General features: G+C 40.4%; 1 long non-coding RNA gene across 2 annotated transcripts; it reads right to left on the minus strand.

Annotated features, from left to right (window-relative positions):
• Nucleotides 1-30,899: 30,899 nt before the first annotated feature.
• Nucleotides 30,900-36,081, minus strand: LOC146759611 (uncharacterized). Of its 2 annotated transcripts, XR_014932496.1 has the most exons (4): nucleotides 35,327-36,081; nucleotides 33,627-34,045; nucleotides 32,478-32,587; nucleotides 30,900-32,171 (listed from the first exon to the last, which is right to left on the minus strand). It is a non-coding gene; the product is annotated as an uncharacterized LOC146759611 (long non-coding RNA). The 2 variants fall into 2 exon arrangements; XR_014932495.1 differs by lacking the exon at nucleotides 35,327-36,081 and having other exon boundaries at nucleotides 33,627-34,711.
• Between the last annotated feature and the right edge of the window lie 33,864 nt (nucleotides 36,082-69,945).

Raw genomic sequence — 69,945 nt, forward strand, 5'->3', positions numbered from 1 at the left:
GCAAGACTAAAAGGGAAAAGCACGAGTGAAAGGGAAAATTAAGACTAAAAGGGAAAATAGCAGAGAAAGGGATAAGTAGGACTAAAAGGGAAAAGCAACAGTGAAAGGGAAAAGCAGCAGTGAATGGGAAAAGCAGCAGAGAAAGGAAAAAGCAGCAGAGAAAGGGAAGTGCAGCAGTGAAAGGGAAGAGCAGCAGTGAAAGAGAAAAGCAGCAGTGAAAAAGAAAAGCAAGACTGAAAGGGAAAAGCAAGACTAAAAGGGAAAAGCAAGACTGAAAAAGAAAAGCAAGACTAAAAGGGAAAATCAGCAGTGAAAGGGAAAAGCAGCAGTGAAAGGGAAGAGCAGCAGTGAAAGGGAAGAGCAGCAGGGGAAGAGAAAAGCAGCAGTGAAAGGGAAAAGCAGCAGTGAAAGGAAAAAGCAACACTAAAAGGGAAAAGCAGCAGTGAAAGGGAAAAGCAAGAATAAAAAGGAAAAGCAGCAGTGAAAGGGAAAAGCAGCAGTGAAAGGGAAAAGCAGCATGAAAGGGAAAAGCAGCAGTGAAAGGGAAAATCAGCAGTGAAGGGGAAAATCAGCAGTGAAAGGGAAAAGCAACAGTGAAAGGGAAAAGCAGAGTGAACGGGAACAGCAAGACTAAAAGGGAAAAACAGCAGTGAAAGGGAAAAGCAGCAGTGAATGTGAAAATCAGCAGTGAAAGGGAAGAGCAGCAGTGAAAAGGGAAACGCAGCAGTGAAAGGGAAAAGCAGCAGTGAAAGGGAAGAGCAGAAGTGAAAGGGAAGAGCAGCAGAGAAAGGGAAAAGCAGCAATGAAAGGGAAAAGCAGCAGTGAAAGGGAAAAGCAGCAGTGAATGGGAAAAGTAGCAGCGAAAGGGAAAAGCAGCAGTGAAAGGGAAAATCAGCAGTAAAAGGGAAAAGCAAGACTAAAAAGGAAAAGCAGCAGTGAAAGGGAAAAGCAAGACTAAAAGGGAAAAGAAAGACTAAAAGGGAAAAGCAGCAGTGAAAGGGAAAAACAGCAGTGAAAGGGAAAAGCAGCACTAAAAGGAAAAAGCGTCACTGAAAGGGAAATGCAGCATTTAAAGGTAAGAGCAGCAGTGAAAGGGAAGAGCAGCAGTGAAAGGGAAGAGCAGCAGTGAAAGGGAAGAGCAGGAATAAAAAGGAAAAGCATGAGTGAAAGGGAAAATCAAGACTAAAATGGAAAAGCAGGACTAAAAGGAAAAAGCGTCACTGAAAGGGAAATGCAGCATTTAAAGGTAAGAGCAGCAGTGAAAGGGAAGAGCAGCAGTGAAAGGGAAGAGCAGCAGTGAAAGGGAAGAGCAGGAATAAAAAGGAAAAGCATGAGTGAAAGGGAAAATCAAGACTAAAATGGAAAAGCAGGACTAAAAGGGAAAAGCAGCAGTGAATGGGAAAAGCCGCAGTGAATGGGAAAAGCAGCAGTGAATGGGAAAAGCAGCAGAGAAAGGGAAAAGCAGCAGAGAAAGGGAAGTGCAGCAGTGAAAGGGAAGAGCAGCAGTGAAAGGGAAGTGCAGCAGTGAAAGGGAAGAGCAGCAGTGAAAGGGAAGAGCAGCAGTGAACGGGAACAGCAAGACTAAAAGGGAAAAGCAGCAGTGAAAGGGAAAAGCAGCAGTGAAAGGGAAAAGCAAGAATAAGAAGGAAAAGCAGAAGTAAAAGGTAAAAGCAGGAGTGAAAGGGAAAAGCAGCAGTGAAATGGAAAAGCAGCAGTAAAGGGAAAAGCAAGACTAAAAGGCCAAAGCAGCAGCGAAAGGGAAAAGCAGCAGTGAAAGGGAAAATCAGCAGTGAAGGGGAAAATCAGCAGTGAAAGGGAAAAGCAACACTGAAAGGGAAAAGCAGAGTGAACGGGAAAAGCAAGACCAAAAGGGAAAAACAGCAGTGAAAGGGAAAAGCAGCAGTGAATGTGAAAATCAGCAGTGAAAGGGAAGAGCAGCAGTGAAAGGCAAGAGCTGCAGTGAAATGGAAGAGCAGCAGTGAAAGGGAAAATCAGCAGTAAAAGGGAAAAGCAAGACTAAAAAGGAAAAGCAGCAGTGAAAGGAAAAAGCAAGACTAAAAGGGAAAAGAAAGACTAAAAGGGAAAAGCAGCAGTGAAAGGGAAAAGCAAGAATAAGAAGGAAAAGCAGAAGTAAAAGGTAAAAGCAGGAGTGAAAGGGAAAAGCAGCAGTGAAATGGAAAAGCAGCAGTAAAGGGAAAAGCAAGACTAAAAGGCAAAAGCAGCAGCGAAAGGGAAAAGCAGCAGTGAAAGGGAAAATCAGCAGTGAAGGGGAAAATCAGCAGTGAAAGGGAAAAGCAACACTGAAAGGGAAAAGCAGAGTGAACGGGAAAAGCAAGACCAAAAGGGAAAAACAGCAGTGAAAGGGAAAAGCAGCAGTGAATGTGAAAATCAGCAGTGAAAGGGAAGAGCAGCAGTGAAAGGCAAGAGCTGCAGTGAAATGGAAGAGCAGCAGTGAATGGGAAAAGCAGCAGTAAAAGGGAAAAGCAGGACTAAAAGGGAAAAGCACGATTGAAAGGGAAAAGCAAGAATAAAAGGGAAAAGGAGCAGAGAAAGGGAAAAGTAGGAATAAAAGGGAAAAGCAGCAGTGAATGGGAAAAGCAGCAGTGAATGGGAAAAGCAGAAGTGAATGGGAAAAGCAGCAGTGAAAGGGAAAAGCAGGACTAAAAGGGAAAAGCACGATTGAAAGGGAAAAGCAAGAATAAAAGGGAAAAGGAGCAGAGAAAGGGAAAAGTAGGACTAAAAGGGAAGAGCAGCAGTGAATGGGAAAGTCAGCAGTGAAAGGGAAAAGCAGGACTAAAAAGGAAAAGCACGAGTGAAAGGGAAAAGCAAGACTAAAAGGGAAAAGCACGAGTGAAAGGGAAAATTAATACTAAAAGGGAAAATAGCAGAGAAAGGGATAAGTAGGACTAAAAGGGAAAAGCAACAGTGAAAGGGAAAAGCAGCAGTGAATGGGAAAAGCAGCAGAGAAAGGAAAAAGCAGCAGAGAAAGGGAAGTGCAGCAGTGAAAGGGAAGAGCAGCAGTGAAAGAGAAAAGCAGCAGTGAAAAAGAAAAGCAAGACTGAAAGGGAAAAGCAAGACTAAAAGGGAAAAGCAAGACTGAAAAAGAAAAGCAAGACTAAAAGGGAAAATCAGCAGTGAAAGGGAAAAGCAGAAGTGAAAGGGAAGAGCAGCAGTGAAAGGGAAGAGCAGCAGGGGAAGAGAAAAGCAGCAGTGAAAGGGAAAAGCAGCAGTGAAAGGAAAAAGCAAGACTAAAAGGGAAAAGCAGCAGTGAAAGGGAAAAGCAAGAATAAAAAGGAAAAGCAGCAGTGAAAGGGAAAAGCAGCAGTGAAAGGGAAAAGCAGCATGAAAGGGAAAAGCAGCAGTGAAAGGGAAAATCAGCAGTGAAGGGGAAAATCAGCAGTGAAAGGGAAAAGCAACAGTGAAAGGGAAAAGCAGAGTGAACGGGAACAGCAAGACTAAAAGGGAAAAACAGCAGTGAAAGGGAAAAGCAGCAGTGAATGTGAAAATCAGCAGTGAAAGGGAAGAGCAGCAGTGAAAAGGGAAACGCAGCAGTGAAAGGGAAAAGCAGCAGTGAAAGGGAAGAGCAGAAGTGAAAGGGAAGAGCAGCAGAGAAAGGGAAAAGCAGCAATGAAAGGGAAAAGCAGCAGTGAAAGGGAAAAGCAGCAGTGAATGGGAAAAGTAGCAGCGAAAGGGAAAAGCAGCAGTGAAAGGGAAAATCAGCAGTAAAAGGGAAAAGCAAGACTAAAAAGGAAAAGCAGCAGTGAAAGGGAAAAGCAAGACTAAAAGGGAAAAGAAAGACTAAAAGGGAAAAGCAGCAGTGAAAGGGAAAAACAGCAGTGAAAGGGAAAAGCAGCACTAAAAGGAAAAAGCGTCACTGAAAGGGAAATGCAGCATTTAAAGGTAAGAGCAGCAGTGAAAGGGAAGAGCAGCAGTGAAAGGGAAGAGCAGCAGTGAAAGGGAAGAGCAGGAATAAAAAGGAAAAGCATGAGTGAAAGGGAAAATCAAGACTAAAATGGAAAAGCAGGACTAAAAGGAAAAAGCGTCACTGAAAGGGAAATGCAGCATTTAAAGGTAAGAGCAGCAGTGAAAGGGAAGAGCAGCAGTGAAAAGGAAGAGCAGCAGTGAAAGGGAAGAGCAGGAATAAAAAGGAAAAGCATGAGTGAAAGGGAAAATCAAGACTAAAATGGAAAAGCAGGACTAAAAGGGAAAAGCAGCAGTGAATGGGAAAAGCCGCAGTGAATGGGAAAAGCAGCAGTGAATGGGAAAAGCAGCAGAGAAAGGGAAAAGCAGCAGAGAAAGGGAAGTGCAGCAGTGAAAGGGAAGAGCAGCAGTGAAAGGGAAGAGCAGCAGTGAAAGGGAAGAGCAGCAGTGAAAAAGAAGAGCAGTAGTGAAAGGGAAAAGCAGGACTAGAAAGGAAAAGCACGAGTGAAAGGGAAAAGCAAGACTAAAAGGGAAAAGCACGAGTGAAAGGGAAAATCAAGACTAAAAGAGAAAGTAGCAGAGAAAGGGAAAAGCAGGACTAAAAGGGAAAAGCAACAGTGAAAGGGAAAAGCAGCAGGGGAAGGGAAAAGCAGCAGTGAAAGGGAAAAGCAGCAGTGAAAGGGAAAAGCAAGAATAAAAAGGAAAAGCAGAAGTAAAAGGTAAAAGCAGGAGTGAAAGGGAAAAGCAGCAGTGAAATGGAAAAGCAGCAGTAAAGGGAAAAGCAAGACTAAAAGGCAAAAGCAGCAGTGAAAGGGAAAAACAGCAGTGAAAGGGAAAATCAGCAGAGAAGGGGAAAATCAGCAGTGAAAGGGAAAAGCAGCAGTGAATGTGAAAATCAGCAGTGAAATGGAAGAGCAGCAGTGAAAGGCAAGAGCTGCAGTGAAATGGAAGAGCAGCAGTGAATGGGAAAAGTAGCAGTGAAAGGGAAAAGCAGGACTAAAAGGGAAAAGCACGATAGAAAGGGAAAAGCAAGAATAAAAGGGAAAAGGAGCAGAGAAAGGGAAAAGTAGGACTAAAAGGGAAAAGCAGCAGTGAATGGGAAAAGCAGCAGTGAATGGGAAAAGCAGCAGAGAAAGGGAAAAGCAGGACTAAAAGGGAAAAGCAGCAGTGAAAGGGAAAAGCAGCAGTGAAAGGGAAAAGCAAGAATAAAAAGGAAAAGCAGCAGTGAAAGGGAAAAGCAGCAGTGAAGGGGAAAATCAGCAGTGAAAGGGAAAATCAGCAGTTAAAGGGAAAAGCAGCAGTGAGAGGTAAAAGAAGCAGTGAAAGGGAAAAGCAAGACTGAAAGGGAAAAGCAAGACTTAAAGGGAAAAGCAGCAGTGAAAAGTTAAAGAAGCTGTGAAAGGAAAAAGCAGCAGTGAAAGGGAAATGCAGCACTAAAAGGAAAAAGCAGCAGTGGAAGGGAAATGCAGCAATGAAAGGGAAGAGCAGCAGTGAAAGGGAAAAGCAACAGTGAAAGGGAAGAGCAGCAGTGAAAGGGAAGAGCAGCAGTGAAAGGGAAAAGCAACAGTGAAAGGGAAGAGCAGCAGTGAAAGGGAAAAGCAACAGTGAAAGGGAAGAGCAGCAGTGAAAGGGAAGAGCAGCAGTGAAAGGGAAGAGCAGCAGTGAAAGGGAAAAGCAGCAGTGCAAGGGAAGAGCAGCAGTGAAAGGGAAGACGAGCAATGAAAGGGAAGAGCAGCAGTGAAAGGGAAGAGCAGCAGTGAATGGGAAAATCAGCAGTGAAAGGGAAAAGCAGGACTAAAAGGGAAAAGCACGATAGAAAGGGAAAAGCAAGAATAAAAGGGAAAAGGAGCAGAGAAAGGGAAAAGTAGGACTAAAAGGGAAAAGCAGCAGTGAATGGGAAAAGCAGCAGAGAAAGGGAAAAGCAGGACTAAAAGGGAAAAGCAGCAGTGAAAGGGAAAAGCAGCAGTGAAAGGGAAAAGCAAGAATAAAAAGGAAAAGCAGCAGTGAAAGGGAAAAGCAGCAGTGAAGGGGAAAATCAGCAGTGAAAGGGAAAATCAGCAGTTAAAGGGAAAAGCAGCAGTGAGAGGTAAAAGAAGCAGTGAAAGGGAAAAGCAAGACTGAAAGGGAAAAGCAAGACTTAAAGGGAAAAGCAGCAGTGAAAAGTTAAAGAAGCTGTGAAAGGAAAAAGCAGCAGTGAAAGGGAAATGCAGCAATAAAAGGAAAAAGCAGCAGTGAAAGGGAAATGCAGCAATGAAAGGGAAGAGCAGCAGTGAAAGGGAAAAGCAACAGTGAAAGGGAAGAGCAGCAGTGAAAGGGAAGAGCAGCAGTGAAAGGGAAAAGCAACAGTGAAAGGGAAGAGCAGCAGTGAAAGGGAAAAGCAACAGTGAAAGGGAAGAGCAGCAGTGAAAGGGAAGAGCAGCAGTGAAAGGGAAGAGCAGCAGTGAAAGGGAAAAGCAGCAGTGCAAGGGAAGAGCAGCAGTGAAAGGGAAGACGAGCAATGAAAGGGAAGAGCAGCAGTGAAAGGGAAGAGCAGCAGTGAATGGGAAAATCAGCAGTGAAAGGGAAAAGCAGGACTAAAAGGGAAAAGCACGAGTGAAAGGGAAAATCAAGACTAAAAGGGAAAATAGCAGAGAAAGGGAAAAGCAGGACTAAAAGGGAAAAGCAACAGTGAAAGGGAAAAGCAGCAGTGAATGGGAAAAGCAGCAGAGAAAGGAAAAAGCAGCAGAGAAAGGGAAGTGCAGCAGTGAAAGGGAAGAGCAGCAGTGAAAGAGAAAAGCAGCAGTGAAAAAGAAAAGCAAGACTGAAAGGGAAAAGCAAGACTAAAAGGAAAAAGCAAGACTGAAAAAGAAAAGCAAGACTAAAAGGGAAAATCAGCAGTGAAAGGGAAAAGCAGCAGTGAAAGGGAAGAGCAGCAGTGAAAAGGAAGAGCAGTAGGGGAAGAGAAAAGCAGCAGTGAAAGGGAAAAGAAGCAGTGAAAGGAAAAAGCAAGACTAAAAGGGAAAAGCAGCAGTGAAAGGGAAAAGAAGAATAAAAAGGAAAAGCAGCAGTGAAAGGGAAAAGCAGCAGTGAAAGGGAAAAGCAGCATGAAAGGGAAAAGCAGCAGTGAAAGGGAAAAGCAAGACTAAAAGGGAAAAGCAGCAGTGAAAGGGAAAATTAGCAGTGAAAGGGAAAATCAGCAGTGAAAGGGAAAATCAGCAGTGAAAGGGAAAAGCAGAAGTGAATGGGAAAAGCAACAGTGAAAGGGAAGAGCAGCAGTGAAAGGGAAGAGCAGCAGTGAAAGGGAAGAGCAGCAGTGCAAGGGAAGAGCAGCAGTGAAAGGGTAGACGAGCAGTGAAAGGGAAGAGCAGCAGTGAAAAGGAAGAGCAGCCGTGAATGGGAAAATCAGCAGTGAAAGGGAAAAGCAGGACTAGAAAGGAAAAGCACGAGTGAAAGGGAAAAGCAAGACTAAAAGGGAAAGTAGCAGAGAAAGGGAAAAGCAGGACTAAAAGGGAAAAGCAACAGTGAAAGGGAAAAGCAGCAGTGAATGGGAAAAGCAGCAGAGAAACGTAAAAAGCAGCAGAGAAAGGGAAGTGCAGCAGTGAAAGGGAAGAGCAGCAGTGAAAGAGAAAAGCAGCAGTGAAAGGGAAGAGCAGCAGGGGAAGGGAAAAGCAGCAGTGAAAGGGAAAAGCAGCAGTGAAAGGGAAAAGCAAGAATAAAAAGGAAAAGCAGAAGTGAAAGGTAAAAGCAGCAGTGAAAGGGAAAAGCAGCAGTGAAATGGAAAAGCAGCAGTAAAGGGAAAAGAAAGACTAAAAGGCAAAAGCAGCAGTGAAAGGGAAAAGCAGCAGTGAAAGGGAAAATCAGCAGAGAAAGGGAAGTGCAGCAGTTAAACGGAAGAGCAGCAGTGAAAGAGAAAAGCAGCAGTGAAAAAGAAAAGCAAGACTGAAAGGGAAAAGCAAGACTAAAAGGAAAAAGCAAGACTGAAAAAGAAAAGCAAGACTAAAAGGGAAAATCAGCAGTGAAAGGGAAAAGCAGCAGTGAAAGGGAAGAGCAGCAGTGAAAGGGAAGAGCAGCAGGGGAAGAGAAAAGCAGCAGTGAAAGGGAAAAGCAGCAGTGAAAGGAAAAAGCAAGACTAAAAGGGAAAAGCAGCAGTGAAAGGGAAAAGCAAGAATAAAAAGGAAAAGACACAGTGAAAGGGAAAAGCAGCAGTGAAAGGGAAAAGCAGCATGAAAGGGAAAAGCAGCAGTGAAAGGGAAAAGCAAGACTAAAAGGGAAAAGCAGCAGTGAAAGGGAAAATCAGCAGTGAAAGGGAAAATCAGCAGTGAAAGGGAAAAGCAACAGTGAAAGGGAAGAGCAGCAGTGAAAGGGAAGAGCAGCAGTGAAAGGGAAGAGCAGCAGTGAAAGGGAAGAGCAGCAGTGCAAGGGAAGAGCAGCAGTGAAAGGGAAAAGCAACAGTGAAAGGGAAGAGCAGCAGTGAAAGGGAAGAGCAGCAGTGAAAGGGAAGAGCAGCAGTGAAAGGGAAAAGCAGCAGTGCAAGGGAAGAGCAGCAGTGAAAGGGAAGACGAGCAATGAAAGGGAAGAGCAGCAGTGAAAGGGAAGAGCAGCAGTGAATGGGAAAATCAGCAGTGAAAGGGAAAAGCAGGACTAAAAGGGAAAAGCACGAGTTAAAGGGAAAATCAAGACTAAAAGGGAAAATAGCAGAGAAAGGGAAAAGCAGGACTAAAAGGGAAAAGCAACTATGAAAGGGAAAAGCAGCAGTGAATGGGAAAAGCAGCAGAGAAAGGAAAAAGCAGCAGAGAAAGGGAAGTGCAGCAGTGAAAGGGAAGAGCAGCAGTGAAAGAGAAAAGCAGCAGTGAAAAAGAAAAGCAAGACTGAAAGGGAAAAGCAAGACTAAAAGGAAAAAGCAAGACAGAAAAAGAAAAGCAAGACTAAAAGGGAAAATCAGCAGTGAAAGGGAAAAGCAGCAGTGAAAGGGAAGAGCAGCAGTGAAAAGGAAGAGCAGTAGGGGAAGAGAAAAGCAGCAGTGAAAGGGAAAAGAAGCAGTGAAAGGAAAAAGCAAGACTAAAAGGGAAAAGCAGCAGTGAAAGGGAAAAGCAAGAATAAAAAGGAAAAGCAGCAGTGAAAGGGAAAAGCAGCAGTGAAAGGGAAAAGCAGCAGTGAAAGGGAAAAGCAGCATGAAAGGGAAAAGCAGCAGTGAAAGGGAAAAGCAGAAGTGAATGGGAAAAGCAACAGTGAAAGGGAAGAGCAGCAGTGAAAGGGAAGAGCAGCAGTGAAAGGGAAGAGCAGCAGTGCAAGGGAAGAGCAGCAGTGAAAGGGTAGACGAGCAGTGAAAGGGAAGAGCAGCAGTGAAAGGGAAGAGCAGCCGTGAATGGGAAAATCAGCAGTGAAAGGGAAAAGCAGGACTAGAAAGGAAAAGCAAAAGTGAAAGGGAAAAGCAAGACTAAAAGGGAAAAGCAGCAGTGAAAGGGAAAATTAGCAGTGAAAGGGAAAATCAGCAGTGAAAGGGAAAATCAGCAGTGAAAGGGAAAAGCAGAAGTGAATGGGAAAAGCAACAGTGAAAGGGAAGAGCAGCAGTGAAAGGGAAGAGCAGCAGTGAAAGGGAAGAGCAGCAGTGCAAGGGAAGAGCAGCAGTGAAAGGGTAGACGAGCAGTGAAAGGGAAGAGCAGCAGTGAAAGGGAAGAGCAGCCGTGAATGGGAAAATCAGCAGTGAAAGGGAAAAGCAGGACTAGAAAGGAAAAGCACGAGTGAAAGGGAAAAGCAAGACTAAAAGGGAAAGTAGCAGAGAAAGGGAAAAGCAGGACTAAAAGGGAAAAGCAACAGTGAAAGGGAAAAGCAGCAGTGAATGGGAAAAGCAGCAGAGAAACGTAAAAAGCAGCAGAGAAAAGGAAGTGCAGCAGTGAAAGGGAAGAGCAGCAGTGAAAGAGAAAAGCAGCAGTGAAAAAGAAAAGCTAGACTGAAAGGGAAAAGCAAGACTAAAATGGAAAATCAGCAGTGAAAGGGAAAAGCAACAGTGAAAGGGAAAAGCAGCAGTGAAAGGGAAGAGCAGAAGTGAAAGGGAAGAGCAGCAGAGAAAGGGAAAAGCAGCAATGAAAGGGAAAAGCAGCAGTGAAAGGGAAAAGCAGCAGTGAATGGGAAAAGTAGCAGCGAAAGGGAAAAGCAGCAGTGAAAGGGAAAATCAGCAGTAAAAGGGAAAAGCAAGACTAAAAAGGAAAAGCAGCAGTGAAAGGGAAAAGCAAGACTAAAAGGGAAAAGAAAGACTAAAAGGGAAAAGCAGCAGTGAAAGGGAAAAACAGCAGTGAAAGGGAAAAGCAGCACTAAAAGGAAAAAGCGTCACTGAAAGGGAAATGCAGCATTTAAAGGTAAGAGCATCAGTGAAAGGGAAGAGCAGCAGTGAAAGGGAAGAGCAGCAGTGAAAGGGAAGAGCAGCAGTGAAAGGGAAGAGCAGGAATAAAAAGGAAAAGCACGAGTGAAAGGGAAAATCAAGACTAAAATGGAAAAGCAGGACTAAAAGGGAAAAGCAGCAGTGAATGGGAAAAGCCGCAGTGAATGGGAAAAGCAGCAGTGAATGGGAAAAGCAGCAGAGAAAGGGAAAAGCAGCAGAGAAAGGGAAGTGCAGCAGTGAAAGGGAAGAGCAGCAGTGAAAGGGAAGAGCAGCAGTGAAAGGGAAGAGCAGCAGTGAAAAAGAAGAGCAGTAGTGAAAGGGAAAAGCAGGACTAGAAAGGAAAAGCACGAGTGAAAGGGAAAAGCAAGACTAAAAGGGAAAAGCACGAGTGAAAGGGAAAATCAAGACTAAAAGGGAAAGTAGCAGAGAAAGGGAAAAGCAGGACTAAAAGGGAAAAGCAACAGTGAAAGGGAAAAGCAGCAGGGGAAGGGAAAAGCAGCAGTGAAAGGGAAAAGCAGCAGTGAAAGGGAAAAGCAAGAATAAAAAGGAAAAGCAGAAGTAAAAGGTAAAAGCAGGAGTGAAAGGGAAAAGCAGCAGTGAAATGGAAAAGCAGCAGTAAAGGGAAAAGCAAGACTAAAAGGCAAAAGCAGCAGTGAAATGGAAAAGCAGCAGTGAAAGGGAAAATCAGCAGAGAAGGGGAAAATCAGCAGTGAAAGGGAAAAGCAACAGTGAAAGGGAAAAGCAGAGTGAACGGGAAAAGCAAGACTAAAAGGGAAAAACAGCAGTGAAAGGGAAAAGCAGCAGTGAATGTGAAAATCAGCAGTGAAATGGAAGAGCAGCAGTGAAAGGCAAGAGCTGCACTGAAATGGAAGAGCAGCAGTGAATGGGAAAAGTAGCAGTGAAAGGGAAAAGCAGGACTAAAAGGGAAAAGCACGATAGAAAGGGAAAAGCAAGAATAAAAGGGAAAAGGAGCAGAGAAAGGGAAAAGTAGGACTAAAAGGGAAAAGCAGCAGTGAATGGGAAAAGCAGCAGTGAATGGGAAAAGCAGCAGAGAAAGGGAAAAGCAGGACTAAAAGGGAAAAGCAGCAGTGAAAGGGAAAAGCAGCAGTGAAAGGGAAAAGCAAGAATAAAAAGGAAAAGCAGCAGTGAAAGGGAAAAGCAGCAGTGAAGGGGAAAATCAGCAGTGAAAGGGAAAATCAGCAGTTAAAGGGAAAAGCAGCAGTGAGAGGTAAAAGAAGCAGTGAAAGGGAAAAGCAAGACTGAAAGGGAAAAGCAAGACTTAAAGGGAAAAGCAGCAGTGAAAAGTTAAAGAAGCTGTGAAAGGAAAAAGCAGCAGTGAAAGGGAAATGCAGCACTAAAAGGAAAAAGCAGCAGTGAAAGGGAAAAGCAACAGTGAAAGGGAAGAGCAGCAGTGAAAGGGAAGAGCAGCAGTGAAAGGGAAAAGCAACAGTGAAAGGGAAGAGCAGCAGTGAAAGGGAAAAGCAACAGTGAAAGGGAAGAGCAGCAGTGAAAGGGAAGAGCAGCAGTGAAAGGGAAGATCAGCAGTGAAAAGGGAAACGCAGCAGTGAAAGGGAAAAGCAGCAGTGAAAGGGAAGAGGAGAAGTGAAAGGGAAAAGCAGCAGAGAAAGGAAAAAGCAGCAGAGAAAGGGAAGTGCAGCAGTGAAAGGGAAGAGCAGCAGTGAAAGAGAAAAGCAGCAGTGAAAAAGAAAATCAAGACTGAAAGGGAAAAGCAGGACTAAAAGTGAAAAGCAAGACTGAAAAAGAAAAGCAAGACTTAAAGGGAAAAGCAGCAGTGAAAGGGAAAAGCAAGACTGAAAGGGAAAAGCAAGAATTAAAGGGAAAAGCAGCAGTGAAAAGTTAAAGCAGCAGTGAAAGGGAAAAGCAGCAGTGAAATGGAAAAGCAAGAATAAAAAGGAAAAGCAGAAGTGAAAGGTAAAAGCAGCAGTGAAAGGGAAAAGCAGCAGTAAAGGGAAAAGCAAGACTAAAAGGCAAAAGCAGCAGTGAAAGGGAAAAGCAGCAGTGAAAGGGAAAATCAGCAGTGAAGGGGAAAATCAGCAGTGAAAGGGAAAAGCAACAGTGAAAGGGAAAAGCAGAGTGAACGGGAACAGCAAGACTAAAAGGGAAAAACAGCAGTGAAAGGGAAAAGCAGCAGTGAATGTGAAAATCAGCAGTGAAAGGGAAGAGCAGCAGTGAAAAGGGAAACGCAGCAGTGAAAGGGAAAAGCAGCAGTGAAAGGGAAGAGCAGAAGTGAAAGGGAAGAGCAGCAGAGAAAGGGAAAAGCAGCAATGAAAGGGAAAAGCAGCAGTGAAAGGGAAAAGCAGCAGTGAATGGGAAAAGTAGCAGCGAAAGGGAAAAGCAGCAGTGAAAGGGAAAATCAGCAGTAAAAGGGAAAAGCAAGACTAAAAAGGAAAAGCAGCAGTGAAAGGGAAAAGCAAGACTAAAAGGGAAAAGAAAGACTAAAAGGGAAAAGCAGCAGTGAAAGGGAAAAACAGCAGTGGAAGGGAAAAGCAGCACTAAAAGGAAAAAGCGTCACTGAAAGGGAAATGCAGCATTTAAAGGTAAGAGCAGCAGTGAAAGGGAAGAGCAGCAGTGAAAGGGAAGAGCAGCAGTGAAAGGGAAGAGCAGCAGTGAAAGGGAAGAGCAGGAATAAAAAGGAAAAGCACGAGTGAAAGGGAAAATCAAGACTAAAATGGAAAAGCAGGACTAAAAGGGAAAAGCAGCAGTCAATGGGAAAAGCCGCAGTGAATGGGAAAAGCAGCAGTGAATGGGAAAAGCAGCAGAGAAAGGGAAAAGCAGCAGAGAAAGGGAAGTGCAGCAGTGAAAGGGAAGAGCAGCAGTGAAAGGGAAGAGCAGCAGTGAAAGGGAAGAGCAGCAGTGAAAAAGAAGAGCAGTAGTGAAAGGGAAATGCAGGACTAGAAAGGAAAAGCACGAGTGAAAGGGAAAAGCAAGACTAAAAGGGAAAAGCACGAGTGAAAGGGAAAATCAAGACTAAAAGGGAAAGTAGCAGAGAAAGGGAAAAGCAGGACTAAAAGGGAAAAGCAACAGTGAAAGGGAAAAGCAGCAGGGGAAGGGAAAAGCAGCAGTGAAAAGTTAAAGCAGCAGTGAAAGGGAAAAGCAGCAGTGAAAGGGAAAATCAAGACTGAAAGGGAAGAGCAGCAGTGAAAGGGAAAAGCAGCAGGGGAAGGGAAAAGCAGCAGTAAAGGGAAAAGCAAGACTAAAAGGCAAAAGCAGCAGTGAAAGGGAAAAGCAGCAGTGAATGGGAAAAGTAGCAGCGAAAGGGAAAAGCAGCAGTGAAAGGGAAAATCAGAAGTAAAAGGGAAAAGCAAGACTAAAAAGGAAAAGCAGCAGTGATAGGAAAAAGCAAGACTAAAAGGGAAAAGAAAGACTAAAAGGGAAAAGCAGCAGTGAAAGGGAAAAACAGCAGTGAAAGGGAAAAGCAGCACTAAAAGGAAAAAGCGTCACTGAAAGGGAAATGCAGCATTTAAAGGTAAGAGCAGCAGTGAAAGGGAAGAGCAGCAGTGAAAGGGAAAAGCAGCAGTGAAAGGGAAGAGCAGGAATAAAAAGGAAAAACACGAGTGAAAGGGAAAATCAAGACTAAAATGGAAAAGCAGGACTAAAAGGGAAAAGCAGCAGTGAATGGGAAAAGCAGCAGAGAAAGGGAAAAGCAGCAGAGAAAGGGAAGTGCAGCAGTGAAAGGGAAGAGCAGCAGTGAAAGGGAAGAGCAGCAGTGAAAGGGAAGAGCAGCAGTGAAACGGAAGAGCAGCAGTGAAAAAGAAGAGCAGTAGTGAAAGGGAAAAGCAGGACTAGAAAGGAAAAGCACGAGTGAAAGGGAAAAGCAAGACTAAAAGGGAAAAGCACGAGTGAAAGGGAAAATCAAGACTGAAAGGGAAAGTAGCAGAGAAAGGGAAAAGCAGGACTAAAAGGGAAAAGCAACAGTGAAAGGGAAAAGCAGCAGGGGAAGGGAAAAGCAGCAGTGAAAGGGAAAAGCAGCAGTGAAAGGGAAAAGCAAGAATAAAAAGGAAAAGCAGAAGTAAAAGGTAAAAGCAGGAGTGAAAGGGAAAAGCAGCAGTGAAATGGAAAAGCAGCAGTAAAGGGAAAAGCAAGACTAAAAGGCAAAAGCAGCAGTGAAAGGGAAAAGCAGCAGTGAAAGGGAAAATCAGCAGTGAAGGGGAAAATCAGCAGTGAAAGGGAAAAGCAGCAGTGAAAGGGAAAAGCAGAGTGAACGGGAAAAGCAAGACTAAAAGGGAAAAACAGCAGTGAAAGGGAAAAGCAGCAGTGAATGTGAAAATCAGCAGTGAAATGGAAGAGCAGCAGTGAAAGGCAAGAGCTGCAGTGAAATGGAAGAGCAGCAGTGAATGGGAAAAGTAGCAGTGAAAGGGAAAAGCAGGACTAAAAGGGAAAAGCACGATAGAAAGGGAAAAGCAAGAATAAAAGGGAAAAGGAGCAGAGAAAGGGAAAAGTAGGACTAAAAGGGAAAAGCAGCAGTGAATGGGAAAAGCAGCAGTGAATGGGAAAAGCAGCAGAGAAAGGGAAAAGCAGGACTAAAAGGGAAAAGCAGCAGTGAAAGGGAAAAGCAGCAGTGAAAGGGAAAAGCAAGAATAAAAAGGAAAAGCAGCAGTGAAAGGGAAAAGCAGCAGTGAAGGGGAAAATCAGCAGTGAAAGGGAAAATCAGCAGTTAAAGGGAAAAGCAGCAGTGAGAGGAAAAAGAAGCAGTGAAAGGGAAAAGCAAGACTGAAAGGGAAAAGCAAGACTTAAAGGGAAAAGCAGCAGTGAAAAGTTAAAGAAGCTGTGAAAGGAAAAAGCAGCAGTGAAAGGGAAATGCAGCACTAAAAGGAAAAAGCAGCAGTGAAAGGGAAAAGCAACAGTGAAAGGGAAGAGCAGCAGTGAAAGGGAAGAGCAGCAGTGAAAGGGAAAAGCAACAGTGAAAGGGAAGAGCAGCAGTGAAAGGGAAAAGCAACAGTGAAAGGGAAGAGCAGCAGTGAAAGGGAAGAGCAGCAGTGAAAGGGAAGATCAGCAGTGAAAAGGGAAACGCAGCAGTGAAAGGGAAAAGCAGCAGTGAAAGGGAAGAGGAGAAGTGAAAGGGAAAAGCAGCAGAGAAAGGAAAAAGCAGCAGAGAAAGGGAAGTGCAGCAGTGAAAGGGAAGAGCAGCAGTGAAAGAGAAAAGCAGCAGTGAAAAAGAAAATCAAGACTGAAAGGGAAAAGCAGGACTAAAAGTGAAAAGCAAGACTGAAAAAGAAAAGCAAGACTTAAAGGGAAAAGCAGCAGTGAAAGGGAAAAGCAAGACTGAAAGGGAAAAGCAAGAATTAAAGGGAAAAGCAGCAGTGAAAAGTTAAAGCAGCAGTGAAAGGGAAAAGCAGCAGTGAAATGGAAAAGCAAGAATAAAAAGGAAAAGCAGAAGTGAAAGGTAAAAGCAGCAGTGAAAGGGAAAAGCAGCAGTAAAGGGAAAAGCAAGACTAAAAGGCAAAAGCAGCAGTGAAAGGGAAAAGCAGCAGTGAAAGGGAAAATCAGCAGTGAAGGGGAAAATCAGCAGTGAAAGGGAAAAGCAACAGTGAAAGGGAAAAGCAGAGTGAACGGGAACAGCAAGACTAAAAGGGAAAAACAGCAGTGAAAGGGAAAAGCAGCAGTGAATGTGAAAATCAGCAGTGAAAGGGAAGAGCAGCAGTGAAAAGGGAAACGCAGCAGTGAAAGGGAAAAGCAGCAGTGAAAGGGAAGAGCAGAAGTGAAAGGGAAGAGCAGCAGAGAAAGGGAAAAGCAGCAATGAAAGGGAAAAGCAGCAGTGAAAGGGAAAAGCAGCAGTGAATGGGAAAAGTAGCAGCGAAAGGGAAAAGCAGCAGTGAAAGGGAAAATCAGCAGTAAAAGGGAAAAGCAAGACTAAAAAGGAAAAGCAGCAGTGAAAGGGAAAAGCAAGACTAAAAGGGAAAAGAAAGACTAAAAGGGAAAAGCAGCAGTGAAAGGGAAAAACAGCAGTGGAAGGGAAAAGCAGCACTAAAAGGAAAAAGCGTCACTGAAAGGGAAATGCAGCATTTAAAGGTAAGAGCAGCAGTGAAAGGGAAGAGCAGCAGTGAAAGGGAAGAGCAGCAGTGAAAGGGAAGAGCAGCAGTGAAAGGGAAGAGCAGGAATAAAAAGGAAAAGCACGAGTGAAAGGGAAAATCAAGACTAAAATGGAAAAGCAGGACTAAAAGGGAAAAGCAGCAGTCAATGGGAAAAGCCGCAGTGAATGGGAAAAGCAGCAGTGAATGGGAAAAGCAGCAGAGAAAGGGAAAAGCAGCAGAGAAAGGGAAGTGCAGCAGTGAAAGGGAAGAGCAGCAGTGAAAGGGAAGAGCAGCAGTGAAAGGGAAGAGCAGCAGTGAAAAAGAAGAGCAGTAGTGAAAGGGAAATGCAGGACTAGAAAGGAAAAGCACGAGTGAAAGGGAAAAGCAAGACTAAAAGGGAAAAGCACGAGTGAAAGGGAAAATCAAGACTAAAAGGGAAAGTAGCAGAGAAAGGGAAAAGCAGGACTAAAAGGGAAAAGCAACAGTGAAAGGGAAAAGCAGCAGGGGAAGGGAAAAGCAGCAGTGAAAGGGAAAAGCAGCAGTGAAAGGGAAAAGCAAGAATAAAAAAGAAAAGCAGAAGTAATAGGTAAAAGCAGGAGTGAAAGGGAAAAGCAGCAGTGAAATGGAAAAGCAGCAGTAAAGGGAAAAGCAAGACTAAAAGGCAAAAGCAGCAGTGAAAGGGAAAAGCAGCAGTGAAAGGGAAAATCAGCAGTGAAGGGGAAAATCAGCAGTGAAAGGGAAAAGCAACAGTGAAAGGGAAAAGCAGAGTGAACGGGAAAAGCAAGACTAAAAGGGAAAAACAGCAGTGAAAGGGAAAAGCAGCAGTGAATGTGAAAATCAGCAGTGAAATGGAAGAGCAGCAGTGAAAGGCAAGAGCTGCAGTGAAATGGAAGAGCAGCAGTGAATGGGAAAAGTAGCAGTGAAAGGGAAAAGCAGGACTAAAAGGGAAAAGCACGATAGAAAGGGAAAAGCAAGAATAAAAGGGAAAAGGAGCAGAGAAAGGGAAAAGTAGGACTAAAAGGGAAAAGCAGCAGTGAATGGGAAAAGCAGCAGTGAATGGGAAAAGCAGCAGAGAAAGGGAAAAGCAGGACTAAAAGGGAAAAGCAGCAGTGAAAGGGAAAAGCAGCAGTGAAAGGGAAAAGCAAGAATAAAAAGGAAAAGCAGCAGTGAAAGGGAAAAGCAGCAGTGAAGGGGAAAATCAGCAGTGAAAGGGAAAATCAGCAGTTAAAGGGAAAAGCAGCAGTGAGAGGAAAAAGAAGCAGTGAAAGGGAAAAGCAAGACTGAAAGGGAAAAGCAAGACTTAAAGGGAAAAGCAGCAGTGAAAAGTTAAAGAAGCTGTGAAAGGAAAAAGCAGCAGTGAAAGGGAAATGCAGCACTAAAAGGAAAAAGCAGCAGTGAAAAGGAAATGCAGCAATGAAAGGGAAGAGCAGCAGTGAAAGGGAAAAGCAACAGTGAAAGGGAAGAGCAGCAGTGAAAGGGAAGAGCAGCAGTGAAAGGGAAAAGCAACAGTGAAAGGGAAGAGCAGCAGTGAAAGGGAAAAGCAACAGTGAAAGGGAAGAGCAGCAGTGAAAGGGAAGAGCAGCAGTGAAAGGGAAGAGCAGCAGTGAAAGGGAAAAGCAGCAGTGCAAGGGAAGAGCAGCAGTGAAAGGGAAGACGAGCAATGAAAGGGAAGAGCAGCAGTGAAAGGGAAGAGCAGCAGTGAATGGGAAAATCAGCAGTGAAAGGGAAAAGCAGGACTAAAAGGGAAAAGCACGAGTGAAAGGGAAAATCAAGTCTAAAAGGGAAAATAGCAGAGAAAGGGAAAAGCAGGACTAAAAGGGAAAAGCAACAGTGAAAGGGAAAAGCAGCAGTGAATGGGAAAAGCAGCAGAGAAAGGAAAAAGCAGCAGAGAAAGGGAAGTGCAGCAGTGAAAGGGAAGAGCAGCAGTGAAAGAGAAAAGCAGCAGTGAAAAAGAAAAGCAAGACTGAAAGGGAAAAGCAAGACTAAAAGGAAAAAGCAAGACTGAAAAAGAAAAGCAAGACTAAAAGGGAAAATCAGCAGTGAAAGGGAAAAGCAGCAGTGAAAGGGAAGAGCAGCAGTGAAAAGGAAGAGCAGTAGGGGAAGAGAAAAGCAGCAGTGAAAGGGAAAAGAAGCAGTGAAAGGAAAAAGCAAGACTAAAAGGGAAAAGCAGCAGTGAAAGGGAAAAGCAAGAATAAAAAGGAAAAGCAGCAGTGAAAGGGAAAAGCAGCAGTGAAAGGGAAAAGCAGCAGTGAAAGGGAAAAGCAGCATGAAAGGGAAAAGCAGCAGTGAAAGGGAAAAGCAAGACTAAAAGGGAAAAGCAGCAGAGAAAGGGAAAATTAGCAGTGAAAGGGAAAATCAGCAGTGAAAGGGAAAATCAGCAGTGAAAGGGAAAAGCAGAAGTGAATGGGAAAAGCAACAGTGAAAGGGAAGAGCAGCAGTGAAAGGGAAGAGCAGCAGTGAAAGGGAAGAGCAGCAGTGCAAGGGAAGAGCAGCAGTGAAAGGGTAGACGAGCAGTGAAAGGGAAGAGCAGCAGTGAAAGGGAAGAGCAGCCGTGAATGGGAAAATCAGCAGTGAAAGGGAAAAGCAGGACTAGAAAGGAAAAGCACGAGTGAAAGGGAAAAGCAAGACTAAAAGGGAAAGTAGCAGAGAAAGGGAAAAGCAGGACTAAAAGGGAAAAGCAACAGTGAAAGGGAAAAGCAGCAGTGAATGGGAAAAGCAGCAGAGAAACGTAAAAAGCAGCAGAGAAAGGGAAGTGCAGCAGTGAAAGGGAAGAGCAGCAGTGAAAGAGAAAAGCAGCAGTGAAAAAGAAAAGCAAGACTGAAAGGGAAAAGCAAGACTAAAAGGGAAAATCAGCAGTGAAAGGGAAAAGCAGCAGTGAAAGGGAAGAGCAGCAGTGAAAGGGAAGAGCAGCAGGGGAAGGGAAAAGCAGCAGTGAAAGGGAAAAGCAGCAGTGAAAGGGAAAAGCAAGAATAAAAAGGAAAAGCAGAAGTGAAAGGTAAAAGCAGCAGTGAAAGGGAAAAGCAGCAGTGAAATGGAAAAGCAGCAGTAAAGGGAAAAGAAAGACTAAAAGGCAAAAGCAGCAGTGAAAGGGAAAAGCAGCAGTGAAAGGGAAAATCAGCAGAGAAAGGGAAGTGCAGCAGTTAAACGGAAGAGCAGCAGTGAAAGAGAAAAGCAGCAGTGAAAAAGAAAAGCAAGACTGAAAGGGAAAAGCAAGACTAAAAGGAAAAAGCAAGACTGAAAAAGAAAAGCAAGACTAAAAGGGAAAATCAGCAGTGAAAGGGAAAAGCAGCAGTGAAAGGGAAGAGCAGCAGTGAAAGGGAAGAGCAGCAGGGGAAGAGAAAAGCAGCAGTGAAAGGGAAAAGCAGCAGTGAAAGGAAAAAGCAAGACTAAAAGGGAAAAGCAGCAGTGAAAGGGAAAAGCAAGAATAAAAAGGAAAAGCAGCAGTGAAAGGGAAAAGCAGCAGTGAAAGGGAAAAGCAGCATGAAAGGGAAAAGCAGCAGTGAAAGGGAAAAGCAAGACTAAAAGGGAAAAGCAGCAGTGAAAGGGAAAATCAGCAGTGAAAGGGAAAATCAGCAGTGAAAGGGAAAAGCAACAGTGAAAGGGAAGAGCAGCAGTGAAAGGGAAGAGCAGCAGTGAAAGGGAAGAGCAGCAGTGCAAGGGAAGAGCAGCAGTGAAAGGGAAAAGCAACAGTGAAAGGGAAGAGCAGCAGTGAAAGGGAAGAGCAGCAGTGAAAGGGAAGAGCAGCAGTGAAAGGGAAAAGCAGCAGTGCAAGGGAAGAGCAGCAGTGAAAGGGAAGACGAGCAATGAAAGGGAAGAGCAGCAGTGAAAGGGAAGAGCAGCAGTGAATGGGAAAATCAGCAGTGAAAGGGAAAAGCAGGACTAAAAGGGAAAAGCACGAGTTAAAGGGAAAATCAAGACTAAAAGGGAAAATAGCAGAGAAAGGGAAAAGCAGGACTAAAAGGGAAAAGCAACAGCGAAAGGGAAAAGCAGCAGTGAATGGGAAAAGCAGCAGAGAAAGGAAAAAGCAGCAGAGAAAGGGAAGTGCAGCAGTGAAAGGGAAGAGCAGCAGTGAAAGAGAAAAGCAGCAGTGAAAAAGAAAAGCAAGACTGAAAGGGAAAAGCAAGACTAAAAGGAAAAAGCAAGACTGAAAAAGAAAAGCAAGACTAAAAGGGAAAATCAGCAGTGAAAGGGAAAAGCAGCAGTGAAAGGGAAGAGCAGCAGTGAAAAGGAAGAGCAGTAGGGGAAGAGAAAAGCAGCAGTGAAAGGGAAAAGAAGCAGTGAAAGGAAAAAGCAAGACTAAAAGGGAAAAGCAGCAGTGAAAGGGAAAAGCAAGAATAAAAAGGAAAAGCAGCAGTGAAAGGGAAAAGCAGCAGTGAAAGGGAAAAGCAGCAGTGAAAGGGAAAAGCAGCATGAAAGGGAAAAGCAGCAGTGAAAGGGAAAAGCAAGACTAAAAGGGAAAAGCAGCAGTGAAAGGGAAAATTAGCAGTGAAAGGGAAAATCAGCAGTGAAAGGGAAAATCAGCAGTGAAAGGGAAAAGCAGAAGTGAATGGGAAAAGCAACAGTGAAAGGGAAGAGCAGCAGTGAAAGGGAAGAGCAGCAGTGAAAGGGAAGAGCAGCAGTGAAAGGGAAGAGCAGCAGTGAAAGGGTAGACGAGCAGTGAAAGGGAAGAGCAGCAGTGAAAGGGAAGAGCAGCCGTGAATGGGAAAATCAGCAGTGAAAGGGAAAAGCAGGACTAGAAAGGAAAAGCACGAGTGAAAGGGAAAAGCAAGACTAAAAGGGAAAGTAGCAGAGAAAGGGAAAAGCAGGACTAAAAGGGAAAAGCAACAGTGAAAGGGAAAAGCAGCAGTGAATGGGAAAAGCAGCAGAGAAACGTAAAAAGCAGCAGAGAAAGGGAAGTGCAGCAGTGAAAGGGAAGAGCAGCAGTGAAAGAGAAAAGCAGCAGTGAACAAGAAAAGCAAGACTGAAAGGGAAAAGCAAGACTAAAAGGGAAAATCAGCAGTGAAAGGGAAAAGCAGCAGTGAAAGGGAAGAGCAGCAGTGAAAGGGAAGAGCAGCAGGGGAAGGGAAAAGCAGCAGTGAAAGGGAAAAGCAGCAGTGAAAGGGAAAAGCAAGAATAAAAAGGAAAAGCAGAAGTGAAAGGTAAAAGCAGCAGTGAAAGGGAAAAGCAGCAGTGAAATGGAAAAGCAGCAGTAAAGGGAAAAGAAAGACTAAAAGGCAAAAGCAGCAGTGAAAGGGAAAAGCAGCAGTGAAAGGGAAAATCAGCAGAGAAAGGGAAGTGCAGCAGTTAAACGGAAGAGCAGCAGTGAAAGAGAAAAGCAGCAGTGAAAAAGAAAAGCAAGACTGAAAGGGAAAAGCAAGACTAAAAGGAAAAAGCAAGACTGAAAAAGAAAAGCAAGACTAAAAGGGAAAATCAGCAGTGAAAGGGAAAAGCAGCAGTGAAAGGGAAGAGCAGCAGTGAAAGGGAAGAGCAGCAGAGGAAGAGAAAAGCAGCAGTGAAAGGGAAAAGCAGCAGTGAAAGGAAAAAGCAAGACTAAAAGGGAAAAGCAGCAGTGAAAGGGAAAAGCAGGAGTGAAAGGGAAGAGCAGCAGTGAAAGGGAAGAGCAGCAGGGGAAGAGAAAAGCAGCAGTGAAAGGGAAAAGCAGCAGTGAAAGGAAAAAGCAAGACTAAAAGGGAAAAGCAGCAGTGAAAGGGAAAAGCAAGAATAAAAAGGAAAAGCAGCAGTGAAAGGGAAAAGCAGCAGTGAAAGGGAAATGCAGCACTAAAAGGAAAAAGCAGCAGTGAAAAGGAAATGCAGCAATGAAAGGGAAGAGCAGCAGTGAAAGGGAAAAGCAACAGTGAAAGGGAAGAGCAGCAGTGAAAGGGAAGAGCAGCAGTGAAAGGGAAAAGCAACAGTGAAAGGGAAGAGCAGCAGTGAAAGGGAAAAGCAACAGTGAAAGGGAAGAGCAGCAGTGAAAGGGAAGAGCAGCAGTGAAAGGGAAGAGCAGCAGTGAAAGGGAAAAGCAGCAGTGCAAGGGAAGAGCAGCAGTGAAAGGGAAGACGAGCAATGAAAGGGAAGAGCAGCAGTGAAAGGGAAGAGCAGCAGTGAATGGGAAAATCAGCAGTGAAAGGGAAAAGCAGGACTAAAAGGGAAAAGCACGAGTGAAAGGGAAAATCAAGACTAAAAGGGAAAATAGCAGAGAAAGGGAAAAGCAGGACTAAAAGGGAAAAGCAACAGTGAAAGGGAAAAGCAGCAGTGAATGGGAAAAGCAGCAGAGAAAGGAAAAAGCAGCAGAGAAAGGGAAGTGCAGCAGTGAAAGGGAAGAGCAGCAGTGAAAGAGAAAAGCAGCAGTGAAAAAGAAAAGCAAGACTGAAAGGGAAAAGCAAGACTAAAAGGAAAAAGCAAGACTGAAAAAGAAAAGCAAGACTAAAAGGGAAAATCAGCAGTGAAAGGGAAAAGCAGCAGTGAAAGGGAAGAGCAGCAGTGAAAAGGAAGAGCAGTAGGGGAAGAGAAAAGCAGCAGTGAAAGGGAAAAGAAGCAGTGAAAGGAAAAAGCAAGACTAAAAGGGAAAAGCAGCAGTGAAAGGGAAAAGCAAGAATAAAAAGGAAAAGCAGCAGTGAAAGGGAAAAGCAGCAGTGAAAGGGAAAAGCAGCAGTGAAAGGGAAAAGCAGCATGAAAGGGAAAAGCAGCAGTGAAAGGGAAAAGCAAGACTAAAAGGGAAAAGCAGCAGAGAAAGGGAAAATTAGCAGTGAAAGGGAAAATCAGCAGTGAAAGGGAAAATCAGCAGTGAAAGGGAAAAGCAGAAGTGAATGGGAAAAGCAACAGTGAAAGGGAAGAGCAGCAGTGAAAGGGAAGAGCAGCAGTGAAAGGGAAGAGCAGCAGTGCAAGGGAAGAGCAGCAGTGAAAGGGTAGACGAGCAGTGAAAGGGAAGAGCAGCAGTGAAAGGGAAGAGCAGCCGTGAATGGGAAAATCAGCAGTGAAAGGGAAAAGCAGGACTAGAAAGGAAAAGCACGAGTGAAAGGGAAAAGCAAGACTAAAAGGGAAAGTAGCAGAGAAAGGGAAAAGCAGGACTAAAAGGGAAAAGCAACAGTGAAAGGGAAAAGCAGCAGTGAATGGGAAAAGCAGCAGAGAAACGTAAAAAGCAGCAGAGAAAGGGAAGTGCAGCAGTGAAAGGGAAGAGCAGCAGTGAAAGAGAAAAGCAGCAGTGAAAAAGAAAAGCAAGACTGAAAGGGAAAAGCAAGACTAAAAGGGAAAATCAGCAGTGAAAGGGAAAAGCAGCAGTGAAAGGGAAGAGCAGCAGTGAAAGGGAAGAGCAGCAGGGGAAGGGAAAAGCAGCAGTGAAAGGGAAAAGCAGCAGTGAAAGGGAAAAGCAAGAATAAAAAGGAAAAGCAGAAGTGAAAGGTAAAAGCAGCAGTGAAAGGGAAAAGCAGCAGTGAAATGGAAAAGCAGCAGTAAAGGGAAAAGAAAGACTAAAAGGCAAAAGCAGCAGTGAAAGGGAAAAGCAGCAGTGAAAGGGAAAATCAGCAGAGAAAGGGAAGTGCAGCAGTTAAACGGAAGAGCAGCAGTGAAAGAGAAAAGCAGCAGTGAAAAAGAAAAGCAAGACTGAAAGGGAAAAGCAAGACTAAAAGGAAAAAGCAAGACTGAAAAAGAAAAGCAAGACTAAAAGGGAAAATCAGCAGTGAAAGGGAAAAGCAGCAGTGAAAGGGAAGAGCAGCAGTGAAAGGGAAGAGCAGCAGAGGAAGAGAAAAGCAGCAGTGAAAGGGAAAAGCAGCAGTGAAAGGAAAAAGCAAGACTAAAAGTGAAAAGCAGCAGTGAAAGGGAAAAGCAGCAGTGAAAGGGAAGAGCAGCAGTGAAAGGGAAGAGCAGCAGGGGAAGAGAAAAGCAGCAGTGAAAGGGAAAAGCAGCAGTGAAAGGAAAAAGCAAGACTAAAAGGGAAAAGCAGCAGTGAAAGGGAAAAGCAAGAATAAAAAGGAAAAGCAGCAGTGAAAGGGAAAAGCAGCAGTGAAAGGGAAAAGCAGCATGAAAGGGAAAAGCAGCAGTGAAAGGGAAAAGCAAGACTAAAAGGGAAAAGCAGCAGTGAAAGGGAAAATCAGCAGTGAAAGGGAAAATCAGCAGTGAAAGGGAAAAGCAGAAGTGAATGGGAAAAGCAAGACTAAAAGGGAAAAACAGCAGTGAAAGGGAAGAGCAGCAGTGAAAGGGAAGAGCAGCAGTGAAAGGGAAGAGCAGCAGTGAAAGGGAAGAGCAGCAGTGCAAGGGAAGAGCAGCAGTGAAAGGGTAGACGAGCAGTGAAAGGGAAGAGCAGCAGTGAAAGGGAAGAGCAGCCGTGAATGGGAAAATCAGCAGTGAAAGGGAAAAGCAGGACTAGAAAGGAAAAGCACGAGTGAAAGGGAAAAGCAAGACTAAAAGGGAAAGTAGCAGAGAAAGGGAAAAGCAGGACTAAAAGGGAAAAGCAACAGTGAAAGGGAAAAGCAGCAGTGAATGGGAAAAGCAGCAGAGAAACGTAAAAAGCAGCAGAGAAAGGGAAGTGCAGCAGTGAAAGGGAAGAGCAGCAGTGAAAGAGAAAAGCAGCAGTGAAAAAGAAAAGCAAGACTGAAAGGGAAAAGCAAGACTAAAAGGGAAAATCAGCAGTGAAAGGGAAAAGCAGCAGTGAAAGGGAAGAGCAGCAGTGAAAGGGAAGAGCAGCAGGGGAAGGGAAAAGCAGCAGTGAAAGGGAAAAGCAGCAGTGAAAGGGAAAAGCAAGAATAAAAAGGAAAAGCAGAAGTGAAAGGTAAAAGCAGCAGTGAAAGGGAAAAGCAGCAGTGAAATGGAAAAGCAGCAGTAAAGGGAAAAGAAAGACTAAAAGGCAAAAGCAGCAGTGAAAGGGAAAAGCAGCAGTGAAAGGGAAAATCAGCAGAGAAAGGGAAGTGCAGCAGTTAAACGGAAGAGCAGCAGTGAAAGAGAAAAGCAGCAGTGAAAAAGAAAAGCAAGACTGAAAGGGAAAAGCAAGACTAAAAGGAAAAAGCAAGACTGAAAAAGAAAAGCAAGACTAAAAGGGAAAATCAGCAGTGAAAGGGAAAAGCAGCAGTGAAAGGGAAGAGCAGCAGTGAAAGGGAAGAGCAGCAGGGGAAGAGAAAAGCAGCAGTGAAAGGGAAAAACAGCAGTGAAAGGAAAAAGCAAGACTAAAAGGGAAAAGCAGCAGTGAAAGGGAAAAGCAAGAATAAAAAGGAAAAGCAGCAGTGAAAGGGAAAAGCAGCAGTGAAAGGGAAAAGCAGCATGAAAGGGAAAAGCAGCAGTGAAAGGGAAAAGCAAGACTAAAAGGGAAAAGCAGCAGTGAAAGGGAAAATCAGCAGTGAAAGGGAAAATCAGCAGTGAAAGGGAAAAGCAACAGTGAAAGGGAAAAACAGCAGTGAAAGGGAAGAGCAGCAGTGAAAGGGAAGAGCAGCAGTGAAAGGGAAGAGCAGCAGTGCAAGGGAAGAGCAGCAGTGAAAGGGAAAAGCAACAGTGAAAGGGAAGAGCAGCAGTGAAAGGGAAGAGCAGCAGTGAAAGGGAAGAGCAGCAGTGAAAGGGAAAAGCAGCAGTGCAAGGGAAGAGCAGCAGTGAAAGGGAAGACGAGCAATGAAAGGGAAGAGCAGCAGTGAAAGGGAAGAGCAGCAGTGAATGGGAAAATCAGCAGTGAAAGGGAAAAGCAGGACTAAAAGGGAAAAGCACGAGTTAAAGGGAAAATCAAGACTAAAAGGGAAAATAGCAGAGAAAGGGAAAAGCAGGACTAAAAGGGAAAAGAAACAGTGAAAGGGAAAAGCAGCAGTGAATGGGAAAAGCAGCAGAGAAAGGAAAAAGCAGCAGAGAAAGGGAAGTGCAGCAGTGAAAGGGAAGAGCAGCAGTGAAAGAGAAAAGCAGCAGTGAAAAAGAAAAGCAAGACTGAAAGAGAAAAGCAAGACTAAAAGGAAAAAGCAAGACTGAAAAAGAAAAGCAAGACTAAAAGGGAAAATCAGCAGTGAAAGGGAAAAGCAGCAGTGAAAGGGAAGAGCAGCAGTGAAAAGGAAGAGCAGTAGGGGAAGAGAAAAGCAGCAGTGAAAGGGAAAAGAAGCAGTGAAAGGAAAAAGCAAGACTAAAAGGGAAAAGCAGCAGTGAAAGGGAAAAGCAAGAATAAAAAGGAAAAGCAGCAGTGAAAGGGAAAAGCAGCAGTGAAAGGGAAAAGCAGCAGTGAAAGGGAAAAGCAGCATGAAAGGGAAAAGCAGCAGTGAAAGGGAAAAGCAAGACTAAAAGGGAAAAGCAGCAGTGAAAGGGAAAATTAGCAGTGAAAGGGAAAATCAGCAGTGAAAGGGAAAATCAGCAGTGAAAGGGAAAAGCAGAAGTGAATGGGAAAAGCAACAGTGAAAGGGAAGAGCAGCAGTGAAAGGGAAGAGCAGCAGTGAAAGGGAAGAGCAGCAGTGCAAGGGAAGAGCAGCAGTGAAAGGGTAGACGAGCAGTGAAAGGGAAGAGCAGCAGTGAAAGGGAAGAGCAGCAGTGAATGGGAAAATCAGCAGTGAAAGGGAAAAGCAAGACTAAAAGTGAAAAGCAAGACTAAAAGGTAAAAGCAGCAGTGAAAAGGAATAGCAGCAGTGAAAAGGTAAAGCAGCTGTGAAAGGAAAGAGCAGCAGTGAAAGGGAAATGCAGCACTAAAAGGAAAAAGCAGCAGTGAAAGGGAAGAGCAGCAATGAAAGGGAAGAGCAGCAGTGAAAGGGAAAAGCAACAGTGAAAGGGAAGAGCAGCAGTGAAAGGGAAGAGCAGCAGTGAAAGGGAAGAGCAGCAGTGAAAGGGAAGAGCAGCAGTGAAAGGGAAGAGCAGCAGTGAAAGGGAAGACGAGCAGTGAAAGGGAAGAGCAGCAGTGAAAGAGAAAAGCAGCAGTGAAAAAGAAAAGCAAGACTAAAAGGGAAAATCAGCAGTGAAAGGGAAAAGCAGCAGTGAAAGGGAAGAGCAGCAGTGAAAAGGAAGAGCAGTAGGGGAAGAGAAAAGCAGCAGTGAAAGGGAAAAGAAGCAGTGAAAGGAAAAAGCAAGACTAAAAGGGAAGAGCAGCAGTGAAAGGGAAAAGCAAGAATAAAAAGGAAAAGCAGCAGTGAAAGGGAAAAGCAGCAGTGAAAGGGAAAAGCAGCAGTGAAAGGGAAAAGCAGCATGAAAGGGAAAAGCAGCAGTGAAAGGGAAAAGCAAGACTAAAAGGGAAAAGCAGCAGTGAAAGGGAAAATCAGCAGTGAAAGGGAAAATCAGCAGTGAAAGGGAAAAGCAGCAGTGAAAGGGAAAAGCAACAGTGAAAGGGAAGAGCAGCAGTGAAAGGGAAGAGCAGCAGTGAAAGGGAAGAGCAGCAGTGCAAGGGAAGAGCAGCAGTGAAAGGGAAGACGAGCAGTGAAATGGAAGAGCAGCAGTGAAAGGGAAGAGCAGCAGTGAATGGGAAAATCAGCAGTGAAAGGGAAAAGCAGGACTAGAATGGAAAAGCACGAGTGAAAGGGAAAAGCAAGACTAAAAGGGAAAGTAGCAGAGAAAGGGAAAAGCAGGACTAAAAGGGAAAAGCAACAGTGAAAGGGAAAAGCAGCAGTGAATGGGAAAAGCAGCAGAGAAACGTAAAAAGCAGCAGAGAAAGGGAAGTGCAGCAGTGAAAGGGAAGAGCAGCAGTGAAAGAGAAAAGCAGCAGTGAAAAAGAAAAGCAAGACTGAAAGGGAAAAGCAAGACTAAAAGGGAAAATCAGCAGTGAAAGGGAAAAGCAGCAGTGAAAGGGAAGAGCAGCAGTGAAAGGGAAGAGCAGCAGTGAAAGGGAAGAGCAGCAGGGGAAGGGAAAAGCAGCAGTGAAAGGGAAAAGCAGCAGTGAAAGGGAAAAGCAAGAATAAAAAGGAAAAGCAGAAGTGAAAGGTAAAAGCAGCAGTGAAAGGGAAAAGCAGCAGTGAAATGGAAAAGCAGCAGTAAAGGGAAAAGAAAGACTAAAAGGCAAAAGCAGCAGTGAAAGGGAAAAGCAGCAGTGAAAGGGAAAATCAGCAGAGAAAGGGAAGTGCAGCAGTTAAACGGAAGAGCAGCAGTGAAAGAGAAAAGCAGCAGTGAAAAAGAAAAGCAAGACTGAAAGGGTAAAGCAAGACTAAAAGGAAAAAGCAAGACTGAAAAAGAAAAGCAAGACTAAAAGGGAAAATCAGCAGTGAAAGGGAAAAGCAGCAGTGAAAGGGAAGAGCAGCAGTGAAAGGGAAGAGCAGCAGGGGAAGAGAAAAGCAGCAGTGAAAGGGAAAAGCAGCAGTGAAAGGAAAAAGCAAGACTAAAAGGGAAAAGCAGCAGTGAAAGGGAAAAGCAAGAATAAAAAGGAAAAGCAGCAGTGAAAGGGAAAAGCAGCAGTGAAAGGGAAAAGCAGCAGTGAAAGGGAAAAGCAGCATGAAAGGGAAAAGCAGCAGTGAAAGGGAAAAGCAAGACTAAAAGGGAAAAGCAGCAGTGAAAGTGAAAATCAGCAGTGAAAGGGAAAATCAGCAGTGAAAGGGAAAATCAGCAGTGAAAGGGAAAAGCAACAGTGAAAGGGAAGAGCAGCAGTGAATGGGAAGAGCAGCAGTGAAAGGGAAGAGCAGCAGTGAAAGGGAAGAGCAGCAGTGAAAGGGAAGAGCAGCAGTGAAAGGGAAGAGCAGCAGTGAAAGGGAAGACGAGCAGTGAAAGGGAAGAGCAGCAGTGAAAGGGAAGAGCAGCAGTGAATGGGAAAATCAGCAGTGAAAGGGAAAAGCTGGACTAGAAAGGAAAAGCACGAGTGAAAGGGAAAAGCAAGACTAAAAGGGAAAAGCACGAGTGAAAGTGAAAAGCAAGACTAAAAGGGAAAGTAGCAGAGAAAGGGAAAAGCAGGACTAAAAGGGAAAAGCAACAGTGAAAGGGAAAAGCAGCAGTGAATGGGAAAAGCAGCAGAGAAACGTAAAAAGCAGCAGAGAAAGGGAAGTGCAGCAGTGAAAGGGAAGAGCAGCAGTGAAAGAGAAAAGCAGCAGTGAAAAAGAAAAGCAAGACTGAAAGGGAAAAGCAAGACTAAAAGGGAAAAGCAAGACTGAAAAAGAAAAGCAAGACTAAAAGGGAAAATCAGCAGTGAAAGGGAAAAGCAGCAGTGAAAGGGAAGAGCAGCAGTGAAAGGGAAGAGCAGCAGGGGAAGGGAAAAGCAGCAGTGAAAAGGAAGAGCAGTAGGGGAAGGGAAAAGCAAGAATAAAAAGGAAAAGCAGAAGTGAAAGGTAAAAGCAGCAGTGAAAAGGAAAAGCAGAGTGAACGGGAACAGCAAGACTAAAAGGGAAAAACAGCAGTGAAAGGGAAAAGCAGCAGTGAATGTGAAAATCAGCAGTGAAAGGCAAGAGCTGCAGTGAAAGGGAAGAGCTGCAGTGAAATGGAAGAGCAGCAGAGAATGGGAAAAGCAGCAGAGAAAGGGAAAAGTAGGACTAAAAGGGAAAAGCAGAAGTGAATGGGAAAAGCAGCAGTGAATGGGAAAAGCAGAAGTGAATGGGAAAAGCAGCAGTGAATGGGAAAAGCAGCAGAGAAAGGGAAAAGCAGGACTAAAAGGGAAAAGCAGCAGTGAAAGGGAAAAGCAGCAGTGAAAGGGAAAAGCAAGAATAAAAAGGAAAAGCAGCAGTGAAAGGAAAAGCAGCAGTGAAAGGGAAAAGCAGCAGTGAAAGGGAAAAGCAGCAGTGTAAGGGAAAAGCAGCATTGAATGGGAAAAGCAGCAGAGAATGGGAAAAGCAAGACTAAAAGGGAAAAGCAGAAGTGAAAGGGAAAAGCAGCAGTGAATGGGAAAATCAGCAGTGAAAGGGAAAAGCAAGACTAAAAGTGAAAAGCAAGACTAAAAGGTAAAAGCAGCAGTGAAAAGGAAAAGCAGCAGTGAAAAGGTAAAGCAGCTGTGAAAGGAAAGAGCAGCAGTGAAAGGGAAATGCAGCACTAAAAGGAAAAAGCAGCAGTGAAAGGGAAGAGCAGCAATGAAAGGGAAGAGCAGCAGTGAAAGGGAAAAGCAACAGTGAAAGGGAAGAGCAGCAGTGAAAGGGAAGAGCAGCAGTGAAAGGGAAGAGCAGCAGTGAAAGGGAAGAGCAGCAGTGAAAGGGAAGACGAGCAGTGAAAGGGAAGAGCAGCAGTGAAAGAGAAAAGCAGCAGTGAAAAAGAAAAGCAAGACTGAAAGGGAAAAGCAAGACTAAAAGTGAAAAGCAAGACTGAAAAAGAAAAGCGAGACTAAAAGGGAAAATCAGCAGTGAAAGGGAAAAGCAGCAGTGAAAGGGAAGAGCAGCAGTGAAAGGGAAGAGCAGCAGGGGAAGAGAAAAGCAGCAGTGAAAGGGAAAAGCAGCAGTGAAAGGAAAAAGCAGCAGAGAAAGGGAAAAGCAGCAGAGAAAGGGAAAAGCAGCAGTGAAAGGGAAAAGCAGCAGAGAAAGGGAAAAGCAGCAGAGAAAGGGAAAAGCAGCAGTGAAAGGGAAAAGCAAGACTAAAAGGGAAAAGAAGCAGTGAAAGGGAACAGCAAGACTAAAAGGGAAAAGCAGCATTGAAAGGGAAAAGCAGCATTGAAAGGGAAGAGGAGCAGGGAAAGGGAAAAGCAGCAGTGAATGGGAAAAGCAGCAGTGAAAGGGAGAAGCAGCAGTGAAAGGGAAAAGCAGCAGTGAAAGGGAAAAGTAGAAGCGAAAGGGAAAAGCAGCAGTGAAAGGGAAAAGCAGCAGTGAAAGGGAAAAGCAAGACTAAAAGGGAAAAGCAGCAGTGAAAGGGAAAAGCAGCAGTGAAAGGGAAAAGCAGCAGTGAAAAGGAAAAGCAAGACTAAAAGGGAAAAGCAGCAGTGAAAGGGAAGAGCAAGACTAAAAGGGAAGAGCAGCAGGGAAAGGGAAGAGCAGCAGGGAAAGGGAAGAGGAGCAGGGAAAGGGAAGAGCAGCAGGGAAAGGGAAGAGCAGCAGGGAAAGGGAAGAGCAGCAGGGAAAGGGAAGAGCAGCAGGGAAAGGGAAGAGCAGCAGGGAAAGGGAAGAGCAGCAGGGAAAGGGAAGAGCAGCAGGGAAAGGGAAGAGCAGCAGGGAAAGGGAAGAGCAGCAGGGAAAGGGAAGAGCAGCAGGGAAAGGGAAGAGCAGCAGGGAAAGGGATAAGCAGCAGTGAAAGGGAAAAGCAGCAGTGAAAGGGAAAAGCAGCAGTGAAAGGGAAAAGCAGCAGTGAAAGGGAAAAGCAGCAGAGAAAGGGAAAAGCAAGACTAAAAGGGAAAAGCAGCAGTGAAAGGGAAAAGCAGGAGTGAAAGGGAAAAGCAGCAGTGAAAGGGAAAAGCAGCAGTGAAAGGGAAAAGCAGCAGTGAAAGGGAAAAGGAACAAGAAAATGCAGCCCTGAAAGGGAGAAGCAGAACTGATAAAGAAAAGGAGCCCTGAAAGGGAAAAGGAGCCCTGAAAGGGAAAAGGAGCCCCGAAAGGGAAAGGAACAGCATAAAGTAACACTGATAGGGAAAAGGAGTACATAAAGGGCAAAGGCAGCACTGAAATAGAAAAGAAGCCCTGAAAGGGAAAAGCATCAAAGCAAGGGCAAAGAAGCACTGAAAGGTAAAAGGAACAAGCACAGGGAGCAGGCAGGTAGGCACAGCAAAGCAGCAAGCAAAGCCCAATCTCTCAGAGGGGGCTCGCTAACAGGAAGCCCAGCTATTGCCCTCCCAAAGAAACTCCACCATTTTGACAGCCAAAACAGAAACTACGGTTTCGGTTCTCATGACTCTTCCCTGCGCTCCCAAATAAATGGTTTCGTGACATCCTCTACCACACTGCAACTGCTCTGAATAATCAAAATTATATCATTCATGACATAAGAAACTCACTTTTGCCTGGTGACAACGACAGTCCATTCCCATCATGTCCCTCCATGTAATGAACATTGCATTTGGCCTTCTAACAGCCTCCTGGATGAATCCACCAAAAGCAAGGAAGCACCCTGCCCTTACTCTGAAGAGAGAAAGAAAGCAAGGTTCATGGAAACAGGCACACAAGGCTCGCAACAAGACACGGTGCTCCAGATCATGCCAGAGATAGGACTACCACAGTGCCAGAACATGATTTACCACTAAAGGAAACATCTGGGAGCACATTCACAACTTCAGCACAAGCTGTAATGGCTCAGCATATTTAGCTTTCTTATCGTTCAGCTGGAGAACGAGATACTCCGAAGTATCAGTCAGCAAGCACTCGGATGAGCCTGACCTCTGGTTTTAACGCTGACAGACATCATTACTGCCACCTCTGACACCTTACCAGGAGATGCTTCCATTTATTAGCCTGGTCTTGATTCCTTCCATCAGCAGCTGCTCCTAAACTGACCTCCATTCATACAGTGATACCACTGACTTCTAGCACGAGCTGACCTGCAAGACAGAGAAGAGAAAGCAGGATGGCAACAAACACTGACATAGCACAATCTAATATTCTTGAACAGCCGCAAAAGAGACAAAACAGGAGAGAAACGCATCCGCAGCAACACCCCAGTTCATAAAGAAATGCAACTCCAGCCTGGCCTCAGCAGCCCTTATATATTTCTTACACATTTGATTAAGCCAACTGCAATTTGAACCAGGAGAATTCACAGTCTCTTGCAAGTGTCACCGTAAAGCAGAATAGGACACAGCAAAAAAAAAAAAAAAAAGAAAGAAAAAGAAAAAAAAAAAAGAAATATAAAGAAAAAAAGCAAGCCAAAAACCAGGGAATCAAAGTTTAAAAAACCACAGAAAACAAATAGAAAAAAACCACATACTATCTGTAACAACAGAAAGACTAGCACAGTGTGAATATACTACAAAGGTAAGGAAAGAATGGCTCACCCACCACTGAGGATGGAAGTGCACAGAACAAACTCCACAGAGGAGAAACCATCAAAAAAAATTCCACCCAGGGGCAGTCAGCCTTCAAAAATGAGCTGTAAGAGAGGTGCAGCCAGGCTCCATCCCTTCCAGTCACTCAGCTGCATTGCCCTCACCTGCACTAACCAGGGCTGACCAGGTCCCTTCCCTAGGTGATAATCAGTGGCTCAGACTGTGATTCAACAGTTCTCATACAGCGTATATAAAGAAAAATAGCAAAACATAGATGAAAAACACAACAACAAATAAACCATGAAGGATTTTAGGAAATAACACAGAATTAAAAAAAATAATAATAATAAAGGCAAAGAAAAAATGATAAATCAAACAAAAGAAAAGAACTAAGACAAGGAAAAACAGAAAAAAACTTATAAAAAAAACAAAAAACAAAAAACAAAAAACAAAAAATAAAAAACAAAAAACAAAAAACAAAAAAAACACGACATAGAAAACACCAAATAGGAAAGAAAACCATAGAACTGCAAAGGAAAAAAAATAACACAGCAAAGCAAAGCACAGATGATAAAAAACAACAAGGAAAACACACCTCCCTGACATGACATCTTGCCTCCTGAGCAGGTCACAGTGTCCCTCACTCAGATGTAGAGCAGGAAGGAAGCTGAGACCCCATGTGTTCCTTGCTGCGCACTCCCATCTAAAAGGTCCATATGCTCCTTGGGAAGCACAATGCCACCTGGGGAAAAGAGAAAGCAGGAACAGGACATGCAGGCGGCTTTCACCCAGCAGAAGGCCAGATCCTTCCGTCTGTTATCTGCTCCCCTTTTTAGTCCTAACAGGGCCCTGAGGATACAGAAATAGCAGTGCTTAGCAGAAGGACTCGGAGAAGGACCGGTAGAAACTGTCAGGAGGACAACTGGCATCGCATGGACACAAACAGGCTGTTGGTGCAAGGAAGGAAACAGCACCTGAGCATTTCACCAGACAGGTTCCCTCCTCTCTGTCTTCCTGCAAAGATACAAGGATAAAAACCTCATTTCCTCTGAGCAACAATTGGAAACAAGACCAGAAAATTATTAATTCAAAGGCACTTTTAGGAGATGTATAACAGAGTCCTTCCCAGTTACACGAGCTTACGCTGTGGCCTTTGGAGAAACAAGCTGCCTCTGTGGTCCTGAGGGTTCCTTTTTGTCATCTGTTGGGCACAGCAAGAGAGCTTTTCTTGTACAAATCTATGCCCTGCGTACCTTTCTCCATCCCAAAACCTAGAGTTGTGGTGCAGACACTGGATGCTGACCAGAGCAGTAAAAGAACAGAAGAGGGGAAAAGCAGATACAGGTAAGACACCTAAAAGAAAGGAAAAGAGCAGAAGAGAAGGAAGGATACGGTTAAGAACAAAGGACAGAAGATGGAAAGTGCTATAGAGGATTGGACTGGACATGAGCAGATCAGAGCTACACCAAGGTGTGGCTTCTCCCTGTGTCCCTGTCCACCACTGGCAACATCCCCCAATGACAGGGATGATGCTGCTCCAGCAGCTGATGGGGTTGTGGTCTGGGGTTACGTTCTATGCAGAGCCTCCACAACCTGCTACAGACCCCCAGTTCCCTGCCACTTCTTTTTTTTCCAGGTGTCTGCACACAAGGAACAGGTGTTCCCCATGCCCTGCATGCTGGTAATTTGTGTGGGCAATTACTGTGTGGGAATTGGGGGAGGGAAATTCAGGGGTGGGATAGTGAGGAGGAATTGGAGGGGGCTGGGAAATTGTTTGGGTGGGATTGTAGAGATCAGATATGACTGTTAGGATGGGGGATATTTGGTTGGAAATATTGTCATTTCTATTACTCATTGCTTTGTATAAGTTATCAAATGCTTTATGTTCCCTCTGCTACATCTCTGCTTGCAGTCATTTGTGCAGTGACAAAGGTCCTCAGCTCTACATGCCCACCTCCAAGGTAGGATGGAGCACCACAGATGGCAGTGTTCCACAGCTGCCACCAGCAGCCCCAGCTCGTCCCTCCACACCTGAGGTGTGAGTGGCTGTGAGAGGAATGTCTCTGTGGAAGTGCAGCTCATTCCTCCCCTCTGATGGGGGCAGAAGGCATCTGCATTTCCCTCATGGCTCTTATTTCCTGTGTTACTGTGGGAAATGAGCTGAGCCACTGTGCCTCCCTACTATGGCAAGCTCTGCAGCTCTGCCACTGTCTTTATACTCAGCTGCTCCTGTGTGTAATGCTCCACACTTGGACCCTGCAGAGCCCAAAGGCCTCCTTGGCTGCTGTTACTCACCTGGACATTGAGGGTGCTGTGTCTCCAGTCTGTACCTGCTTCCAGGTGGCACTTGCAAGACACTGCGAGTCCACCTGGTTGGAACTGCAGTCAACAAACACAAATGTGAAAGAAATAAGAAAGGATTCTTTCATTTCACAGGCTTTCATCTCCATTGAAAGATGTTCTGCTGTGCAGCACAGCTGGGAGCATTTCATATGTGCAAAAAAGGGGGATAGGCCCTGGCTGTGCCCGGCCCCCTTCCGGCCCAGGCCCCAAAGCAGCCCCGACTGTGCTGGGTTCCCCTCTCACCTGGGCCCTGCAGTGGCCTCAGCTGTGCCTGCTCCCCCTCTGCTCTGGGCCCTGAGCTGGCCCTAACTGTGCCAGGCCCCCCTCTGGAACAGGCCCTGCCTCAAGCCCCGCCCCCTGTGGGCAGCAGTGCTAGTGCCTGTTGGTTTTGCTCTCTTCCCTCTTCTTTCCCTGTTCTCTTCACAAATGCATTCAGATCCCCCAGGATGACGTGCACTGACACTGCTGCCTTCTTCCTGCACAAACTTTCTGGGCAGCTCAGCTTTTTCTACAGAGCAGCGTGCCTTTGGAAGTGCTTGGAGGATGTAAACTAACAGCAAGAGAACACTGAGCTCTTCTGGGTCTTTCTAGACATGGCAAAGAGACAGGAGAGAGTGCTCAGCCTCGAGTGGTTGCTTGTATGCAGAAATCACAGTTGTCAACATCTGTGCTGTTTTGCTGTAGGCAGTAGTGTGTGACAAGAAGCCTACAATTATCAATTTAGTGAACGTAATTAATTGTAACAGTTCCCCTTTCTTCTTCCCTTGACACTTGGGTTATGGAGTTCTCCTATGCTATGTGCCGGTGTAATACCTCTGAGCCACAGCACTGTTGCGTTTAGCAAAGCTCATGGCAACAGGCTTTGGCCAACTTCAGAGCTACGTAGATGATGAGAAGATATCCGATGATAGGAGAGAAAATGAACAAGCTCCAAGGTAAGTGTTGTTTTTTCCTTCTAGTCAGCACGCCATCGCTAAATCTTCCATGCTGTGACTTTTATCATGACAGTGATGATCCCTTAACCTCACACCTTTAGCACAGCACTTTCTGTGGAGATTCCCACCAGTGACAAAGTATTAGTGCCGCTTTTCTGCCTGTTTCTTTTTTGTCTGTATTTTCCAGAATGTGGGTATTTCTTTCATTGCCCACAAACACTGCCCAGTGCAGGAGGAGGCAGGGACAAGAGTCAGGAGCAAAGGCAGAATCGTTTCTCAGTTAGTGAATGGAATGCCAGTGTTTTCTGCATATGGACTTGCCATAGTGCTTCTTACAAGGCCTAACAGTGGGATGAAATGTGCCCTGAAGCAGGTGTGCTTGCAGGAAGGCAAAAGAGAATTGCAAATAACGCTAAGGGGGGCCAGTAAGATGATCAGAGGGCTGGAGTACCTTTCCTGTGAGGACAGGTTGAGGGAACTGGGCTTGTTGTGCTTGGAGAAGAGAAGGTTCCAGGGAAACCTCGCTGTGGCCTTCTAGTATTTGAAAGGAGCATATAAACAGGCAGGGGAATGGCTGTTTACAAGGGTGGATAGTGATAGGACAAGGGGGAATGGTTTTAAAGTTATATGGGGACGTTTAGGTTGGATATTAGGTTGATGTTTTTCACACAGAGGGTGGTGACACACTGGAACAGGTTGCCCATTGAGGTTGTGGATGCTCCATCCCTGGAGGCATTCCAGGCCAGGCTGGATGTGGCTCTGGGCAGCCTGGTCTGCTGGTTGGAGACCCTGCACACTGTGGTCCTTTTCAACCCAGGCTATTCTATGAGTCTATGGCTGTTTTTAACACCAAAATGCAACTTGGCTTGTAATTGTTTCTAAAATGATCTGGTTCGTCCTGTTTGGAATGTGATATTTCTACAGCAGAAGGATGCAGAAGTGAAAAGGCTCAAAACGCTACTGAAGGAAATTGCCAAATGTCAGGACAACCTCGAGGAAGCAAATGAATCCATAAGAAAACCATCGAGATGAATTATTTCCTATGGCCAGACCACGGGGGGGCAACGAGGCGGCCGCCACCCACCCCCCATCTCCGTCCCCTTCATCCAACATGAAGGGGGTGATGACGGCGGGGGGCCGAGCCCCTTCTCACACCAACTGGCTTTCGGGTCCCACTCCCAGCGTTTCCCACATGGCGTCGAATATGCGGCGTCGCCTGGAGGCATCCCAAGGTGGGGGGAGGGTCGCAATTGAGCCGCTACGGGTAAAGGAAGGGGGGGCAAAGAGGAGTCGGAGACACCCCCCATCGCCCGGGGCCTTAGGAGCTGAATAGGGCATTGACCGGGAGGAGTGGGGGGTGGGGGGGAAACCGGGAGGGGCGCAGGGTGAGCCTTAATTCTGCTCCCCCCGACTCCAACCGCACTGATCAGCCCTGAGCCCCCCCCCCCACCTGCAGCAGCACCGGCAGGATGTGGAGGCGATGAGGGGGGGTCGCGTTGTCGGGCTCCAAACGGAGGCAAAGCCGTAACCCCCCTCCGGGGCTCCCCATCGTGCCAAAGCCCTCCCGTAACACCCCCAGGCTCCGGGCAGCCAAACGCCGCAGGTAGCGGCTGCACGCTTTGGGCCGGGGCGGGCCGGGCGCCCGAGCCAATACTCTCAGGTATCCCCGCAGCCCCCCTTCGTTTTGGGTGGTGGGGGGGGGCGCCCACGGGGGTACACGAGCAGCAGCAGCAGCAGCTCCACCTGTAGGGGGGGGACACACAGCCCTCCGTGGAGACACAGCTGACACGTCCCCACCCCTCTGAGGACACCACCCCCCCCCCTTCCCGGGATCGCCTTCCTCCGGCTCTGTAGGCCGTAGGAACCAAAGCAAGGGCGGAACACCAGTGAAGCGGATCGCGTTTCCCAGGGGACTCATTTCTGCAGAGCACGCGTTCCCTCCGGGGGAGCGGGTTACGGCACGGACCCATTGGGGATAATGGGGGGAAGGGGGAGTGGAGACCGGAGAGGCCTGACCTGGTTGCGTGGGGCGGAGGGGGGGGAACGGCAGAGGGAGCGGAAGAGGTTTGTGGGCTGAGGGCCGCCAACAGCCGCCCCCAAGGCTCCAGCATGGTTTAAGGGGGTATTTTGGAGCTAAGGGGTGGATTTGAGATCCATAGGGTGGGTTTAAGGGGGTATTTGGGGGCTGAGGGGTGGATTTGGGGTCCATAGGGTGGGTTTGGGGGGTATCTGGGGGTTATGGGGTGGCCTTTGGGGGTTTTAAGGTGGGCCTGGGGGGTGTTTGGGGGCTGTGGGGTGGGATTAGGGTGCAGTGGGGTGGGTTTGGGGTCTATATTGTAGGTTTAAGGGAGTATTTGGGGGCTGAGGGGTGGATTTTGGGGCCATAGGGTGGGTTTGGGGGGTATCTGGGGGTTATGGGGTGGACTTTGGGGGTTTTAAGGTGGGCTTGGGGGGGTGTTTGGGGGCTGTGGGGTGGGATTAGGGTGCAGTGGGGTGGGTTTGGGGTCTATAGGGTGGGTTGGGGGAGGTATTTGGAGTCAGTGGGGGCACTCTAAGACCCCAGTTTAATGGGGGGGGCGGGGGGGTCTCTTTGGAACCAAATTGGGTTGAAGGGGAAGGGGCGTGGGGGGCAATCTTTATGCCTACGGCGCCCCCTAGAGGTCACCCACAGCCACGACAGGGGAACTTTGTGTCCTTCCGTGCAGGGGGGCAGAGCTTAGGGGCGGGCCCATATGAGTGTATATGGCCCAGCCCCCTCCCATCATCAGCGCTTCCTGCCCCGGGGCTGCGCCGCACCCAACGCTGCGTTCCGGGTTTCTATATAAAGGGTGTGTGTGTGTGTGTTATTAATGAGTATATATTGAAGGGGGGGGGGGTGGGCTTTATTTTGGGGAGTTGGTAAGGGAGGAGAGGGCAGTGAGCGGCGTGACGCAGTGCAACAGCAATCCTTGCTGCTCTCTCCTTGTTTGCTCACAGGCATGTTTTCATGCTGCATGAAGGCTTTCTAAAGCTGTTAGCAGGGTCACTTGGGATAGGAGGAGGGGAAACAGTTTCAGGCAGAAAGAGGGAAGATTGGCTTTGGATGGGAGGAAGAAGGATTTGGCTGGAGGGTGGTGAGGCACTGGGATGTCTTGCCCAGAGAGGTGGTGGGTGCCCAGACAGGCTTTCAAGGCCAGGCTGGACCAGGCTCAGAGCAACCTCATCTGGAGGTAGGTGTCCCTGTTCCCCGCAGGGCGGTGGGACCGGGTGCCCTTTTGGGGTTCCTTCCTGCTCCAATTGTTCCATGATTCTCTCATACAAAGGCTGCCACGGCATCCCAGACGGCAACTCGCTCTGGAGATTAAAATAAAAGCAGGTCACACTCAGCATCTGCTGCTTCCTGGCACCCCTCCCACTGCTGGGCAGGATGGAGGTGGCAGATGGAAAGTGCCATTTCCATCCCAAGACTGGCTGCAGCACCGCTCCCTTGGTGGCTGTGGGCACGTGTACCTTCAGTGTCACTGCATGTCTGTCCAGAAACAGTTCCCACCCTGGGGCCGTTCTTGCTCATCCTGGGTTGCTCCTTGTTGGTGCCAGCCATGCTGGAGCTCATCCTTCAGATGTGTCTGCTCTGTACCAGATGCTCCTTCAGGATGCAGGACCCTCATCTGTGCTCTGCCTTCAACCCCCCTCCTGGGTGGCCGTGACTCCAACCCCAATGGCTTCTTTATAGGTCAACGTGGGATCCCAGACTCCAACCCCAATGGCTTCCAAGGCCAACATGGGCTCCCATCATGGCCTGGTGAGACACGGCAACAGCTGAACGCAGAGCTCACGAGGTACGAAGGGGAACTGAAGGCTGTGATGAAGAAGCTGAAGGAGGAATATGGCGACGTCGTGACCTTAAAGGGCCGAAGCTATGAGGAAAAGATGAGGAGGAACCGGGGGGAGATGCTCTACAGGCTGCAGCAGGGCAGGAGAGCTGCTGCCATGGGGGGCATCAAGCAGCCAAAGGTGGGAAGGTGCTGAGGTGGAGTTTGGAAGCCCCACGGCTTAATTTGGGGTCTGGTTTTGGGTTCATTTTGCATCATTTTGGGCCTGTTTATTTAGGGTTTGGATTTTGGGTTCATTTTTAGGCCCACAATGTGTCAGTTCTGTGCGTTGAGGCTGAAGGGGGAAGTGGGGGGTTGGGGATGGGATGGAGGGGTTAATTGGTTCCTATAAATGGAAGGGAAGGATTTGGGGCCATTAATGAAGGGGTTCGTTGGTTCCTATAAATGGAAGGGATGGATTTGGGGTGGTGGATGAAGGTTCATTGGTGATGGGTTTGGGGTCATGGGTGGAGGTACATTGGAGATGGATTTGGGGCTGTGGATAAAGGGGTTCATTGGTTCCTCTAAATGGAGGGATGAATTTGGGGCTGTGAATAAAGGTTCATTGGAGATGGATCTGGGGCCATGGATGTATCAGAGTATCACAGTCTCATGCGGGTTGGAAGGGACCTTAGAGATCATCGAGTCCAACCCCCAGGATTTGAGCCTCCTGTGTAGCAGAGCGGCACTTCTACCACTTGCGACACAGGGGGGATTTGAACCCGGGCCTCTGGTGTTGCAAAGTGGCGTCCTTAACCACTGTGCCACCGGAGGCACACAATGTAGCTTCATTGGTTCCTAGAAATGGAAGGGGGGGATTTGGGGCCGTGGATGGAGGGGTTGATTGGTGATGGATTTGGGGATGGGGGCAGGGGAAGGGATTCATGATGTGGCTGCAGCTTTCTATAATGCATCATTTGGAGCCTTTTGAATGCTCTCTACTACCTGATCAACAACACCACCAGGCAGTACAGCTTTGTGGCATCTCCTTTAAAAAAAGGGGCTTTGGAAGCTGATCTATGACCAGTCCTATAAGCTGTGGCCATGGTGAAGCCAAGGAAATCAAGACAGGAATGTGACACGCCAATGAGTTCTGTTCCCTTTATTGCAGCACTGGGTGAGTGGGGATCACTGCAGCGACTACCCATTGATAGGCATAGCCTATACATGGTCATTAATCCCAATGACATGGGCAGAGATTCCAAGCATTAATGAACATCTCTGGTGGTGGTGGGATGAAGGCTAATAGCCATTCTCACTATAAATGCCCAACTCTCTAAGGGGGGGTGCCCAAACTGGTTCCTGTTGATGCTACATCCAGCTGAGGCATCTGTTCTGCCATCTTATCTTCAACACCAGCACATCTGCAATCTTATTTTCAACAGCAGCACATCTGTCCAATCTTCCCTTGAAAGCAAACTCTGCGGCCCACTCCCAGTTCTGTTCCTGAGCTGACATTTACTCCAGCGCCTTTGTCCTTCAGGTTGGATCTGCTTAAGTTGTGCATGATTCACAACCCTAACTCTGACCCAAACGCCATCCCAAACCCTAAACCAAAACCGAACCCTAATCCAAGGCCGAAGCCTAACCCAAACCCAACCCTACCCTAATCCAGTGCCAAAGCCTAACCATAAACCAACACAGACACAAACCCAAACTCAACATAGACACAAACCCAAACCCCAAACCTAAAACCAACTGTACCCCTAACCCAAACCCAGCATAGATACAAACGCAAACCACAAATCTAAAACAAACCCTACCCCAAACTGAAACCCCAAAACCAACATAGACACAAACCCAAACCCCAAAGCTAAACCCAACCCTACCCTGAACCCTAATCCAAATCTAAAACCAACCCTACCCTGAAGCCAAATCCAAATCGAAAACCAACCCTACCCCAAACCCCAAACCTAAAACCTAAAAGCAAGCCTACCCCAAACCCAACATAGACACAAACCCAAATCCCAAACCTAAAACCAACCCTACCCTGAACCCTAATCCAAATCTAAAACCAACCCTGCCCCAAACCCAAATCCAAATCTAAAACCAACCCTACCCCAAACCAAAAACCCAAACCCAAAACCAACCCTACCCCAAACCCAAACCCCAAACGTAAAACCAACCATATCCCAAACCCAAACCCCAGACCTAAAACCAACCCTACCCCAAACCCAACATAGACACAAACCCAAACCCCAAACCTAAAACCAACCTTACCCTGAACCCTAATCCAAATCTAAAACCAACCCTACCCTCAACCCTAATCCAAATCTAAAACCAACCCTACCCCAAGCCCAAACCCCAAACCTAAAAGCAACCCTACCCCAAACCCAACATAGACACAAACCCAAACCCCAAAGCTAAAAGCAGCCCTAACCCAAACTGAACACAGACACAAACCCAAACCCCAAACCTAAAACCAATCCTATCCCAAACCGAACATAGACACAAACCCTAATCCAAATCTAAAACCAACCCTACCCCAAACCCAAACCCCAAACCTAAAACCAACCCTACCCCAAACCCAACCCAAAACCAACCCTACCCCAAACCCAAACCCCAAACCTAAAACCAACCCTGCCCCAAATGCAAACCCCAAAGCTAAAACCACAGCTACCCCAAACTGAACACAGACACAAACCCAAACCCCAAACCTAAAACCAACCCTACCCCAAACCCAACCCAAAACCAACCCTACCCCAAACCCAAACCCCAAACCTAAAACCAACCCTACCCTGAACCCAAACCCCAAACCTAAAACCAACCCTATCCCAAACGCAAACCCCAAACCTAAAACCAACCCTGCCCCAAACCCAAACCCCAAACCTAAACCCAATATAGACACAAAACCAAACCCCAAAGCTAAAACCAACCCTACCCCAAACCCAAACCCCAAACCTAAAACCAACCCTACTCCAAACCCAAACCAAAACCAACCCTACCCCAAACCCAAACCCCAAACCTAAAACCAACCCTACCCTGAACCCAAATCCCAAACCTAAAACCAATCCTATCCCAAACCCAAACCCCAAACCTAAAACCAACCCTGCCCCAAACCCAAACCCCAAACCTAAACCCAATATAGACACAAAACCAAACCCCAAAGCTAAAACCAACCCTACCCCAAACCCAAACCCCAAACCTAAAACCAACCCTACTCCAAACCCAAACCAAAACCAACCCTACCCCAAACCCAAACCCCAAACCTAAAACCAACCCTACCCTGAACCTAAACCCCAAACCTAAAACCAATCCTATCCCAAACCCAAACCCCAAACCTAAAACCAACCCTGCCCCAAACCCAAACCCCAAACCTAAAACCACAGCTACCCCAAACCCAAACCCCAAACCTAAACCCAACATAGACACAAAACCAAACTCCAAAGCTAAAACCAACCCTACCCCAAATCCAATCCTCAAACCCAAACCCAACATAGACACAAACCCACTGTGACCTTCAAGGACCCTCCTGTGCTGGTGTGTCACAATGACACTCTGACCTCATAGAAGCCACCCAGGGTGGGGCAGGGGCAGTGGCTCAGCACGGAACCCACTGGCCCCATTCTGCAATTGGTTCAGGTCCTGCAAGGAGCTGTGTGAGTGGTGCAGCAATGCGGGCCCAATTTGCCAGCGGAACATTAACAGCGCTGCAGTGTCTGAAGCTGCTGCAGGAGCAGAAGCAGGTGAGCAATGAATGGACGAGCAGCATTGGGTTGAGCTGCAGCTGGATGGAGGGCAACCTGCACATGGCATGGCAGCACTGGGTTGAGCTGCATCTGGATGGCACCCTGCACATAGCATGGCAGCATTGGGTTGAGCTGCTGCTGGATGGAGGGCACCCTGCACATGGCATGGCAGTACTGGGTTAAGCAGCAAAGGGAGGGCAACCTGCTCAAGTCATGACAGCATTGGGTTGACCTGCATCTGGAGACAGATAACTGGGGTAGAAATGTCTTTTATTTTGCAGAGGAAAACAAGAATTCTTGAAACAATGTATTCTCTTATCCACAAACCAACATTCAGTAAAGAAAATGTCTTCTTTGGGGATGAAAACCATTATTTGGTTTAGAAAATGCAATTTTTAGGAATGAAAATCATTTTATTTGGTAAGAAAAATGTATTTTTGCAAGGATAAAGAGTGATGATCAAGAATGAACTTTTTATTTCTTTCAGAGATAAGTACAGCAATTGGTGTCAAAGTTCTCTATATCTTGACAGAAATCGATATTTCGGGTGGAAATGTCCTAATTTTGTAAAGGAATACAGGAATTCTGGAAACAATCTACCATGTTATGCTCCAAAGCATAATTTTGTAGAGATAATGTCTACCTTTGTGTATGAAAACCAGTATTTTGTTTAGAAAATGCTATTTTTAGGAATGAAAAGAATTATTTTGGCAAGAAAATGAAATTTTTGCAAGGATAATTAGTGATACTTAGGAGATTCCTTTTTATTTCTGAGATAAGCAAGGATATTAATGTGAAAGTTTTCTAAATTTTGACATAAATTGATATTTCTGGTGGGAATGTCCTTATTTTGTAGAGGAATTTGGGAATTCTAGAAACACTGTATTCTATTATGCTCCAAAGCATCATTCTGTAGGGAAAATTTCTACTTTTGGTGATGAAAAGCAGATGTGGTTAAGAATATGCTATTCTTAGGAATGAAAAGCATTTTCTTAGGTAAGAAAAAAATATTTTTGCCAGAATACGAAGTGATACTTAAGAGAGGACTCCTTATATCTGGAAGAAGTGGCGATATTCCTGTGTAACTTTTAAAAATTCTTACAGAAATTGTCATTTTGGGTGGAAATGTCCATAGTTTGTAGAGGAAAATAGGTATTCTGGTAGATATGCATCGTATAATGCTACAGTGCATCATTTTCTAGAGAAAATATCTTCTTTTGGTTATGAAAACAGGTATTAGGTTTAGAAAATGCTATTTTTAGTGAAGAAAACTCATATTTTCAAAAGAAACTCAAATATTTGCCAGGATAAATGGTGATGCTTTAGAGAGAACTTATTATTTCTGGTCTATGTAGTGAAAGTCGTGTGTAAATTTCAAAAATTAGAACAGAAATTGATCTTTAGGGGGAAAGTGTCCTTATTTGAAAGAGGAATTCCGGTAATCTGTAAACAAAGTATCATATTATGCTGCAAATATTCATTTTTTAGAGGAACTGTCTTCTTTTGAGGATGAAACCCAGTATTTTGGGGAGAAAATGATATTTTTAGGGCTGAAAAGCATTGTATTTGTTAAGAAAAATGTATTTTTGCAAGGATAAGAAATGATACTCAAGAATGTACCTTTTTTTTTTTTTTCTGGGATAAGTACTGCTATTAATGTCAAAGTTCTCTAAATCTTGACAGAAATTGATATTTTGGGTGGAAATGTCCTTATTTTGCAGAGGAATACAGGAATTCATGAAACACTGTATTCTATTATGCTCCAAAGGAACATTCTGTAGAGATAATGTCTACCTTTGGGGATGAAAACCAGTATTTTGTTTAGAAAATGCTATTTTTAGGAATGAAAAGCATTAGTTTGGTAAGAAAATGAAATATTTGAAAGGATAATTAGTGATACTTATGAGATTCCTTTTTATTTCTGAGATAAGCAAGGATATTAGTGTGAAAGTTTTCTACATTATGACACAACTTGCTATTTCTGGTGGGAATGTCCTTATTTTGTAGAGGAATTTTGGAATTCTTGAATCACTGTATTCTATTAGGCTCCAAAGCATCATTCTGTAGGGATAAAGTCTTTCTTTGTGTATGAAAACCAGTGTTTTGTTTAGAAATGCTATTTTTAGGAATGAAATGCTTTATTTTTGAAAGAAAATGAAATTTTTGCAAGGATAATCAGTGATACTTCAGTGATAACTTTTTATTTCTGGTATGTGCAGTGATATTCGTGTGAAAATTTTTAATGTTTTGACAGAAATTGATATTTCGGGTGGAACTGTCCTTATTTTGTAGAGTAAAACTGGTGTTCTGGAAACAATGTGTCATATTATGCTCCTAAGTATCATTTAGTAGAGAGAATATCTTCTTTTGGGAATTAAAAACCATATGTTGTTTAGAACATACTATACTCAGGAATGAAAAGCATTTTCTTAGGTAAGAAAAATGTATTTTTGCCAGAATACGGAGTGATACTTAAGAGAGAACTTCTTCTTTCTGGAAGAAGTGGTGATATTCATGTATAAATGGTAAAAATTTTAACAGAAACTGTCATTTTGGGTGGAAATGTCCATAATTTGTAGAGGAAAACGGGTGTTCTGGTAGAAATGCATCCTATAATGCTACAGTGCATCATTTTCTAGAGAAAATATCTTCTTTTGGTTATGAAAACAGGTATTAGGTTTAGAAAATGCTATTTTTAGTGAAGAAAATTCATATTTTCAAAAGAAACTCAAATATTTGCCAGGATAAATGGTGATGCTTTAGAGAGAACTTATTATTTCTGGTCTATGTAGTGAAAGTCGTGTGTAAATTTCAAAAATTAGAACAGAAATTGATCTTTAGGGGGAAAGTGTCCTTATTTGAAAGAGGAATTCCGGTATTCTGTAAACAATGTATCATATTATGCTGCAAATATTCATTTTTTAGAGGAACTGTCTTCTTTTGAGGATGAAACCCAGTATTTTGGGGAGAAAATGATATTTTTAGGGCTGAAAAGCATTTTATTTGTTAAGAAAAATGTATTTTTGCAAGGATAAGAAATGATACTCAAGAATGTACCTTTTTTTTTTTTTTCTGGGATAAGTACTGCTATTAATGTCAAAGTTCTCTAAATCTTGACAGAAATTGATATTTTGTGTGGAAATGTCCTTATTTTGTAGAGGAATACAGGAATTCATGAAACACTGTATTCTATTATGCTCCAAAGGAACATTCTGTAGAGATAATGTCTACCTTTGGGGATGAAAACCAGTATTTTGTTTAGAAAATGCTATTTTTAGGAATGAAAAGCATTAGTTTGGTAAGAAAATGAAATATTTGAAAGGATAATTAGTGATACTTATGAGATTCCTTTTTATTTCTGAGATAAGCAAGGATATTAGTGTGAAAGTTTTCTACATTATGACACAACTTGCTATTTCTGGTGGGAATGTCCTTATTTTGTAGAGGAATTTGGGAATTCTTGAATCACTGTATTCTATTAGGCTCCAAAGCATCATTCTGTAGGGATAAAGTCTTTCTTTGTGTATGAAAACCAGTATTTTGTTTAGAAATGCTATTTTTAGGAATGAAATGCTTTATTTTTGAAAGAAAATGAAATTTTTGCAAGGATAATTAGTGATACTTCAGTGATAACTTTTTATTTCTGGTATGTGTAGTGATATTCGTGTGAAAATTTTTAATGTTTTGACAGAAATTGATATTTCGGGTGGAACTGTCCTTATTTTGTAGAGTAAAACTGGTGTTCTGGAAACAATGTGTCATATTATGCTCCTAAGTATCATTTAGTAGAGAGAATATCTTCTTTTGGGAATTAAAAACCATATGTTGTTTAGAACATACTATACTCAGGAATGAAAAGCATTTTCTTAAGTAAGAAAAATGTATTTTTGCCAGAATACGGAGTGATACTTAAGAGAGAACTTCTTCTTTCTGGAAGAAGTGGTGATATTCATGTGTAAATGGTAAAAATTTTAACAGAAACTGTCATTTTGGGTGGAAATGTCCATAATTTGTAGAGGAAAACGGGTATTCTGGTAGAAATGCATCCTATAATGCTACAGTGCATCATTTTCTAGAGAAAATATCTTCTTTTGGTTATGAAAACAGGTATTAGGTTTAGAAAATGCTATTTTTAGTGAAGAAAACTCATATTTTCAAAAGAAACTCAAATATTTGCCAGGATAAATGGTGATGCTTTAGAGAGAACTTATTATTTCTGGTCTATGTAGTGAAAGTTGTGTGTAAATTTCAAAAATTTGAACAGAAATTGATCTTTAGGGGGAAAGTGTCCTTATTTGAAAGAGGAATTCCGGTATTCTGTAAACAATGTATCATATTATGCTGCAAATATTCATTTTTTAGAGGAACTGTCTTCTTTTGAGGATGAAACCCAGTATTTTGGGGAGAAAATGATATTTTTAGGGCTGAAAAGCATTGTATTTGTTAAGAAAAATGTATTTTTGCAAGGATAAGAAATGATACTCAAGAATGTACCTTTTTTTTTTTTTCCTGGGATAAGTACTGCTATTAATGTCAAAGTTCTCTAAATCTTGACAGAAATTGATATTTTGGGTGGAAATGTCCTTATTTTGCAGAGGAATACAGGAATTCATGAAACACTGTATTCTATTATGCTCCAAAGGAACATTCTGTAGAGATAATGTCTACCTTTGGGGATGAAAACCAGTATTTTGTTTAGAAAATGCTATTTTTAGGAATGAAAAGCATTAGTTTGGTAAGAAAATGAAATATTTGAAAGGATAATTAGTGATACTTATGAGATTCCTTTTTATTTCTGAGATAAGCAAGGATATTAGTGTGAAAGTTTTCTACATTATGACACAACTTGCTATTTCTGGTGGGAATGTCCTTATTTTGTAGAGGAATTTGGGAATTCTTGAATCACTGTATTCTATTAGGCTCCAAAGCATCATTCTGTAGGGATAAAGTCTTTCTTTGTGTATGAAAACCAGTATTTTGTTTAGAAATGCTATTTTTAGGAATGAAATGCTTTATTTTTGAAAGAAAATGAAATTTTTGCAAGGATAATTAGTGATACTTCAGTGATAACTTTTTATTTCTGGTATGTGTAGTGATATTCGTGTGAAAATTTTGAATGTTTTGACAGAAATTGATATTTCGGGTGGAACTGTCCTTATTTTGTAGAGTAAAACTGGTGTTCTGGAAACAATGTGTCATATTATGCTCCTAAGTATCATTTAGTAGAGAGAATATCTTCTTTTGGGAATTAAAAACCATATGTTGTTTAGAACATACTATACTCAGGAATGAAAAGCATTTTCTTAGGTAAGAAAAATGTATTTTTGCCAGAATACGGAGTGATACTTAAGAGAGAACTTCTTCTTTCTGGAAGAAGTGGTGATATTCATGTGTAAATGGTAAAAATTTTAACAGAAACTGTCATTTTGGGTGGAAATGTCCATAATTTGTAGAGGAAAACGGGTATTCTGGTAGAAATGCATCCTATAATGCTACAGTGCATCATTTTCTAGAGAAAATATCTTCTTTTGGTTATGAAAACAGGTATTAGGTTTAGAAAATGCTATTTTTAGTGAAGAAAATTCATATTTTCAAAAGAAACTCAAATATTTGCCAGGATAAATGGTGATGCTTTAGAGAGAACTTATTATTTCTGGTCTATGTAGTGAAAGTCGTGTGTAAATTTCAAAAATTAGAACAGAAATTGATCTTTAGGGGGAAAGTGTCCTTATTTGAAAGAGGAATTCCGGTATTCTGTAAACAATGTATCATATTATGCTGCAAATATTCATTTTTTAGAGGAACTGTCTTCTTTTGAGGATGAAACCCAGTATTTTGGGGAGAAAATGATATTTTTAGGGCTGAAAAGCATTGTATTTGTTAAGAAAAATGTATTTTTGCAAGGATAAGAAATGATACTCAAGAATGTACCTTTTTTTTTTTTCCTGGGATAAGTACTGCTATTAATGTCAAAGTTCTCTAAATCTTGACAGAAATTGATATTTTGGGTGGAAATGTCCTTATTTTGCAGAGGAATACAGGAATTCATGAAACACTGTATTCTATTATGCTCCAAAGGAACATTCTGTAGAGATAATGTCTACCTTTGGGGATGAAAACCAGTATTTTGTTTAGAAAATGCTATTTTTAGGAATGAAAAGCATTAGTTTGGTAAGAAAATGAAATATTTGAAAGGATAATTAGTGATACTTATGAGATTCCTTTTTATTTCTGAGATAAGCAAGGATATTAGTGTGAAAGTTTTCTACATTATGACACAACTTGCTATTTCTGGTGGGAATGTCCTTATTTTGTAGAGGAATTTTGGAATTCTTGAATCCCTGTATTCTATTAGGCTCCAAAGCATCATTCTGTAGGGATAAAGTCTTTCTTTGTGTATGAAAACCAGTATTTTGTTTAGAAATGCTATTTTTAGGAATGAAATGCTTTATTTTTGAAAGAAAATGAAATTTTTGCAAGGATAATCAGTGATACTTCAGTGATAACTTTTTATTTCTGGTATGTGTAGTGATATTCGTGTGAAAATTTTGAATGTTTTGACAGAAATTGATATTTCGGGTGGAACTGTCCTTATTTTGTAGAGTAAAACTGGTGTTCTGGAAACAATGTGTCATATTATGCTCCTAAGTATCATTTAGTAGAGAGAATATCTTCTTTTGGGAATTAAAAACCATATGTTGTTTAGAACATACTATACTCAGGAATGAAAAGCATTTTCTTAGGTAAGAAAAATGTATTTTTGCCAGAATACGGAGTGATACTTAAGAGAGAACTTCTTCTTTCTGGAAGAAGTGGTGATATTCATGTATAAATGGTAAAAATTTTAACAGAAACTGTCATTTTGGGTGGAAATGTCCATCATTTGTAGAGGAAAACGGGTATTCTGGTAGAAATGCATCCTATAATGCTACAGTGCATCATTTTCTAGAGAAAATATCTTCTTTTGGTTATGAAAACAGGTATTAGGTTTAGAAAATGCTATTTTTAGTGAAGAAAATTCATATTTTCAAAAGAAACTCAAATATTTGCCAGGATAAATGGTGATGCTTTAGAGAGAACTTATTATTTCTGGTCTATGTAGTGAAAGTCGTGTGTAAATTTCAAAAATTAGAACAGAAATTGATCTTTAGGGGGAAAGTGTCCTTATTTGAAAGAGGAATTCCGGTATTCTGTAAACAATGTATCATATTATGCTGCAAATATTCATTTTTTAGAGGAACTGTCTTCTTTTGAGGATGAAACCCAGTATTTTGGGGAGAAAATGATATTTTTAGGGCTGAAAAGCATTGTATTTGTTAAGAAAAATGTATTTTTGCAAGGATAAGAAATGATACTCAAGAATGTACCTTTTTTTTTTTTCCTGGGATAAGTACTGCTATTAATGTCAAAGTTCTCTAAATCTTGACAGAAATTGATATTTTGGGTGGAAATGTCCTTATTTTGCAGAGGAATACAGGAATTCATGAAACACTGTATTCTATTATGCTCCAAAGGAACATTCTGTAGAGATAATGTCTACCTTTGGGGATGAAAACCAGTATTTTGTTTAGAAAATGCTATTTTTAGGAATGAAAAGCATTAGTTTGGTAAGAAAATGAAATATTTGAAAGGATAATTAGTGATACTTATGAGATTCCTTTTTATTTCTGAGATAAGCAAGGATATTAGTGTGAAAGTTTTCTACATTATGACACAACTTGCTATTTCTGTTGGGAATGTCCTTATTTTGTAGAGGAATTTGGGAATTCTTGAATCACTGTATTCTATTAGGCTCCAAAGCATCATTCTGTAGGGATAAAGTCTTTCTTTGTGTATGAAAACCAGTATTTTGTTTAGAAATGCTATTTTTAGGAATGAAATGCTTTATTTTTGAAAGAAAATGAAATTTTTGCAAGGATAATTAGTGATACTTCAGTGATAACTTTTTATTTCTGGTATGTGTAGTGATATTCGTGTGAAAATTTTTAATGTTTTGACAGAAATTGATATTTCGGGTGGAACTGTCCTTATTTTGTAGAGTAAAACTGGTGTTCTGGAAACAATGTGTCATATTATGCTCCTAAGTATCATTTAGTAGAGAGAATATCTTCTTTTGGGAATTAAAAACCATATGTTGTTTAGAACATACTATACTCAGGAATGAAAAGCATTTTCTTAGGTAAGAAAAATGTATTTTTGCCAGAATATGGAGTGATACTTAAGAGAGAACTTCTTCTTTCTGGAAGAAGTGGTGATATTCATGTGTAAATGGTAAAAATTTTAACAGAAACTGTCATTTTGGGTGGAAATGTCCATAATTTGTAGAGGAAAACGGGTATTCTGGTAGAAATGCATCCTATAATGCTACAGTGCATCATTTTCTAGAGAAAATATCTTCTTTTGGTTATGAAAACAAGTATTAGGTTTAGAAAATGCTATTTTTAGTGAAGAAAACTCATATTTTCAAAAGAAACTCAAATATTTGCCAGGATAAATGGTGATGCTTTAGAGAGAACTTATTATTTCTGGTCTATGTAGTGAAAGTCGTGTGTAAATTTCAAAAATTAGAACAGAAATTGATCTTTAGGGGGAAAGTGTCCTTATTTGAAAGAGGAGTTCCGGTATTCTGTAAACAATGTATCATATTATGCTGCAAATATTCATTTTTTAGAGGAACTGTCTTCTTTTGAGGATGAAACCCAGTATTTTGGGGAGAAAATGATATTTTTAGGGCTGGAAAGCATTGTATTTGTTAAGAAAAATGTATTTTTGCAAGGATAAGAAGTGATAGTCAAGAATATACCTTTTTTTTATTTTTCTGAGATAAGTACTGCTATTAATGTCAAAGTTCTCTAAATCTTGACAGAAATTGATATTTTGGGTGGAAATGTCCTTATTTTGTAGAGGAATACAGGAATTCATGAAACACTGTATTCTATTATGCTCCAAAGGAACATTCTGTAGAGATAATGTCTACCTTTGGGGATGAAAACCAGTATTTTGTTTAGAAAATGCTATTTTTAGGAATGAAAAGCATTAGTTTGGTAAGAAAATGAAATATTTGAAAGGATAATTAGTGATACTTATGAGATTCCTTTTTATTTCTGAGATAAGCAAGGATATTAGTGTGAAAGTTTTCTACATTATGACACAACTTGCTATTTCTGGTGGGAATGTCCTTATTTTGTAGAGGAATTTGGGAATTCTTGAATCCCTGTATTCTATTAGGCTCCAAAGCATCATTCTGTAGGGATAAAGTCTTTCTTTGTGTATGAAAACCAGTATTTTGTTTAGAAATGCTATTTTTAGGAATGAAATGCTTTATTTTTGAAAGAAAATGAAATTTTTGCAAGGATAATTAGTGATACTTCAGTGATAACTTTTTATTTCTGGTATGTGTAGTGATATTTGTGTGAAAATTTTTAATGTTTTGACAGAAATTGATATTTCGGTTGGAACTGTCCTTATTTTGTAGAGTAAAACTGGTGTTCTGGAAACAATGTGTCATATTATGCTCCTAAGTATCATTTAGTAGAGAGAATATCTTCTTTTGGGAATTAAAAACCATATGTTGTTTAGAACATACTATTCTCAGGAATGAAAAGCATTTTCTTAGGTAAGAAAAATGTATTTTTGCCAGAATACGGAGTGATACTTAAGAGAGAACTTTTTATTTCTGAAAGAAGTGGTGATATTCATGTGTAAATGGTAAAAATTTTAACAGAAATTGTCATTTTGGGTGGAAATGTCCATAATTTGTAGAGGAAAACGGGTATTCTGGTAGAAATGCATCCTATAATGCTACAGTGCATCATTTTCTAGAGAAAATATCTTCTTTTGGTTATGAAAACAGGTATTAGGTTTAGAAAATGCTATTTTTAGTGAAGAAAATTCATATTTTCAAAAGAAACTCAAATATTTGCCAGGATAAATGGTGATGCTTTAGAGAGAACTTATTATTTCTGGTCTATGTAGTGAAAGTCGTGTGTAAATTTCAAAAATTAGAACAGAAATTGATCTTTAGGGGGAAAGTGTCCTTATTTGAAAGAGGAATTCCGGTATTCTGTAAACAATGTATCATATTATGCTGCAAATATTCATTTTTTAGAGGAACTGTCTTCTTTTGAGGATGAAACCCAGTATTTTGGGGAGAAAATGATATTTTTAGGGCTGAAAAGCATTGTATTTGTTAAGAAAAATGTATTTTTGCAAGGATAAGAAATGATACTCAAGAATGTAACCTTTTTTTTTTTCTGGGATAAGTACTGCTATTAATGTCAAAGTTCTCTAAATCTTGACAGAAATTGATATTTTGTGTGGAAATGTCCTTATTTTGTAGAGGAATACAGGAATTCATGAAACACTGTATTCTATTATGCTCCAAAGGAACATTCTGTAGAGATAATGTCTACCTTTGGGGATGAAAACCAGTATTTTGTTTAGAAAATGCTATTTTTAGGAATGAAAAGCATTAGTTTGGTAAGAAAATGAAATATTTGAAAGGATAATTAGTGATACTTATGAGATTCCTTTTTATTTCTGGGATAAGAAAGGATATTAGTGTGGAAGTTTTCTACATTATGACACAACTTGCTATTTCTGGTGGGAATGTCCTTATTTTGAAGAGGAATTTGGGAATTCTTGAATCACTGTATTCTATTAGGCTCCAAAGCATCATTCTGTAGGGATAAAGTCTTTCTTTGTGTATGAAAACCAGTATTTTGTTTAGAAATGCTATTTTTAGGAATGAAATGCTTTATTTTTGAAAGAAAATGAAATTTTTGCAAGGATAATTAGTGATACTTCAGTGATAACTTTTTATTTCTGGTATGTGTAGTGATATTCGTGTGAAAATTTTTAATGTTTTGACAGAAATTGATATTTCGGGTGGAACTGTCCTTATTTTGTAGAGTAAAACTGGTGTTCTGGAAACAATGTGTCATATTATGCTCCTAAGTATCATTTAGTAGAGAGAATATCTTCTTTTGGGAATTAAAAACCATATGATGTTTAGAACATACTATTCTTAGGAATGAAAAGCATTTTCTTAGGTAAGAAAAATGTATTTTTGCCAGAATACGGAGTGATACTTAAGAGAGAACTTCTTCTTTCTGGAAGAAGTGGTGATATTCATGTGTAAATGGTAAAAATTTTAACAGAAACTGTCATTTTGGGTGGAAATGTCCATAATTTGTAGAGGAAAACGGGTATTCTGGTAGAAATGCATCCTATAATGCTACAGTGCATCATTTTCTAGAGAAAATATCTTCTTTTGGTTATGAAAACAGGTATTAGGTTTAGAAAATGCTATTTTTAGTGAAGAAAATTCATATTTTCAAAAGAAACTCAAATATTTGCCAGGATAAATGGTGATGCTTTAGAGAGAACTTATTATTTCTGGTCTATGTAGTGAAAGTCGTGTGTAAATTTCAAAAATTAGAACAGAAATTGATCTTTAGGGGGAAAGTGTCCTTATTTGAAAGAGGAGTTCCGGTATTCTGTAAACAATGTATCATATTATGCTGCAAATATTCATTTTTTAGAGGAACTGTCTTCTTTTGAGGATGAAACCCAGTATTTTGGGGAGAAAATGATATTTTTAGGGCTGGAAAGCATTGTATTTGTTAAGAAAAATGTATTTTTGCAAGGATAAGAAGTGATACTCAAGAATGTACCTTTTTTTTTTTTTCTGGGATAAGTACTGCTATTAATGTCAAAGTTCTCTAAATCTTGACAGAAATGGATATTTTGGGTGGAAATGTCCTTATTTTGTAGAGGAATACAGGAATTCATGAAACACTGTATTCTATTATGCTCCAAAGGAATATTCTGTAGAGATAATGTCTACCTTTGGGGATGAAAACCAGTATTTTGTTTAGAAAATGCTATTTTTAGGAATGAAAAGCGTTAGTTTGGTAAGAAAATGAAATATTTGAAAGGATAATTAGTGATACTTATGAGATTCCTTTTTATTTCTGAGATAAGCAAGGATATTAGTGTGAAAGTTTTCTACATTATGACACAACTTGCTATTTCTGGTGGGAATGTCCTTATTTTGTAGAGGAATTTGGGAATTCTTGAATCACTGTATTCTATTCGGCTCCAAAGCATCATTCTGTAGGGATAAAGTCTTTCTTTGTGTATGAAAACCAGTATTTTGTTTAGAAATGCTATTTTTAGGAATGAAATGCTTTATTTTTGAAAGAAAATGAAATTTTTGCAAGGATTATTAGTGATACTTCAGTGATAACTTTTTATTTCTGGTATGTGTAGTGATATTCGTGTGAAAATTTTTAATGTTTTGACAGAAATTGATATTTCGGGTGGAACTGTCCTTATTTTGTAGAGTAAAACTGGTGTTCTGGAAACAATGTGTCATATTATGCTCCTAAGTATCATTTAGTAGAGAGAATATCTTCTTTTGGGAATTAAAAACCATATGTTGTTTAGAACATACTATACTCAGGAATGAAAAGCATTTTCTTAGGTAAGAAAAATGTATTTTTGCCAGAATACGGAGTGATACTTAAGAGAGAACTTCTTTCTGGAAGAAGTGGTGATATTCATGTATAAATGGTAAAAATTTTAACAGAAACTGTCATTTTGGGTGGAAATGTCCATAATTTGTAGAGGAAAACGGGTATTCTGGTAGAAATGCATCCTATAATGCTACAGTGCATCATTTTCTAGAGAAAATATCTTCTTTTGGTTATGAAAACAGGTATTAGGTTTAGAAAATTCTATTTTTAGTGAAGAAAATTCATATTTTCAAAAGAAACTCAAATATTTGCCAGGATAAATGGTGATGCTTTAGAGAGAACTTATTATTTCTGGTCTATGTAGTGAAAGTCGTGTGTAAATTTCAAAAATTAGAACAGAAATTGATCTTTAGGGGGGAAGTGTCCTTATTTGAAAGAGGAATTCCGGTATTTTGTAAACAATGTATCATATTATGCTGCAAATATTCATTTTTTAGAGGAACTGTCTTCTTTTGAGGATGAAACCCAGTATTTTGGGGAGAAAATGATATTTTTAGGGCTGAAAAGCATTGTATTTGTTAAGAAAAATGTATTTTTGCAAGGATAAGAAGTGATACTCAAGAATGTACCTTTTTTTTTTTTTTCTGGGATAAGTACTGCTATTAATGTCAAAGTTCTCTAAATCTTGACAGAAATTGATATTTTGGGTGGAAATGTCCTTATTTTGTAGAGGAATACAGGAATTCATGAAACACTGTATTCTATTATGCTCCAAAGGAACATTCTGTAGAGCTAATGTCTACCTTTGGGGATGAAAACCAGTATTTTGTTTAGAAAATGCTATTTTTAGGATTGAAAAGCATTAGTTTGGTAAGAAAATGAAATATTTGAAAGGATAATTAGTGATACTTATGAGATTCCTTTTTATTTCTGAGATAAGCAAGGATATTAGTGTGGAAGTTTTCTACATTATGACACAACTTGCTATTTCTGGTGGGAATGTCCTTATTTTGTAGAGGAATTTGGGAATTCTTGAATCACTGTATTCTATTAGGCTCCAAAGCATCATTCTGTAGGGATAAAGTCTTTCTTTGTGTATGAAAACCAGTATTTTGTTTAGAAATGCTAGTTTTAGGAATGAAATGCTTTATTTTTGAAAGAAAATGAAATTTTTGCAAGGATAATTAGTGATACTTCAGTGATAACGTTTTATTTCTGGTATGTGTAGTGATATTCGTGTGAAAATTTTTAATGTTTTGACAGAAATTGATATTTCGGGTGGAACTGTCCTTATTTTGTAGAGTAAAACTGGTGTTCTGGAAACAATGTGTCATATTATGCTCCTAAGTATCATTTAGTAGAGAGAATATCTTCTTTTGGGAATTAAAAACCATATGTTGTTTAGAACATACTATTCTTAGGAATGAAAAGCATTTTCTTAGGTAAGAAAAATGTATTTTTGCCAGAATACGGAGTGATACTTAAGAGAGAACTTCTTCTTTCTGGAAGAAGTGGTGATATTCATGTGTAAATGGTAAAAATTTTAACAGAAACTGTCATTTTGGGTGGAAATGTCCATAATTTGTAGAGGAAAACGGGTATTCTGGTAGAAATGCATCCTATAATGCTACAGTGCATCATTTTCTAGAGAAAATATCTTCTTTTGGTTATGAAAACAGGTATTAGGTTTAGAAAATGCTATTTTTAGTGAAGAAAATTCATATTTTCAAAAGAAACTCAAATATTTGCCAGGATAAATGGTGATGCTTTAGAGAGAACTTATTATTTCTGGTCTATGTAGTGAAAGTCGTGTGTAAATTTCAAAAATTAGAACAGAAATTGATCTTTAGGGGGAAAGTGTCCTTATTTGAAAGAGGAGTTCCGGTATTCTGTAAACAATGTATCATATTATGCTGCAAATATTCATTTTTTAGAGGAACTGTCTTCTTTTGAGGATGAAACCCAGTATTTTGGGGAGAAAATGATATTTTTAGGGCTGGAAAGCATTGTATTTGTTAAGAAAAATGTATTTTTGCAAGGATAAGAAGTGATACTCAAGAATGTACCTTTTTTTTTTTTTCTGGGATAAGTACTGCTATTAATGTCAAAGTTCTCTAAATCTTGACAGAAATGGATATTTTGGGTGGAAATGTCCTTATTTTGTAGAGGAATACAGGAATTCATGAAACACTGTATTCTATTATGCTCCAAAGGAATATTCTGTAGAGATAATGTCTACCTTTGGGGATGAAAACCAGTATTTTGTTTAGAAAATGCTATTTTTAGGAATGAAAAGCATTAGTTTGGTAAGAAAATGAAATATTTGAAAGGATAATTAGTGATACTTATGAGATTCCTTTTTATTTCTGAGATAAGCAAGGATATTAGTGTGAAAGTTTTCTACATTATGACACAACTTGCTATTTCTGGTGGGAATGTCCTTATTTTGTAGAGGAATTTGGGAATTCTTGAATCACTGTATTCTATTAGGCTCCAAAGCATCATTCTGTAGGGATAAAGTCTTTCTTTGTGTATGAAAACCAGTATTTTGTTTAGAAATGCTATTTTTAGGAATGAAATGCTTTATTTTTGAAAGAAAATGAAATTTTTGCAAGGATTATTAGTGATACTTCAGTGATAACTTTTTATTTCTGGTATGTGTAGTGATATTCGTGTGAAAATTTTTAATGTTTTGACAGAAATTGATATTTCGGGTGGAACTGTCCTTATTTTGTAGAGTAAAACTGGTGTTCTGGAAACAATGTGTTATATTATGCTCCTAAGTATCATTTAGTAGAGAGAATATCTTCTTTTGGGAATTAAAAACCATATGTTGTTTAGAACATACTATACTCAGGAATGAAAAGCATTTTCTTAGGTAAGAAAAATGTATTTTTGCCAGAATACGGAGTGATACTTAAGAGAGAACTTCTTCTTTCTGGAAGAAGTGGTGATATTCATGTATAAATGGTAAAAATTTTAACAGAAACTGTCATTTTGGGTGGAAATGTCCATAATTTGTAGAGGAAAACGGGTATTCTGGTAGAAATGCATCCTATAATGCTACAGTGCATCATTTTCTAGAGAAAATATCTTCTTTTGGTTATGAAAACAGGTATTAGGTTTAGAAAATTCTATTTTTAGTGAAGAAAATTCATATTTTCAAAAGAAACTCAAATATTTGCCAGGATAAATGGTGATGCTTTAGAGAGAACTTATTATTTCTGGTCTATGTAGTGAAAGTCGTGTGTAAATTTCAAAAATTGGAACAGAAATTGATCTTTAGGGGGGAAGTGTCCTTATTTGAAAGAGGAATTCCGGTATTTTGTAAACAATGTATCATATTATGCTGCAAATATTCATTTTTTAGAGGAACTGTCTTCTTTTGAGGATGAAACCCAGTATTTTGGGGAGAAAATGATATTTTTAGGGCTGAAAAGCATTGTATTTGTTAAGAAAAATGTATTTTTGCAAGGATAAGAAGTGATACTCAAGAATGTACCTTTTTTTTTTTTTTCTGGGATAAGTACTGCTATTAATGTCAAAGTTCTCTAAATCTTGACAGAAATTGATATTTTGGGTGGAAATGTCCTTATTTTGTAGAGGAATACAGGAATTCATGAAACACTGTATTCTATTATGCTCCAAAGGAACATTCTGTAGAGCTAATGTCTACCTTTGGGGATGAAAACCAGTATTTTGTTTAGAAAATGCTATTTTTAGGATTGAAAAGCATTAGTTTGGTAAGAAAATGAAATATTTGAAAGGATAATTAGTGATACTTATGAGATTCCTTTTTATTTCTGGGATAAGCAAGGATATTAGTGTGGAAGTTTTCTACATTATGACACAACTTGCTATTTCTGGTGGGAATGTCCTTATTTTGTAGAGGAATTTGGGAATTCTTGAATCACTGTATTCTATTAGGCTCCAAAGCATCATTCTGTAGGGATAAAGTCTTTCTTTGTGTATGAAAACCAGTATTTTGTTTAGAAATGCTAGTTTTAGGAATGAAATGCTTTATTTTTGAAAGAAAATGAAATTTTTGCAAGGATAATTAGTGATACTTCAGTGATAACTTTTTATTTCTGGTATGTGTAGTGATATTCGTGTGAAAATTTTTAATGTTTTGACAGAAATTGATATTTCGGGTGGAACTGTCCTTATTTTGTAGAGTAAAACTGGTGTTCTGGAAACAATGTGTCATATTATGCTCCTAAGTATCATTTAGTAGAGAGAATATCTTCTTTTGGGAATTAAAAACCATATGTTGTTTAGAACATACTATTCTCAGGAATGAAAAGCATTTTCTTAGGTAAGAAAAATGTATTTTTGCCAGAATACGGAGTGATACTTAAGAGAGAACTTTTTATTTCTGAAAGAAGTGGTGATATTCATGTGTAAATGGTAAAAATTTTAACAGAAATTGTCATTTTGGGTGGAAATGTCCATAATTTGTAGAGGAAAACGGGTATTCTGGTAGAAATGCATCCTATAATGCTACAGTGCATCATTTTCTAGAGAAAATATCTTCTTTTGGTTATGAAAACAGGTATTAGGTTTAGAAAATGCTATTTTTAGTGAAGAAAATTCATATTTTCAAAAGAAACTCAAATATTTGCCAGGATACATGGTGATGCTTTAGAGAGAACTTATTATTTCTGGTCTATGTAGTGAAAGTCGTGTGTAAATTTCAAAAATTAGAACAGAAATTGATCTTTAGGGGGGAAGTGTCCTTATTTGAAAGAGGAATTCCGGTATTCTGTAAACAATGTATCATATTATGCTGCAAATATTCATTTTTTAGAGGAACTGTCTTCTTTTGAGGATGAAACCCAGTATTTTGGGGAGAAAATGATATTTTTAGGGCTGAAAAGCATTGTATTTGTTAAGAAAAATGTATTTTTGCAAGGATAAGAAGTGATACTCAAGAATGTACCTTTTTTTTTTTTTCTGGGATAAGTACTGCTATTAATGTCAAAGTTCTCTAAATCTTGACAGAAATTGATATTTTGGGTGGAAATGTCCTTATTTTGTAGAGGAATACAGGAATTCATGAAACACTGTATTCTATTATGCTCCAAAGGAACATTCTGTAGAGCTAATGTCTACCTTTGTGGATGAAAACCAGTATTTTGTTTAGAAAATGCTATTTTTAGGAATGAAAAGCATTAGTTTGGTAAGAAAATGAAATATTTGAAAGGATAATTAGTGATACTTATGAGATTCCTTTTTATTTCTGGGATAAGCAAGGATATTAGTGTGAAAGTTTTCTACATTATGACACAACTTGATATTTCTGGTGGGAATGTCCTTATTTTGTAGAGTAAAACTGGTGTTCTGGAAACAATGTGTCATATTATGCTCCTAAGTATCATTTAGTAGAGAGAATATCTTCTTTTGGGAATTAAAAACCATATGTTGTTTAGAACATACTATTCTCAGGAATGAAAAGCATTTTCTTAGGTAAGAAAAATGTATTTTTGCCAGAATACGGAGTGATACTTAAGAGAGAACTTTTTATTTCTGAAAGAAGTGGTGATATTCATGTGTAAATGGTAAAAATTTTAACAGAAATTGTCATTTTGGGTGGAAATGTCCATAATTTGTAGAGGAAAACGGGTATTCTGGTAGAAATGCATCCTATAATGCTACAGTGCATCATTTTCTAGAGAAAATATCTTCTTTTGGTTATGAAAACAGGTATTAGGTTTAGAAAATGCTATTTTTAGTGAAGAAAATTCATATTTTCAAAAGAAACTCAAATATTTGCCAGGATACATGGTGATGCTTTAGAGAGAACTTATTGTTTCTGGTCTATGTAGTGAAAGTCGTGTGTAAATTTCAAAAATTAGAACAGAAATTGATCTTTAGGGGGGAAGTGTCCTTATTTGAAAGAGGAATTCCGGTATTCTGTAAACAATGTATCATATTATGCTGCAAATATTCATTTTTTAGAGGAACTGTCTTCTTTTGAGGATGAAACCCGGTATTTTGGGGAGAAAATGATATTTTTAGGGCTGAAAAGCATTGTATTTGTTAAGAAAAATGTATTTTTGCAAGGATAAGAAGTGATACTCAAGAATGTAACCTTTTTTTTTTTCTGGGATAAGTACTGCTATTAATGTCAAAGTTCTCTAAATCTTGACAGAAATTGATATTTTGGGTGGAAATGTCCTTATTTTGTAGAGGAATACAGGAATTCATGAAACACTGTATTCTATTATGCTCCAAAGGAACATTCTGTAGAGATAATGTCTACCTTTGGGGATGAAAACCAGTATTTTGTTTAGAAAATGCTATTTTTAGGAATGAAAAGCATTAGTTTGGTAAGAAAATGAAATATTTGAAAGGATAATTAGTGATACTTATGAGATTCCTTTTTATTTCTTGGATAAGAAAGGATATTAGTGTGGAAGTTTTCTACATTATGACACAACTTGCTATTTCTGGTGGGAATGTCCTTATTTTGTAGAGGAATTTGGGAATTCTTGAATCACTGTATTCTATTAGGCTCCAAAGCATCATTCTGTAGGGATAAAGTCTTTCTTTGTGTATGAAAACCAGTATTTTGTTTAGAAATGCTATTTTTAGGAATGAAATGCTTTATTTTTGAAAGAAAATGAAATTTTTGCAAGGATAATTAGTGATACTTCAGTGATAACTTTTTATTTCTGGTATGTGTAGTGATATTCGTGTGAAAATTTTTAATGTTTTGACTTAAATTGATATTTCGGGTGGAACTGTCCTTATTTTGTAGAGTAAAACTGGTGTTCTGGAAACAATGTGTCATATTATGCTCCTAAGTATCATTTAGTAGAGAGAATATCTTCTTTTGGGAATTAAAAACCATATGTTGTTTAGAACATACTATACTCAGGAATGAAAAGCATTTTCTTAGGTAAGAAAAATGTATTTTTGCCAGAATACGGAGTGATACATAAGAGATAACTTTTTATTTCTGAAAGAAGTGGTGATATTCATGTGTAAATGGTAAAAATTTTAACAGAAATTGTCATTTTGGGTGGAAATGTCCATAATTTGTAGAGGAAAACGGGTATTCTGGTAGAAATGCATCCTATAATGCTACAGTGCATCATTTTCTAGAGAAAATATCTTCTTTTGGTTATGAAAACAGGTATTAGGTTTAGAAAATGCTATTTTTAGTGAAGAAAATTCATATTTTCAAAAGAAACTCAAATATTTGCCAGGATAAATGGTGATGCTTTAGAGAGAACTTATTGTTTCTGGTCTATGTAGTGGAAGTCGTGTGTAAATTTCAAAAATTTGAACAGAAATTGATCTTTAGGGGGGAAGTGTCCTTATTTGAAAGAGGAATTCCGGTATTCTGTAAACAATGTATCATATTATGCTGCAAATATTCATTTTTTAGAGGAACTGTCTGCTTTTGAGGATGAAACCCAGTATTTTGGGGAGAAAATGATATTTTTAGGGCTGAAAAGCATTGTATTTGTTAAGAAAAATGTATTTTTGCAAGGATAAGAAGTGATACTCAAGAATGTACCTTTTTTTTTTTTTTCTGGGATAAGTACTGCTATTAATGTCAAAGTTCTCTAAATCTTGACAGAAATTGATATTTTGGGTGGAAATGTCCTTATTTTGTAGAGGAATACAGGAATTCATGAAACACTGTATTCTATTATGCTCCAAAGGAACATTCTGTAGAGCTAATGTCTACCTTTGGGGATGAAAACCAGTATTTTGTTTAGAAAATGCTATTTTTAGGAATGAAAAGCATTAGTTTGGTAAGAAAATGAAATATTTGAAAGGATAATTAGTGATACTTATGAGATTCCTTTTTATTTCTGGGATAAGCAAGGATATTAGTGTGGAAGTTTTCTACATTATGACACAACTTGCTATTTCTGGTGGGAATGTCCTTATTTTGAAGAGGAATTTGGGAATTCTTGAATCACTGTATTCTATTAGGCTCCAAAGCATCATTCTGTAGGGATAAAGTCTTTCTTTGTGTATGAAAACCAGTATTTTGTTTAGAAATGCTATTTTTAGGAATGAAATGCTTTATTTTTGAAAGAAAATGAAATTTTTGCAAGGATAATTAGTGATACTTCAGTGATAACTTTTTATTTCTTGTATGTGTAGTGATATTCATGTGAAAATTTTTAATGTTTTGACAGAAATTGATATTTCGGGTGGAACTGTCCTTATTTTGTAGAGTAAAACTGGTGTTCTGGAAACAATGTGTCATATTATGCTCCTAAGTATCATTTAGTAGAGAGAATATCTTCTTTTGGGAATTAAAAACCATATGTTGTTTAGAACATACTATTCTCAGGAATGAAAAGCATTTTCTTAGGTAAGAAAAATGTATTTTTGCCAGAATATGGAGTGATACTTAAGAGAGAACTTCTTCTTTCTGGAAGAAGTGGTAATATTCATGTGTAAATGGTAAAAATTTTAACAGAAACTGTCATTTTGGGTGGAAATGTCCATAATTTGTAGAGGAAAACGGGTATTCTGGTAGAAATGCATCCTATAATGCTACAGTGCATCATTTTCTAGAGAAAATATCTTCTTTTGGTTATGAAAACAGGTATTAGGTTTAGAAAATGCTATTTTTAGTGAAGAAAATTCATATTTTCAAAAGAAACTCAAATATTTGCCAGGATAAATGGTGATGCTTTAGAGAGAACTTATTATTTCTGGTCTATGTAGTGAAAGTCGTGTGTAAATTTCAAAAATTAGAACAGAAATTGATCTTTAGGGGGGAAGTGTCCTTATTTGAAAGAGGAATTCCGGTATTCTGTAAACAATGTATCATATTATGCTGCAAATATTCATTTTTTAGAGGAACTGTCTTCTTTTGAGGATGAAACCCAGTATTTTGGGGAGAAAATGATAATTTTAGGGCTGAAAAGCAATGTATTTGTTAAGAAAAATGTATTTTTGCAAGGATAAGAAGTGATACTCAAGAATGTACCTTTTTTTTTTCTGGGATATGTACTGCTATTAATGTCAAAGTTCTCTAAATCTTGACAGAAATTGATATTTTGGGTGGAAATGTCCTTATTTTGTAGAGGAATACAGGAATTCATGAAACACTGTATTCTATTATGCTCCAAAGGAAAATTCTGTAGAGATAATGTCTACCTTTGTGGATGAAAACCAGTATTTTGTTTAGAAAATGCTATTTTTAGGAATGAAAAGCATTAGTTTGGTAAGAAAATGAAATATTTGAAAGGATAATTAGTGATACTTATGAGATTCCTTTTTATTTCTGGGATAAGCAAGGATATTAGTGTGGAAGTTTTCTACATTATGACACAACTTGCTATTTCTGGTGGGAATGTCCTTATTTTGTAGAGGAATTTGGGAATTCTTGAATCACTGTATTCTATTAGGCTCCAAAGCATCATTCTGTAGGGATAAAGTCTTTCTTTGTGTATGAAAACCAGTATTTTGTTTAGAAATGCTATTTTTAGGAATGAAATGCTTTATTTTTGAAAGAAAATGAAATTTTTGCAAGGATTATTAGTGATACTTCAGTGATAACTTTTTATTTCTGGTATGTGTAGTGATATTCGTGTGAAAATTTTTAATGTTTTGACAGAAATTGATATTTCGGGTGGAACTGTCCTTATTTTGTAGAGTAAAACTGGTGTTCTGGAAACAATGTGTCATATTATGCTCCTAAGTATCATTTAGTAGAGAGAATATCTTCTTTTGGGAATTAAAAACCATATGTTGTTTAGAACATACTATACTCAGGAATGAAAAGCATTTTCTTAGGTAAGAAAAATGTATTTTTGCCAGAATACGGAGTGATACTTAAGAGAGAACTTTTTATTTCTGAAAGAAGTGGTGATATTCATTTGTAAATGGTAAAAATTTTAACAGAAACTGTCATTTTGGGTGGAAATGTCCATAATTTGTAAAGAAAAACGGGTATTCTGGTAGAAATGCATCCTATAATGCTACAGTGCATCATTTTCTAGAGAAAATATCTTCTTTTGGTTATGAAAACAGGTATTAGGTTTAGAAAATGCTATTTTTAGTGAAGAAAATTCATATTTTCAAAAGAAACTCAAATATTTGCCAGGATACATGGTGATGCTTTAGAGAGAACTTATTATTTCTGGTCTATGTAGTGAAAGTCGTGTGTAAATTTCAAAAATTAGAACAGAAATTGATCTTTAGGGGGGAAGTGTCCTTATTTGAAAGAGGAATTCCGGTATTCTGTAAACAATGTATCATATTATGCTGCAAATATTCATTTTTTAGAGGAACTGTCTTCTTTTGAGGATGAAACCCAGTATTTTGGGGAGAAAATGATATTTTTAGGGCTGAAAAGCATTGTATTTGTTAAGAAAAATGTATTTTTGCAAGGATAAGAAGTGATACTCAAGAATGTAACCTTTTTTTTTTTCTGGGATAAGTACTGCTATTAATGTCAAAGTTCTCTAAATCTTGACAGAAATTGATATTTTGGGTGGAAATGTCCTTATTTTGTAGAGGAATACAGGAATTCATGAAACACTGTATTCTATTATGCTCCAAAGGAACATTCTGTAGAGCTAATGTCTACCTTTGGGGATGAAAACCAGTATTTTGTTTAGAAAATGCTATTTTTAGGAATGAAAAGCATTAGTTTGGTAAGAAAATGAAATATTTGAAAGGATAATTAGTGATACTTATGAGATTCCTTTTTATTTCTTGGATAAGCAAGGATATTAGTGTGGAAGTTTTCTACATTATGACACAACTTGCTATTTCTGGTGGGAATGTCCTTATTTTGTAGAGGAATTTGGGAATTCTTGAATCACTGTATTCTATTAGGCTCCAAAGCATCATTCTGTAGGGATAAAGTCTTTCTTTGTGTATGAAAACCAGTATTTTGTTTAGAAATGCTATTTTTAGGAATGAAATGCTTTATTTTTGAAAGAAAATGAAATTTTTGCAAGGATTATTAGTGATACTTCAGTGATAACTTTTTATTTCTGGTATGTGTAGTGATATTCGTGTGAAAATTTTTAATGTTTTGACAGAAATTGATATTTCGGGTGGAACTGTCCTTATTTTGTAGAGTAAAACTGGTGTTCTGGAAACAATGTGTCATATTATGCTCCTAAGTATCATTTAGTAGAGAGAATATCTTCTTTTGGGAATTAAAAACCATATGTTGTTTAGAACATACTATACTCAGGAATGAAAAGCATTTTCTTAGGTAAGAAAAATGTATTTTTGCCAGAATACGGAGTGATACTTAAGAGAGAACTTTTTATTTCTGAAAGAAGTGGTGATATTCATTTGTAAATGGTAAAAATTTTAACAGAAACTGTCATTTTGGGTGGAAATGTCCATAATTTGTAAAGAAAAACGGGTATTCTGGTAGAAATGCATCCTATAATGCTACAGTGCATCATTTTCTAGAGAAAATATCTTCTTTTGGTTATGAAAACAGGTATTAGGTTTAGAAAATGCTATTTTTAGTGAAGAAAATTCATATTTTCAAAAGAAACTCAAATATTTGCCAGGATACATGGTGATGCTTTAGAGAGAACTTATTATTTCTGGTCTATGTAGTGAAAGTCGTGTGTAAATTTCAAAAATTAGAACAGAAATTGATCTTTAGGGGGGAAGTGTCCTTATTTGAAAGAGGAATTCCGGTATTCTGTAAACAATGTATCATATTATGCTGCAAATATTCATTTTTTAGAGGAACTGTCTTCTTTTGAGGATGAAACCCAGTATTTTGGGGAGAAAATGATATTTTTAGGGCTGAAAAGCATTGTATTTGTTAAGAAAAATGTATTTTTGCAAGGATAAGAAGTGATACTCAAGAATGTAACCTTTTTTTTTTTTCTGGGATAAGTACTGCTATTAATGTCAAAGTTCTCTAAATCTTGACAGAAATTGATATTTTGGGTGGAAATGTCCTTATTTTGTAGAGGAATACAGGAATTCATGAAACACTGTATTCTATTATGCTCCAAAGGAACATTCTGTAGAGCTAATGTCTACCTTTGGGGATGAAAACCAGTATTTTGTTTAGAAAATGCTATTTTTAGGAATGAAAAGCATTAGTTTGGTAAGAAAATGAAATATTTGAAAGGATAATTAGTGATACTTATGAGATTCCTTTTTATTTCTGGGATAAGCAAGGATATTAGTGTGGAAGTTTTCTACATTATGACACAACTTGATATTTCTGGTGGGAATGTCCTTATTTTGTAGAGGAATTTGGGAATTCTTGAATCACTGTATTCTATTAGGCTCCAAAGCATCATTCTGTAGGGATAAAGTCTTTCTTTGTGTATGAAAACCAGTATTTTGTTTAGAAATGCTATTTTTAGGAATGAAATGCTTTATTTTTGAAAGAAAATGAAATTTTTGCAAGGATTATTAGTGATACTTCAGTGATAACTTTTTATTTCTGGTATGTGTAGTGATATTCGTGTGAAAATTTTTAATGTTTTGACAGAAATTGATATTTCGGGTGGAACTGTCCTTATTTTGTAGAGTAAAACTGGTGTTCTGGAAACAATGTGTCATATTATGCTCCTAAGTATCATTTAGTAGAGAGAATATATTCTTTTGGGAATTAAAAACCATATGTTGTTTAGAACATACTATTCTTAGGAATGAAAAGCATTTTCTTAGGTAAGAAAAATGTATTTTTGCCAGAATACGGAGTGATACTTAAGAGAGAACATTTTATTTCTGAAAGAAGTGGTGATATCCATGTGTAAATGGTAAAAATTTTAACAGAAACTGTCATTTTGGGTGGAAATGTCCATAATTTGTAGAGGAAAACGGGTATTCTGGTAGAAATGCATCCTATAATGCTACAGTGCATCATTTTCTAGAGAAAATATCTTCTTTTGGTTATGAAAACAGGTATTAGGTTTAGAAAATGCTATTTTTAGTGAAGAAAATTCATATTTTCAAAAGAAACTCAAATATTTGCCAGGATAAATGGTGATGCTTTAGAGAGAACTTATTATTTCTGGTCTATGTAGTGAAAGTCGTGTGTAAATTTCAAAAATTAGAACAGAAATTGATCTTTAGGGGGGAAGTGTCCTTATTTGAAAGAGGAATTCCGGTATTCTGTAAACAATGTATCACATTATGCTGCAAATATTCATTTTTTAGAGGAACTGTCTTCTTTTGAGGATGAAACCCAGTATTTTGGGGAGAAAATGATAATTTTAGGGCTGAAAAGCAATGTATTTGTTAAGAAAAATGTATTTTTGCAAGGATAAGAAGTGATACTCAAGAATGTACCTTTTTTTTTTTTCTGGGATAAGTACTGCTATTAATGTCAAAGTTCTCTAAATCTTGACAGAAATTGATATTTTGGGTGGAAATGTCCTTATTTTGTAGAGGAATACAGGAATTCATGAAACACTGTATTCTATTATGCTCCAAAGGAAAATTCTCTAGAGATAATGTCTACCTTTGGGGATGAAAACCAGTATTTTGTTTAGAAAATGCTATTTTTAGGAATGAAATGCTTTATTTTTGAAAGAAAATGAAATTTTTGCAAGGATAATTAGTGATACTTCAGTGATAACTTTTTATTTCTGGTATGTGTAGTGATATTCGTGTGAAAATTTTTAATGTTTTGACTTAAAT

This window comes from Coturnix japonica, chromosome 10, assembly GCF_054131305.1.
Source record: "Coturnix japonica strain WE chromosome 10, WE-NBRP24, whole genome shotgun sequence".
In the NCBI taxonomy this organism is placed as follows: Eukaryota; Metazoa; Chordata; class Aves; order Galliformes; family Phasianidae; genus Coturnix; species Coturnix japonica.